Genomic DNA, 53480 nt, shown 5'->3' with positions numbered 1-53480 from the left:
CAACGCAAGTGCATGTAGATAGCCTGGGTTCGATTGTTTGTTTTTTGTTTTTTTTAAATAAAATTAAATTGTAAAGTACAAATAAATAAAAGCAAAAAACAAAATGTAAGTTATAAACTAATGGAGCGTCCCTTGATAAAGTCCTAAATACATCACTTAAAAATGCTTTCGTTTGATCATCTGGCTTTATCTTTCAACGTTGAAATTCATAATCTTTTTTTTTTTTTGTGCGTGCGTCGAAAGTTAGAAAGACTCTTTATTGCATTAAATGGCTGACGATGAATTCATAATTCATTGACATAGAAAATACTCATACACGAGATACAATAATAATATTTCCTAGGTCCCAAATTATTTATCATATTTTGAGATTTCAACTTTTAAATAACAATGGTTTGATGGTGATGCTAGTGAACTTGTTTTCAGAATTGTCCTGAAAATTTTAATTCTGAATTTGAATATAGTATGAAATATAGATAAAAATTGAACTAAATTTGAAAAAAATTGATCAAAAGTAACTTTTTGACTTTAGTGAGATAACAAATATTTTCAAACATACTAAAATAAAAAATATGACATTTTATTAGCAACATTTTATTAGCATGGAGGAGTCATATGAAAAGATTATCTGTCCTTGAGTCCGGTTGCCGATCGTGGTCCAATAATTGCCATTTATTGCATACGAAACCGTGGGGTGCTGTCCTCGCAAACCTCAGCTGAACTGGACAACTTAATCAATCATTTCCAAAAAGGAAATTAAAAAGAAAAAATATAAATGTCCTATTTGAGGAAAACTGTGTGTATTAAATGCTCCATCCGTCCCATTTTGATAATCCTGATTCTTTTTCACACAGTTTAATAAAAAGTAGTTAACTTTGTTGGACCAATCAATTTAGATAGTTATTTTCCTAAAATACCCTCACATTAATTAGAGTACAACTTTACTGGAACTTGAATTGATGGTAAAAAAAGAATCAACTCTCATTAAATGGGATAGGCTTATAGTAACAACAACTTACATTGAATAAAGGTATTTTAGGAAAATTAAAATACAACTATATTCTTCAATCGGAAAGTGGACTACAATTTGGGACAGACGAAAAAGAAAAAACAGGACTATCAAAATGAGACGGATGGAGTATTAATATGAGTGGGTCCGTTTGGTACGTAGAGACACGCGCTGAAGTGATAAAGGATGATTGCCGACAAGACCTCTTCCGATCCCTGAAAAGGTACAGGTACTACTACTAGTTATAGATGGCGACAAATGTCTCAAATGTCAACTTTTAAGGTTTTTTTTTTTTGAAAAAAAAAACCCGGACTTTCTTAAGAGAATTGAGTCTCCTTTCCTTCTAAACTTGTTTTTTTTATATAATTACTAAAAAATATGAAATAAAAAAGGGAAAAATGCTTGGCAAGTGCAGGCGTTAATGAGTGGAGAGTGCGGATCACGCAGCTCTGGTTGCACGCGGAAAGCAGGGTCCATTGCATGGAAACTGTAGCCATAGTTTACGTTTTTTGCGTGCTGTTGCGCGTTGGGATGGGCACATCATGTCTGGCCACCGAACCTGCGTAGCCTCTTTTAATCCACAACTAGCATTAACTTTCGATAATTGTTACTAAAAATGGTTGTTACTATAATTTTGTCCACCACTAATTGTTCTTAACGGCTTGATGTCACAAATTTGGCCTTGTTTGAGAGGGTAAAGAAGTTATTCTATATATGAGAACCCAAAAGAAGAAAATGTTTATAACTTTATTCTCATTTTGCTTGGTGAGTTTGGGAAAGAAATAAAAGGTGATTAAAGCCTAATCGGATGAACAATCACCTTGTTTAGCATTTGCAGGTTAAGTTGTCATTTAAAGTAAAGTGCCGCTAGCCTTTTCTTCAATCAGCATTTTCACTCCGATTTTGCAGAGAAAGATTTGTTGCTGCTCTTATCATGCAAAAACAGCGTCCTATTATGATAATCGATTTGCTTTTAAGGACAATTTCGTGGTCCATAACTTTTAAACAATATCAAGTGTGTTTTGATTGCATCTTATTTACGCACACGGATGTGCTTGTATCACCAACGTATTTTTTAATTATTTTTTTATCTTGGGTACATTAGATTAAAAAAGTGCTACAGTATTTTTTTAAAAAAAATATCTAAAATAATCTCTTGTCCAAACACGCTACGTTCTTAGTTTTTTCCCTAGTTATCAAGAGTAGTTTTTTTTTTTTTTTTTGCCCCTAAGCGAAAGAAAATATGCCCTAAAAGTACACTTGTACTTGAACTCAAGAAAGAAAGAAATTAGTAGTGCTATTACTTTACTGATGTCAAAAGCAACTCGAAGGAAAACACACATTAGACATGCAAAAACTAAGTACAGAAAACGAAAGGGAAAAATAAGCGGAGTTGGTTCAATATTTTCTTATAGAAAATGGCAATTCGTAAGCTGGATCGGTAAATTCTCTATGATATCCAAAGAATCATAGGGTATTATTTGAAATATTATTTGGAATAATTACTGTAACACTTTTTGTGATGTGATGTATGTAAGATAAAAAGGTGGTTGAAAATATAAAAAGGTGGGTTGAAAAATGTGTTTATGATGCAAGCGAAATATTATTTAATAAGACAGTAGTGCTATCCAAACACTCCCACCTGAGGACATTCTATGATATCCAAACTACTCCACTTGTTAGAAAGCACGTTTTTTCGCATCTATGATATCCAAAATAACAAAAATAATATGCCAAACACGGAGAAGCTTTCTTAGTTCTCTGTATGAAGGAATAATACCGATGGGGATGCCCCGGTCCCGTTGCATATATATATTTCCTACGGATTTCGTCACGCACGTAGTAACGGAGGCCTATACACTTGGGATCTATAGCAATTTATAGTAACAATTAACTTCTTACTACGATTTCCAGTCAACGCCCACAAATCGAATTCGTCTGTGCATTATTTTCGCCACTTGGCATCGAGTCTTAATTATCTCATGGTCAACGCAAACTACTTCCTCCCTTTTTTTATAACTGACGTTTAAGAAATTTGCTCTAGTGTACTTTTATCTGTCGTTTTATTATTCCCATACAGTATTAATTATTTTTTCACAATTTTGCCCTTTTATTTCTCTTTTCCAATACAGGGTTCTTAATTACTACTCCTAGTAATTATTGCTTCTCTCTTTGTAACAACCCTAGTAATTATCTGCCCCTCCGTATTCTAGTGAGAGAAAACATGGGTGAATTGAACAATTAATGAGGGTACAAAAAGAAAGTAATGTACAGATTTAAACAATGAAAAACTTTTCTTAATTGGTGTGCAAAACCTTAAACGTCAGTTATAAAAAAAGGGAGGGAGTATATGGTATCAATTAAATTATTATTTTTTTTTTAAAAAGAACTAGAAAAGTAAATGAACATTTACAAATCCCAATCCCTTTTCGCGTATATACTCACAACAGCGGAAAACGATGGGAAAAGAAAATCGAAATAAAAAAGGAAAGCAAAGAGAAAGAGGAAAAAGCGAAAGCGAAACGGAATATATGAAGATAAAAAGTGTGACCGAAAAAAAAAAGTTTTGATCCCAGCTGTGCACAAAAAGATTCGCCATTTATTTCAGAGGACGTTTATTATCAATTTATTTCTCTGCATGACCTAATCATCATCATCATCTTCTTTTTTTTTTTTACCTAATGATCTTTCTAGAAAGCCTAAACCAAAAAAAAAAAAAAAAAAACTAGCTAGAAAACAAAATGGTTGGATAATTAATTACTATGTAATCTTGCGGTGATGGATTCATGATACGGCTGCTTTAAGAAACATACTCACGAGCCCAAAATTAAGGGCATTTGCGAGTAAATATGATGTTGGTTCTACGCTATAAGGCGTTTTTTTTTTTTTGTTGAAAAAATTATCAGATATATATATATATATATATATATATATATATATATATATATATATATATATATATATATATATATATATATACTTGTCCTTTCTCGGACTTCAATTCCTACATAAGAAGCCACAGTATATTTCTTCTCTAGCTAATGCAACCTACCTCGACAACAGCATTGTCTTCCAAAAACATAGTATCATTAAGTTGGAGCTAACATCCTAATCACAAAACTCCCTATATTTACCTAAAACTTTACTAATTATTTGGATAGGAGATTATTTGAAATATTATTTGGAATAATTACTGTAACACTTGTTGTGATGTGATGTGTGTGAGATAAAAATGTAATTGGAAAGATAAAAAGGTGTATTAAAAATTGTAATGGTGATGTAAGCAAATAAATTTGGGTAAATAATCTCCTTCCAAACACACACAGATCCGATTCAAAGAAACACGAATCACTTTTAACATACACCAGTCAAGTAATTAGCAAATCAACCCAGGTCGCAAAGATACAATTTATGCAACATTTAATGGTGTGTTTGGATTGAAAATTTTGTTAGAATAATTATTTTAGCATTTTTTTTTGTAAGTGATTGATAAAATTAAAAAGAATTATTGAAAAACGTACTTGCGGCCAATTCAAGCTTGCTTACGTTGTAAAGGGAAGTATACAGTCTTCTAGCTTTTATTTATTTTTCCTTTTATGATTACTTTTTCAAAGGAAGCTTTTCCGGTGAAATCAGAAAAACACTCAACCTTTTTTTTTTTTTTTTTACCAACTCAACTCCAGTGTTGAAAAAAAACGGTTTAACCATTTTTCCAGCCTACGGACTAATTGCTGTGGGTTCCACTGCGATGATCAGACCGACAATTCCATCCGACGTAACAGTGTAACACGACATTTTTATGTATTTCTTCTTTCTTATCTTATCTTACCCTTTTAAAGGAAAATAAGACTCTTGCCAGACGTCACGATCAAGGGCAGCCATCTGTCTGTTCACCATACTACTGCTAGACTTAGTACGTACTTTAATTCTCGCCCTTTTCGTCAATTTATCGTCTCATCTTTTTACAGTTCTTGGATATTATCGGCCGTAGAAATTCGAATCAGCCCGTTTTCGTGTCCCAAGATGCAAAGAACCACATGTTATGTCGATGTGGCGCAGGACATGTTTTACTCTGCTGAACATGATCAGAATATTGTGACCTCTTGTAGCGGAGAATTAATTAGGTGCAAACAAGTTCCATGGTCACAATGAGCAGGGACAGGCAGTTAGGATTCCTGTGGAGTTTCTGAGGTTGTACTAGTGGAGTATTTTTTTTTTAGTATTCCATCCCTCTCATTTTCATAATTTTGAATTCGTTTCACACGATTTAAGAAGATTTATTTGATTTTGTTAGAAGAATAAATTTAGTCTACTAACTTTCTAAAATATTATTACATTAATATTAGAAGTGTGACTAATCATTATACATTTACATCTATCGTAAAAATTTTGTACATACACTACTACTACAGTAAAATATTTTTAAAATATTTTTAAAAATAATTAATCCAAACGGAGCCTTTATTTTTTTTAGGGTAAAAAACCTCAGCGGCCACTAAACTATTGGTCAGATTATGTTTTGGCCATCAAACTATTTTTCATCAATAATTGGTCACTAAACAACTTAATCAGTAAACTCGTGACCATTTAGTCGATAATTGCTCTTAACCTGTAAAATTAGCAATTAATCTGTGAAATAGGATCGCATAATTGTTGGACAAAATTACCCCGCACTTTGCCACGTGTACAGCTAATTTCACAAATTAAGAGCAATTATCGACTAAATGGTCACGGATTTACTGATTCAGTTGTTTAATGGCCAATTACTAACGAAAAATAATTTGATGGTCAAAACATGATCTGACCAATAGTTTAGTGGCTGCTGAGATTTTTTGCCCTTTTTTTTAATTAAAAAGTAGATTATAATTTGGAACGGATGAAAAAAGAAAAACAAGGCTATCAAAATGGGACAAAGGGAGTATATGATTTGATTTGATGTACACTCATATAATTTTATTATTGTACTACTTGCAATTTGTTGACATCAATTCAATATGTGAAAAAAGGTATGCATTAATTTAATAAAAAAGTATCACACAAAATGTAATTATATCTGTCCCAATTCTGTAATAATTACTCAACAAACTCACAAAAAATCGATGAGAATTGAACCATCATCGAATCATATAGATGCAAAAGACACTCATATGAATTTAAGAGAAACCAGGTTTAGTAGCAATTGTCAACCAGTGCAAGAGGCACCCTAGTTATAGGTCTCTCATTCTCATCTAGGGAAGCCACCGGCCAAAGTTTTCCAATCCGTGGCCTTTCTCGTGGAAATTACGAAAACAAGGTGAAATGACATCTGATCCGGGTTCAGAAGATGCGGAAATGAAAGTTGTTAGTATAAAATTTGAGCATATTAATACCTAAACTATTATGTTATTTTCCATTTTTGGTGTCGATTTATTAATGTCTAGTCAAATCCATAATTCCAACGTGGATTGAAGATCATACACAGGCATAAAAAAGTAGTAGTTGCCTAATAGGTGCATGAACTCGAAACAGTAGTGTCTTGGTTAGAGTGTTTTAGTAGTACAAGATATGAATGACTCAGCAAGGTGGTCCTGGTCTCTAAATTAAAAAGAAAATTTATGGTGTGAAAGCGGCTCCTGGAATTTTGCGCACCACTGGACATATCGCGATACGTTCAACTGGGCATTGCTTAAACAGAAATACCTTTAAGGGAGATTAGTAGGAATCAAATTTTATAGAGTAGTAATAGTCTTGGCGCGACTAAACTGTCTCCCGTTTGGGGGGGGGGGGGGAATAACTAACGAAGTCGACGCACCAAAATTGATTCGACTCGACCCGATTCATTTCATGAAAAAATCAGAAGCATTATGTCCCATCTTTCTTATAATCATATTTGTGTGATTATATCCAAATAATAGTAATAATACCGCATAATCTACAAGTGGACTATTAAATCAAAGCTACCCGAAAATATTTCAATCATAATGGACTCTACACATTTTAACTTATAACCATTTTCCTTATGTACGATAAATTTATCTAGATCATTGTAAAATTAAACTTAAAGATCTCAAAGCTTACGGGTGACTAATCGTTCTTTGATGTTATGGATCATCATAAAATTTTCAACAGACTACTATGCTTATAAAATAAGTTGTTGTACATATTTTTTAGTTTGATTTGCAATGAATCCCTTAACAGATCAACTTGAATGATGTTTTATAGTTTAAAGATTTTATACCAATCTTCCCTAGGCCCCTATGTTTCATTAATATTTGTAGACAATAATAGAAAAGTTTGCGTTACGTAATGGAAGTTAGGCAAGCCAAACTAGTTTCTCCGTAATGGGCTTGCACCCTCCATTAGACCCCAAAAAAAAAAAAGTTCCCTGTAGACTATAAAATTAAACAAATTTAACTAAATAGCTCTTCAAGTTACTGTATGCAATCCACAACAAAGCGTAATTCAGTTGATAAGACGTTTTAGTCGTAATCCACATATCACTTATTCGAATCATTAAGAAAGATAAGTAAGAAATCATTACTAATTCTAAAAAACAAAGAAGTGCTATATGCAATGACTCTTTTTCGAGGGATCCTCCGGAACGAGACCGCGGTGTCTTTTATGATGCGCATGGCTCTTTTATCGTGGTCATTCGGTGCTGCTTATTAGTTATTATTTGATTTTGTTGTCAATTAGTAATATCGTTGGTCGCTATCTTTGACCTTTTACTTAGTGGATATTGTGCAGATGCATTGGGGAATCCGAGGAAGAGTTTTCTTTTCCAATAACGGTCTGTTTGGATTGTGAATTATTAGAGATATTTTTACTGTAGCACTTTTTGTGATGTGATGTATGTGAGATAAAAAGGTAATTGAGAATGTAAAAAGATGTATTGGAAATTGTAATGATGATGTAAGCAAATAAATTTGGGGAAATAAAACCCAATCTTATAATTCCTCGTGGAAAAAGAGCAACCCAAATTCAATGGGATGTTTGGAGATGGCACATCTCAATATTCCGTTACCACTTTGTTCCAAATGGCATTGGACTTTCTTACGCAGGATGAACTTTCAACGAAGCTTCCTCATGTTTTTCTTTTTCCCACCTTAGGAGTTCCTTTTTATTCCACCGTTGCTCTTGGTATTCCCGGAAAAATCTCTTCCCCGCTAAGACTCATCATAAAGAGAAATAGTAATTCTTTTTATTTTTCTGATATCAAATTGGAATGTGGAGAAGAAATTAAGAAAGAAGCTAGAAAAACAATAAAACTAAAAAAAAAAAATAATCCCAAATATATGCACTCTTCAGTTTGTCCTTTCCATTTATGCTGTGAGACATACTAGACATGCTGATGCAATTCTTGAACCCCCACTTAACCTAACATGCACGGTCTACTGAAATTTATGAAGATTGAAAAGGACATGCACTTTCTTTTTTTCTTTTTTCTTTTAAACTTTTTTGGTGTGTGGTTGCCCGTGGACTTTGCTTATTTTAGAACCTTGTCAAAAGCTTCAGTTTCTAACAATTGATGGCTTGGGATACATTTCATTTCACGTTGCGATAATGTCTCATTAACTTGTAAATTCCAGTACATATGCTTATTCTCCGATCCCAGCCTAATGATTCTTTGCTCCTTGGTAGTCCGACTAGTTACGTAATCTGATAGTTATTAGCAGATTTCATGATCGACTCCCGTGTATTATTTTGTCTTGTATTCTTGAAGTAAGACTCTACATAAATTTAGGGGATTAGTCCGGTCGAAAGTTGGGATATCCCTAAATAAAAAAAAATATAAATAATGATTCCTTGATTCATTTTAATAACCTGTAGTATATCGTCTATCACAGCGATTGTAGTCAAGCTAACAAGACCGGCCACCTTGTTTATGAAAGTAGCGATATCCTCAGCCGATTGCTAAATATTATTCATTCTTCTGTAAAGTGTAAAACAAGAATCCACGGCACACACAAAAAAAAAGGAAAAGAAGAAGAAGAAGAAGAAAATAGTAGAGGAGAGAGAATAAGATTATATTTGACCATAATAAAAAAGAAAAAGAAAAAGATGCAAAATATTTGCACACTTGTCAACTCAAATACATTATAGTTAGTACAATTGAATTGGTGGGTGTGGGGCCTCTGGGCCGCCGGATCATTTGTCGGAAATTGTCAAACGAGCGGCTAATGGGTGGGCTACGTGTAATTGAAAGCGCTTCTTACCGATTGCATTGCGCAGGGTACCATGCTTAACTTGGGCAGTTTTATTTTACTTTTTACATTTCCAGGTTGGATGCGGGAACGAGGGATGTCGAAGAAGATTGTTGTTAATAACAGCCTCTGCCGTCAATGTGAACGGAGGAAATTCATCGGAGGTGAGAGGACGGGAGAGGAGGTGGCTCTTTTTCCTCTGGGTATCAAAATTCTGCTCAACTCTGCTGCTCCTTACTCCTTAGCTCCGAGGAGACGTCAATTTTCTAAGAGTGCTAAAATTGACTAGTCAATATGAGTCCGAGTTTGGATCACCATCAACGAACTTTGTCGGTGGGCGTGTCCGGACAGGAGATTATTTGCTTAAATTTATTCGCTATAATTTTCAATACACCTTTTTATCTTTTCAATTATCTTTTTATCTCACATACATCACATCACAAAAAATGCTACAGTATGTTTCGACTAATTTTAATTTATTCTCTATTATTACTGTCTAAAACACCTTCGTGTGCGGTGTAACTTTTAAAAGCAATCAACTACTTTAAATAGTTAAAATACCTTTTTTTTTTTCAAAGTAGTACGGCAATGGAGTTAGCAAGAAGTAAATTTAACTGAATTGAATAAAATTAGTAGTAAAAAACTTGCCCTTTCAATTTGCTACATGTAAGTCGAGCAAATCTCAAATTTGATCGGGCTTGAAAGATGCATATATAATGAATAACTTAGCATGAATTTTTCTTTTAAAATATATTCCATTCAGATTTATTTATAAACGGAAACGAGGTAATTGTCTTTTCAACAAAACGTAGCGTGGTCTCTTTTCTTGAGAGACGATTAATTCTCCTTGTATGTTTTAGAGGAGCTGCTCAGGCATTGGATCCTTGTCATGCTCATGCATGGTTTAATAGCTATCCAACTTCAATCTACGATTTTTTTTTGGGGATTATGCTACGTATAATTACTACTTTTTAAGGTTCGTTTCTTTCACGACTTTGTATGGCAGAACGTAGGCGAGAACGGGCGAGGAACGATGAGGATTAATGACGTCTTACTTACAGAAAGAGAAAGGTAGCCTTTGAAAGTCATCTCTTGATTTCAACGTCAAGGAAAAACAATACACAGGCAAGCAGTTCTTTTAATTCTGTGTTTTCGACCTTTTCAAGATCATTCAAAATAAAAAATAATAATAATACAAAATGTCAGGAGCCTAAAGGACTTGGTCGAGAGTGCCCCAAATACTTGTTCAACAAAATACCTCTTCCATTTTATCAAATTTTTTTTTCCCATATTCGATATTTCCTCCGACAGGAGAGCACATGTTTTACAGTAGTCAGCGGTATAAAAAGAACCCAATATTTATCTTCTATCCTGAGCATAGTGCAAGCCCCCGCCGCTATTATTCCTTGGAAAATAGGGGATCATTTCGCAACCAATAGTTGGTATTAGACCATATAGCCTGAAGATGGAAAAAGAAAAAGATGGAGGAGCAACGATATAGAAATAGAATACGTTGTCTAATGCTACTCAGTTAAAAGTCTTCAGAAACTCGAGTAGCTTAATATGGATGCCCGGAAAGTAGCCAACCTACCTAAGTGAATCACTTCTACCTGTTACAAAAACGATATGGGGTTTAAACAACCCTTGTTTCTTTCCCCCTTGAGAAGGATGTTCATCCTGTTGAGCGAGTACAACCTCCAGGGAGAAGGAATTTGAACTTTTCTGCATTCTCCACCAAGTAAGCAGGAAGATGTACTGCAGATGCTGAACGAGCTACTGAACCCATTTTCTTGATAATTTCCTTAAAAGTATACTCTTCAGGTAACATGTCAAAAAGATCATCTCCTTGACAGATGAGCTTCTGAATCCTGGAGTACTTCAAAAAACTTCTGTGCCTAACTCGGTCTGCATGACTATAGGCAGTCATTTTGAACACAAACTCTCGCAGATACCGGAAGCAAAAGCTACAGTGCCATCCTGCATCGGACAGAATAAAATTGGATTGTCGCGAATGTCGATACCGGGTCCAGGGGTTGTAAATGTGCACTGTAGCACGCCAACTACTATAGTCAACCGGGAATTCGAAGGAATACAGATAGTGCTTCAGCTCCAGATGTAAGACAGGAGGTACCCCATCACACCACTGCAGTAGTTTCACAGTGTGAGGAGTTGGTATTTCATCAGTGTCCGACATGATGAGGAGGTCGCCCTCCGAAATACCTGCCCCTTGAAGTAATCGATTCATAGCCCCACGCTGCTCTGCTTCAAGATTAAATGGGTTTTCATGTGAACCACGCCGAAGAATGCGACCAGGAAATACGTCATGGACAACCTTTTCCTCTGCAAATGCAAATCGATCCCGATTTGAAGCAAAAAAGACAGGTTTCGGGACGCCAGTGAAGGTGGTGTTGGCTTCCAAAATTACAAATTTAGTAACATAAGGAAGGAGTTCATGCCACCTAATTTCAAGAATGTCCAGCTCATTGCTGAATATAATGCCATCAAATACTCGGCGCGGCTCTAAGCGCAAGGTCCAGCCATGAAGACGACAGAGTTGGCCCATGGAAATGTTCTCTGCATAATAATGAGGTAGGCGTTCGAACTGTTCTGGAGGTCGGTCCCAAAGTGGGCGGAAAAAATAGGAGATCTTCTGGCCATGGTTAAATATTCCAATAATGCTGACAGGAACAAGTATCAAGAGTATTATAATGATATGTATATTTCTAGAAGGGCGTCTAGAGCTGAGGCGGAGGGGTCTTGGGGCCATAGTGCAAAAGATGCTGAGCAGGAGCAGTGCCTAACATGGCTCCATGGTTGCACCTACAGTATTCTGTAAGTTACCAAGGGTCAGGAGCCAGAAAGGCCGAAGATTACTACTACATCATTGTGCCAAAAAGTAAACCATTCTTCAAATTCAAGATATTAGGCATCTTAAAAAAACAAACAAATAGTATTCATCCGTATGCAAATTCATAGTGCTTAAGTAGGAGCAACCAATTGTTCAAAACTACTATCCTCAACTTTTATTGATCAATGCAACAGAGAAAATAACAATTTCCAGGATTTGGATTAGTGAAGCTTGGTAAACCATCAATTCAATAAACTCATAATCAGGAAGGCTTTCAGGTAGAGTCATCCTTAATGCCTGTTGTTTTACCTTCACTGGCCCAAATGGACATTATTCCGCAGAATGTGCATCGTTCTGACCACCACAAAGTCTACTGTTTGAGGTGCTGATTTATAAATTAACATCCCAAACCAGTCCGGTCCAGTCAAAGGTGGGTTCCCAATGCTAAGCCAATTTCAAATGCCTAATTTTCTGTACCACATAATCTACCGATAATTTTGAATCATTACTAAATTTTCCTTTTAAATATGATTTTGTCCCTGGAAGATCACGCAATGTCAGCAGTAAAAATGCATTCCTACTAAGGATGCTAAATAACACTTAGCTATGTGATGTTCCATCTATGAAGATAATCAGATGTTACAAAATTTCTCACAAGATGTCCCTCCAGCTGGAGTACTTTAGTCTTGCTTCGGCTTTAATGTAGAGCACATTGAAGGCATCAACAGCAGTCTACTTGAATTAAATTTTGAAGGTTCCCTCTTACCTGTTGGGCATAATTTATGTCATTGCTTTCAACACAGCGGATTCTTATTGATCGGAACTTTCACCAAATAAGGTGAATATTCTAAAGTACAAACCCTTCGTTTAAGTTTGGCTCAGCTTCTTCTCCCTTTTCTCGCGATAAGATCTCATCAGTCAGAGGCCAAAAATTGGCCCACAACACCTTAACATGGCTTGAGTTGCCCTAACCAGAACTCAATAAGCTTATCCAATTCAATATCTATTGCTAAATGTTATTCCAAAATGTTGTATCTTTTCTACCCAAATACATTTCAAGGACCTTGTGTTATCTCTGTTGAGCTCTTTTAATTATTATATCAAATAAACTAAGCTGCTTATATGCCCATTTCCATTTTCCCGTTTGAATGATCATCACTTTCAGGACATTTCTGGAAATTTTGTCAGGTAAATGCCAGTACAGAGGGGCTTATACCAACATTCAACCTACAATCTTCAAAGGCTTATTTTGTGATGGGGGAATAGTTCAATTACCATTCTGAAAGCATTATTGTAATGCAAATCCTATAAATGCCATTTCTATTTTCCTTGTCCTGCTTTGTTTTTTTTAAGAAGCATCACACACCACATTTTTCTGCAGAAAGTCATCAGCGAGGCAGCAAATGAGCCAGAAGCAGGCCTTCCTATAATTAAACTCTAATAATTTTTTTCTATTGGTTCTTAAGCAGTTAGTTGGAGGAGAAGAAGGCAATAGAAAAGAAGGGATTTTAAACGAGTTTATTCCCATGCAGGCTTTGGGACTGTTTTGAGGTGTCTGCATCCTCAAATGACAATAGAAAGAAAGGGACATTGAAACAAGGTTAATCCAAAGTAGGGCTTGGGACCAATTTGGCAGTGCCTGCATTCTCAAATGGCAGTAAAACAAATGCATTCCATACTATTCTAAAACATCTTCTAATTTCTAGTGATGCTCATTCAATTGAGGCAAATAAATCCATATTACCCTACCTCATCCCTCTTCAAGATGCTTAAACAGAGCTGATAAAGGATTCACATCCCTTGTACTGCTCATATAGCTGCAGAAGCCAACTTTGATGTGCCTACTCTCACATGCATAAAAATACATCAGTTCTTCTGCATTATTGGAATCATACCTCCTAATCAGCATCATCATCAAGGTGCAAGTGTTAACATGCAAACCTTAGTATGAGAACACAATAATACCATCAGTGGGAGTACATTAAGCAAACACACTAGAAGCTTAAAATAGTACTTGCCACGACAAGGGAATGAAGTCCTTCACCATATCTCAGAAGCTCCTTTACCCAGAAGAATGTAAAATCAAGTCATCATCCAGAATGATCTGACTAGATCAGATTTTATTGAATTTCTTGCTCCAAGGTTACAAAATCAAGCCCGTTAGTCAAAGTTGTGGAAACATGACCTATACATTCAAACTTAAGAAAAGAATGATGACAATTAAATCTGTTGGGCGTAATTCTTAAAGCAAAATAAAAATAATGACAATGTGTGTGTGTGTGTATATATATATATGTATGTATGTATGTATATTGAAAAACCAGAAAATTTCCAAATTGCACTTAGTATAAAGAAAATGAATGTCATGTTGTAATTAATGTGGAAATGCTCTCCAACTTTTATGTTTACAAACTCCTGGGTATTGAATGAAGTGTTAAATTACAAAAAATGGGTTTTCATTCCTTTTTCTCCTTCTTCCGTCAATCAGGTAAATTAGACTATCAATAAGGAAAAACCATTGTCCATAAGCCTAGGATATCTCGGTGATTAGTACTACTAGATTGCATTGCCTTAATTTATCCACTCATTTAATCCATCTTAGCAGCGATCAACACTATCAGATACTAAAATCAAGTAAAAGAATAACATAGGAAACCAAAAGGTCGTCATTGAGTAGAAGTGTTGAAACTTTAATCCCAAAAATTTCCTCCTCCTCGTCCTTAATCAGCATTGATTTCAACACGCAATTAAGGTGTTCAAACCTAATAAAGACATTTAAGTCAATCACAATCTTTGATTAAACGGGAAAGCTAAATCCGAAAACAGACGTAGTAATGTTTTCAACCCTTTATAGTAACAAGGAAAAAGTCAACGACGATAATTCGAATTAAACTGTAAAATCTAAAACAACTATAACCACGAATAAAAGAAATTCCTGAAACTATAAACAATATACACAACATAACCACAAAAACGGAAAGAGAGAGAGAAGTACCTCTCATGAGCGCGCACGATTTTTTTTCCCTTTGGTTTCCACGAATAAAAGAAATTCCCGAAACTATAGCTGTAGTGGGCTTCTTCGTTTGAAAAAGTTAGCAGTTAAAAGCTTTCTGGGGTGACAGTGTTGGATGCAGGTGAAAAGGGGAACTTTTTAAGGATGGGGAGAGGGTGTTTGTGTGTGGTGGGGGGGGGGGGGGCGGGCCGGCCGGGGAAGGCAAGAAAGAACAAAGTTGAGTACGAGTAGAAGTACATAAAGTCAAAGCAGAATGGGATTGGGATGGCTGGGGAAGTTGTGGTTTTCAATTTGTTTTGGAATTGGGAGCTGATTTATAGCTCCTCTTCTGGGACTGAAAACAGAGAGCAGGGTAGGAATGAAGAGAGTGAAAGTGAGGAGGACGACAGGAGGAGGAGGAGGACGACAGAAAGCAGTGCTTATTAACATTGGCGGAAGTAACGGGGATTTGGGGTAGGGTGGATGTAGAGGAGTTTTCCCACAGCGGGAGCAGTGCTTGATGTTGTTGACGTAGCATTGGCGCGGCGGTTTCGCAGTTGGCAGAAGTTGACGTGAGGTGAGTTGAGTTTGCTGGTTACACGTGGTTTCAGATTTCGGAATCATCGACATCCATGTTGCTTGTTTGTGCTTCAATGACACTTTTACCCCTCCTCTTTCGTCAGATCCTTGTTAATCCATTCTTTAGTTCTCATCTCTCCTTGTGAGGTTTAAAATCTTTACTCTTTTTATTCTTTGTTTTTTTTGCTCACACAAATGGTATCACAGATTCTATTTCATCACAAGAATATTTACAAAGTCGGAGCAAGTGCTCCTACGTCATTTCTGGCCAAACGTCGAGTTAACTGTAGAGGAAAGGAATCCAAGTTTAGGCAATTTTTGCCATATGATTCGGCCGGGATTGCATTTTCCGTCATTTTTCATAAAAAAATATTATAGCGATTTAATGTATGTGAGGAAAAAAGATAATAGAAAAATGTGATCATACAAAACGACATAATTTTCTGACAGAAAATGGCAATCCAAAGAGGACGTATAGTTACCTTCCCTCTCTTCATAAAGGAAAGATTAATCCTTTACTAAAACTCCGCTTAGGTTTTTGTTCCTATTACTGGATCAAACGTACCACACACCTTGATCTTATTCACAACTTTTTTATCGTCTGATTGAATCATAATCCTCATCCAACCTTCCTCTTTGGCCTTCATGAGTGCAGTTCTGATTGCATTTGCTTCTTCAATCTCTGCCTTGCGACGTTTACTCTCATTTCCAACCCCGGTGCTTATTGCTTGCCACGATTCCCTAACCAACTCTCCCTCTTTTCTGATCCACAGCTACATCAGCGTTTAGCATAATGATGCCGTGCCGTTTGTAGGTGGTGTCCATTTGACCTCAATCTCTAAATTTCTACTTCCGTCTTCTTTTCCATTTCCCTCCCCCGTTTGTATAACTCTGTATAACCTGCCATTCTTGAATTGCCTTGCTCACTACTATACCTGGGCATTTTCCTTCTCTATTGAACTGTATGTGATTTCTGGACTTCCATATTTGCCACAAAATATTCACTATCAATGCAATATATTCCATTCCTTCTACTCTCTCATGAACTAAATCTTTACTTGAATAAGAACAAAAAAGTATCTTCTTTTGTGTTTGGACAGCCAATTATTTGGCCAAATATATTTGCTGACATCACCATTACAATTTCCAATACACCTTTTTATCTTCCCAATTACCTTTTTATCTCACATACATCACATCACAAAAAGTGCTACAGTAAAAATATTTCAAATAACTTACAATCCAAACACACTTATTAATGTTCTTAACTATTCCTACTTCCTCAAATCTTCTTAAATTTCAATCGTGACATTTTTTTTATCTATTTCGACGAACAAATATTTGCCTTCCAAAGATCTGAAGTAATTTTTATGAGCATAATTATATATATATACATAATTTTTTTTTGGTAGAAAAAGTTTGAATGAATTTGACTCTAATCACCATCACGAATCAAGACGTGCCTCTATAACTATAAATGCCTCTATAACTATAAATCACTTATAGATGATTTTTACAAATCACTCACAACACCACGAATCAGGTCGTGCTTCTAGAATTATAGATCACTTACAAAGAATTTTTACAAATCACTCACAACACGATCTCTTATAGATCACTCACAGCACAGTAGTTTCACAAGATTCTTACAGATCATTCACCAATACGGTCCTTACATGCGCACCAATTTATAGTAGGATTCAAACACACTATTTTTGTAAAAAAGTAATCCATCCTTGCTAATTGAGACAATTTGTGTTAGCTAATCTCATATTCTTTGTTTTGGGTTTGTGTATGTATGCTTTTTGATGCTGTGTATCCCCAATCCCAGCTCCCCCGCCCAAAGAAAAAAAAAAAAAACAATTACAGCTCTACGGATCCGACCAGTGAGACTGCTACTACATCCAGTTATGCCCTTCGTTTTTGGAATCGAGGAATTATACGTAGCAATTGCAAATGCAAGTCGCCTGGAATGTAATTTGACCATAAGATTGCTCAACTTGGTATTGATAATATGTTGATTAATGAGAGAGGTTGGCATTTCTATTGCCTAGCTACAACTCTTCTTCTCATGTTTGTTTGGTTAATCCAGATTCCTATTCCAAAAGGTTCCAAATAATAAGAGCAACATGTCTACAAGAACATCTAAAGAATCTAAAAACCAAATATCTTCTACACATTCCATCTAAGAAGCAAAAACATTTGCCAGATGATGATCTGTCACTGTTAGGCAACGAGTCGTAAACCACCAAAAGATGCCTATTCCACCTAATTTCATTTCAGTCCCTTTTCCTCAGCAATTTCAGACGTTGCACTGAAGTAATGAAATTTCTGCAAAATCAAGAAAGTCAAAATAGCCATCAGAATCTGTGCTTAACCATATTGTAATCTGCAAGAACAGAGGATTGGTGCCCCAAAAATAGCCAATAAATTAGTGTAAGAATAGGATTTAAATACCCCCAGTTGACATCTTCAGCTAGTAGCCAATCACCTTCCTTGTCTTGAAAAATGAGCTGGTAAGATTGCACACTTTGCTGACCTGTTTCCAAACAATCAAAAACAAGAAAATCTTATCAGAAATTTCACTAATTAGAGCGAGAAAATATCTTCAGTACTGATTTGTTTGCAGTAGCACATTCTTACTTACATTTACCAAACATGCCAACCAAGGTTTGAAGGAGTGTCTGATAAGAATGATAGAGATTCAAGTCCACCTTTCTAGCTATTCCCACGCCTTCCATTTTCACCTTCACGTACATGGAGTTTCTTCCCCTGACACCACCTCCAGCGTGACCACCACCATTCTCCACCGTTACACAGTTTACAAAACCACCAGGGCGGTTCTGCTGGCAAATCTTCTTCCTCCACGAATTAATTGGAGGCCACCCCACAAACCCACGATCAGCACTGTCAAAAACAACATCTAATTCAGCACATAAACATTGATGCCCACAAGAAAATTTTGTACTGACAATAAAACCTTGTGCACGAGATTAGGACGCCCACAGAGCCAAGAGGAATTACTTGTTAGTCGTGACAGAACTAATCTCAGGCTCATCCACATCATCTCCCTGGTTAGACTGCTCATCCCATACCAGCAAAGCCAAAGTTTGAGGCACGTGATCATCAGCATTTTTCTCCTCAAAGGCTTCAACAGAATTCCGTTTCTTGATGTTGCATTCCTCATTCTTTACTGGGCTTGCCTCAATTTCAGAGAAATTTAAATCGAACCCTTTATCAGGAATGCTGGAAAGTGCAAGTCCCAACTGAAGATCCATATCATCCAAGAGAGAACGAACACAAGCAAGCAAGCAATACAGAACACCAGTCACCTTTTTTCTTTTGGTGCAGAGGAAACAAAACGTCTCGAAATCCGATACGATTTCTGTACAGAGAGTTTTAGCTGGAGAAGTGAATTCTAAAGGATGTCGACTGTAGAACTCCCACTCGTTATATATAGGAAAAGAAGTGGGGGGGGGGGGGGAATTTTGGGGGACAAGGGAAGGGAGGCCGAGAGAGGCGGTCGTGGACGGTAGCCAACTGGGGACGACATTTTCTTCACTCTGTCCTTCTCATTGCTAGACTTTTAGCCGACCCAATTGCTTCTGATGCTCCTTTTATTAGCCGACACAAGGTCTTCTTTTATCGACTTTCTTTCTTTCTTTCTTTCTTGGTTAGCAATTCTACGCCCATTCTTTACTGGTGTACTTCACGCTCTTTATTTTGAGTTTACAACGGCATTGAAACCCCTAACAGAAATCAATTTTCTTTCCTTATTTTTTTCTTTTTTCCTAAATCTAGATTGAAAAGAAATGGATGGATGTTTCTACTTGTTTGGAAATTAAGCCCGCCATTTCATCACCAAGGAAAGCATATTATGTATTATTCTATGCTGCTTGAGAACATTTTCAAGCACTGAATAAAATAAATTTTACTGACTATGTGGAGATGTTAGACTCAAAATTCACAAAAATATTTTGCCCAACACTTTTTTTTTTTTTTTTGAGAATTGGCGAGCTTTATATAACAAAATAAGAATTTGCACTCTAATCGTCAACTTTCCCCTCTTATCTTCCTCTATAATTCCAAGAAGATCAGGGGAAAAATTTGACTCAAAAATAACTTTATTAACCCTATTGAGATAATTAGCCATAAAGTCAACAGTTTGATTACATTGACGATATACAAAAAATATAGTCAGCTTGATTACATTGCCCAACACTTGCCCAACACATTGAACTGGCGTTGATGAATTGTCTCGTAAGAGAGCTACCCCTTTATTGTATTATTTGAATACATCCTTAAAGTAGTTGCAGTATTGTTAAAAATTGAAACTTTTAACACTAAATTTCATTCAAATTCAGATAAAATCCTTATTAAAAACACTTAATAAATTCAATACGATTAGGACTGTCCATAACACGAGCAGCCGCACCAAACCCTTTCACAGAGAAAAGGGTTTGTTAATTTTAATTTTTTTATGAAAAGACTAAAATGAAATCTAGATGCTTGGTCTTGGTGTGTTCCAATAATAATAAGAAATAAAGAGAAAAAAAAAAGTAGACTAAAGAAAGAGAGTTGAAAGTAAACGCTTTGTCCGGGGGTGAGGACACAATATGCTTAAATCAAGCGCGGGCTCCGGCTTATTAAAGAAACAAGAGGGGGGGGGGGGTCTTTGAATTTTGATTCCTCAGCCGCATTGGGGGGGGATACACACCGTTTTGTAGACCAAGCGTCAAACTGAAGGTCCCACCTGTTGGGACATGCTTTGTTCGATTACATTCAGTGCACTCTGTCGTTTCGTTTCCTTCCATTTTCGTCTTTGACTATCGGATTTGTACAGCAAGCAATCCCCGGACACAATCCCGACCTCTCCAATCTTATCCATCGTTTTTGCATGCATGATGCGATGCATTCAGATTTTGTGCACCTCCTTATTTCTTGTGCAGCAGGGATGAATCATATAAATATTGGTGAGAAGTTAGTACTAGAAAGTATATACTATCTTTTTTCCCTCTCCATTCACATGAAGTTCAACACATCACCGTCAAAATATACTGCCCCCCCAAAACATCCCCTCACCAACAAGAATATATATATATATTATGGTTTTCTTTTTGTATGGTGTATATATTGGTCTATGAGATGATGAATCTGTTCTCTTCTCCGGAGAACTGATTCGAGAACGATCTTTATTTCTCCGGACATTATTTATTCTCGTCTTTATTGAAAAAGCCTGTGGTGCCCAGCCCAGATGATAGAAACTGATCGCAGAAATCAATGAACATATACGTACATGTTCCCGATGCCTGTTTTACCTTTGCGAATAAGTATGTAACGCCTGCATCGCTTAAAAGTTAAAACACAAGGAAAAGCTACGTTACAATAGTTTGCATGCTACAGACACAAATTCGAAGACAGTTTGTCGAGGTTCAATTGGAACAATTCATTGTATCACCACAACAGATTGAAAGGCCAAGGGAACAAGCTTCATGTGGATTGGAACTTAAAACTTGAAAGTGATCGAGTAGTACTCCTGGAATCCAGATCAGGGGTTTCATATACATACATGCCTTCTCTTTTATATATATATATACACACACACACACATCAGTATGACATTTAAAAGATGCATCCCTCAATAATTCCAACAACCAATAAACATCAATAAGCTGTCCGTTTATTTATATCCAGAGAGAGCCCACCTGTTGATCCTTTGATGCAAAAATTAATTGGTGTACTATATATATACCCCAAAGAGCAAATTAATGGCCCTTGCCTGAATGAATATTGTTAGAGGACTTCTTTCATTAGATCTATATATACTGATAAATTATACTACACATTTGTTCAAAGAATCGGGTCATCTGACTCTCAAATGCTTGAGACCCTAAACAGTTATTGTGATTATAAATAGAGGCATTGCAACAAATCACGAGCATTCTGGATTATGATTCAACACAAGTGTCAGTCACATATAGACACTCGATAAACCTGACAGAGATAAAGGACCACCAAGACATTTTTATTGTTTGGACCACTTTGATTGCTGATAAGATGAGCTTAATTAAGATGAAGCTGGTCCTCATAATATATCATATTCTGATGCTGCTCTAGTGGTTTAAACAAGTAGGCACGATGTTGAAATCTGGCTGCAAGATTTTACACCCATTGTTAATTTGTCTTGTTTAAATGAGTGGCTATGGTATTTCAAGAAATCTGATCAAATGGTCCAATTAGGTAAAAATATTATTGTGGGCATAAGCATGTATACATGTGGTCTCCTTTTCAAGAGTCTCAAATAGACTCCTATCCTTCAAACAGGTCCCCCCCCCCCAACCTCAGCTGGGAATTGGGATTCCGTTTCCAAAGAAGAAAGGTCCCCTAGTATTGTAAGTGCGTGCTTGTTCATGCATGCCACTATTGCCTATTTGTCCCATCTTTTTTCGAAGAGCTAAAATATTTTAAAGTGAGTGTGAGAAAATGAAAAAGTACAAATATATTCGTCTTTGTCAAAAACTAATGGACATGTACAGCTAGCCATACGATTCTGATATGAAGACAACCCTTTTGCTGGAAACAAAATGTGACCATCCCTCTGTTTTCAACTGTCCAACATTTCCACCATGCCTGATTTCAAATTAGTCAACAAGAAGATACGAGACACAGAAAATAATTATTAAGTTCCCTGGCCTGAGGACTTGTTCGCATATTTCAAAATTGTGTGTGCGTGTGTGTCTATACAGATATAAAGCAGATATGAACTGGGTTTGTTTAATCAGCGTCTGCATAACTGAATGGCAGTTTATTTGGTTGTCTTGGCATAGAAATAGAATGGTTGGCGGCTTGCTGGATTCTAATTTCTATGAGCCAACTGGCTGCGTTGACTATTGAATGTTGATATTCATTCATTGGCAACGGAGAGACCATATGTCAAGAACTGTTTGGCTCATTCGATTTCTTTCGGATTAATTTGGAGGATTTGCTTGTAATACTCAAATAATTCGGCTTAATGACAAATAGAAAAAAACGAAAAAAAAAAAAAAACTTAATCTACATAGACATTCCTTTTGTGCGATAATAATCTGCTTGTTTAGCTTTTTGTGGTCAAATGGTGTCCAAATAAAGCAGCATCCACAGTAGGACGGGAATGCGAGCCGGAACTTAGATTGGATTTTTCTGTCTGTTTTTGTTCTTTTTGTGGTAAATTACACTCTACTGCTCCTTTATCAGATTTGTCACCTCTAGCCTCTAGGGATCTCTTTTTGAATTGTTTGAAATTACATGGGCTTAAAATAAAAAAGGAAATTACATGGGCTTTTCCCGTAAAATACCCCATCATTTGGCATAGACTTAACAGGAGAGATAGCGTAGAGAAAAATCATTTTCCATCGGACAGCCTTAGTTCTGCACAAAGAGCTGAAGAAAATTTAAAATGATTTTAAAAACAGAAGGATGTTAACAAAACCTCAGGAGATTTCAATGCAGTTTATCGTTTGCTGTTCGTCTGTTTGATGTTGATCCGATATGACGTGTTCTTTCTTTCCTTCTGGTTGAATTTATGAAAATATATGGTTAGACACTTGTAAGATTGCAATCGAAGAATAACAACAGGGATGAATGATCATTACATCCTATTAACAGAGAAGTACAAAGTGCTTCGCCTGAGTTTACACTACCGTCTGGTGTGTGCGTCGGACATAAAACATTGACAGTTGAATTTGGCAGCAAAGCTTTTAATTGACATGACTACTGGGTCAAGTACTCGTGTTTCACTAAATCCAAATCAAGCCCAGACAAGTCCTGCTTACACTTCTAAAGAAACAGCAGCATTCCAAACAAGGAACTTGGGTGTCAGACATGAATCTGTGAACCTATTGGACATTTAAAGTTTGGAAGGCTTATGGAGTTGAGGATCCAGAGGAGACGGGCAGGGCTCAAAACTGGGAGTCAGACTGGCAAATTTGTCCACCACTGGCCCTTCTGGTCACCCCCAAGCCTCTGCAGTTCATTAAATATACTTCGATTGTACGATCTGTAACCTGCTCCAGTGTCAATCTAGTTGCTTTACTGGCGAAAGAAATACTCCTACTAGTTTGCAGCATGTCATCTGATCTGGCAACTGAAAAACATTTTTGACCCGTTCCCGATGGAGTGGGAAGGCCCAGTAAGTTCATTTAATGGCATCAGGATTATGATTCATCAACACTTGGCATTGTTGCCCGTTGCCATATCACAATAAAAACTTGTACTAGCATAATAGTCCTTCCCCCACCCCCCCCAAAAGTCATGAGCCGAAGCTTTATGCTCTTGAACTTGAACTTGTAAGCTGGCTATTTTGATGGGCCCGTTCCCTTGTTCCTTGTTTTGTTTTTTTTTTTGCTAGATGTGCACCGACTCAGACGGGTGCACTATGCGCTCGTCCGAAGGGCAGAGTGCAGGTAGCCTGTCACATTTGGTGGCAAATGGTGAAAGACTGGATTAGAATTTTGACCTTCCACCTCACCAAGCCTTAAGGCTTTGGTGATAGTCACTGAGCTAAGCTCGGTCGTTTGCCCGCTCCTTCGTTCAAGGAGATGGATTCCACATTAGCAAAATATGGCTGACTGTTGGTCCATTCAAAGCTGAAATATAAGGTTTCCTCCTCTTATTTCTTTTCCTACAAATAGAAATAGGAGGTGCAAATGTAAAACCAGAAGCTATAAAGTTTATACGGATTCTGGAACTGTGAGAAGCTGAAAACATTTTTATCTCTCGTCTCTGTGTTTTACTCTTTTGGCAAGCATATGACGACATCTTTCCAATTATTCCTTAATTTCGGTAACACGTTTTTAACAGAAGATTGGTTGAAAAGTCATTGCAAATTCTCTTCGTGTTGGCTCTTCATTTAACAAATGTGCTAGTAAATTAATCATATTTTTTTTTATATGCTATCTGATTCCATCTACTTGCTCACAAAATAGTATAAGAGTTGGTCTATCCAATTTCTAATAAGGAGTCAATTAATCTAATCAGTATGGCATCCGTCAACAGATGGTTCTTGTACATCTACTGTTCCACCCCCGCCAAAGCATCAAACAAAAAGCCCGCTACTTACAAAGGACAAAAAGCCTGCCATTGACAGTGTATTGACAAAATTGGATGAATGTTACACCATCTGAATTTGAATTTAAACATCAAATTTTGTATATGTGACATGCATCTAGATCCGCTAATGTATACACTGTCAGTGTATAAAAAATTTACCCTTACAGTAATAGCAGATAAAGGAGATTAATTTCTTTTTTTTTTTCGCTTGAGTTATCAATATATACACTGTATTTAACACGTTATTTAACATATAAAATTTTTGTCTCCACTGCAAGTAATGAAGTAAGATACAAAAGAAAGCATATTTACAATATATCATCATCCTGTTGAGCGTACATAGACGCCTCCTCAACAGGCAAGGAAGGTGGAGTTCCAGGGGGAATGCAAGCTGCCCCATTTTCCCCAGCACAGAGACATAAAGCCTCCGCATCCCTGAGGATAGCATCAAGGTCAATGTGACCACTCAGCTCGTTAATGAATTTGAGTAGTGTATCAAAATCCATCTGCTCTCCCATTATCTTGCTGCGGTATCTTTTCAGGATTGCAACACAAACATAAAGGTGCAAATGCTCGCTCAGATAGTGAGTCCACAATACTTCCCATAAGCGCATTGTTTTCTCATATTCAAGTTCTCTGCAGCAGACACAAGTTATCAGCCACAACATACATAAAACTCAAGATCTACAATGTTCATAGGCAAAATCATCAGGTTATCCATAATCTAAAGAACAAATGATATAACAGATTAAAACTTCAAAAGGTGATAGGTCTATCAAGTTATATATCCCCTACTGGCAGCTGTTTCCGTGTTACCCATTGTCTACCAATACAGAGACATTAAATTTACACATAATACATATTTAACAAACAGCTCCACCACAAGAAGGAAGAAAAGTAATCCCTTAAATGGGACAGCAGAATCTAAATTTCACAATTATGCAAAAGTAAAGCATGAAGACTTCCTCCTATCTTATATTTTTGTCACATCACAAATTCCAAGCCTTTTAAAAACAGATTAATTCCAAACCCATTATTAAGAAAGCAGTCGAGAGATACAAAGCGCTTTGAATGGACATAAGATTATAGCTTCACTTCCAGCTAATTCAATCAATTTTCGTTCTCATGCCAAGTTTAAGTACACTACAATGCAAGCATAATACAACTATGCACATAATTGTTCTGGTTGTACAATATTTAGCCATTTGCAGGCAGCACCTCCATCAACTGACTTGAGCAAAAACTCCCTACCTCAAACATAAAACAGAACCAGTAATGGAAGTTTCAAGCAGGAAGAAACACCAACCAACAACTACCTCATGCAAAGATAAGTGAGTCAGACAATTAACTTCCCATTTTAGTCTTCATCAAGCATTTCAAATCTATTCAAGCTGTTGTTTCATGAATACGTGGCCCTTAAAACATCTACCCATGTATTCCCGATAAGTGAGTGAGCAGATAATCACATATATCCAGTACTGTTAAAAGATGCAAAGGAGAATTTAATGCCAAATCCCCAAAGTTTGTAACTATAGTTGAAGCTCTGCAAGCAATGCATCAATTGTGCATGACACGACACGTATAATAGGCCACTAGTGTTTGCCTTCCTAATTCAATCAGTTGTTGAAAATTTACCATCTTCATCCCCTAGATTTTCGGAACCCAGTTGATATTTTGAACTCAAAAAGGGAGTAAAGAATCCTCATTGTGTTTAAAGGTAGCTGCTACATAATTTAAGAATCCTCATTGTGTTTAAAGGTAACTGCTACATAATTTACTCAAATATGAAATATAGGAAATAAAGGGATGCCCTATAGGTACATAGGACCAGACACTGTCAACTGTCATAATAGCAAATTAAATTACAAAGGAACCAAATTTAGATAGCAGAGAACAGTAGATGAAGAAAAATTAGCGCATGTACAAATTAACAAAAAAAGTCTAACTTGCCTTTTGAATTGTATAAGTATCCAACGGAAACAGAAGAAATAATTCAAGCAATCATTCTGGTTGAAATAATTGTGCAATGGGCTGTCCAATATCTCCACCAACTGCCATGACATAATACAAATATTCATCAATATCTTGAAAGAGACTTCATTAAATGTCTTGACAAAATCCTCATTAGCAACAAAGCAACAGGATTAAGTTAAGCTACACCCAGAATATCAACCTATAATTGATTTTCATTTTAACGAAAAAACAATATTCTTAAAGCAAATAACTAATCAGTCTTGAGATGGTAATACCTGGCTCCCCTAAAAAGGAATTCTAAAAACATGATTATTTTCAGCTTAAGATTTCCAATTCATGGTCACCCCAGAAAAATGGTCAAAAAATAAATACAGCATTCTAGTGCAAAACAACTTCCATCTGAATAGTGTTCATACAAGGTTTTGAAGTGTCCTCAATAACTTTGAGACAACGCTTTTTTGTTGTGTTAATATATGAATGCATCATTAAAGCCAAGAAAATTACTGGCTCCATTACTAGAATCATTTATAGTGTTAAGAAGCGCATGACAAACATTCTGCCGTTATCGAATGTATGGTCATAATTTTAAGTTCACTATAGACAACTGTTTTCCCACAATTTATTTTCCTCAAAGACACGTAGCAGAGCAACAACATACTCACTAAGCTGTACACATTACATGCTTCAAGTTCCATTTGCTAAACTCAGTTGCTATTTTTGACAGATAATCCATCAAGCAGCACACATCTTTCAAGCATCTAGCAATTTGAATTACAACTGATCCTCTATCAGCAAACTGAATGGGAAACAAAAAGCACTCAAAACCACTCTTCTGGTTTGCTGAAGCACAGTGACTACTACTAAATTACAAAATTCATCAATTGGCGTGCATGAACAAAACACAGAGATAGTGTGGGAGTACCTTTGACAAAGCAAAAAGTTGAGAATGCATCCCATTTTGGTCACGATTGAAATTCGGTCCAAGGCGATCCATTAGCGAAACAAAGCACCAGAATGATTCTGATTCATCTTTCATTACAAATAATATTGGAGAAAGAAGATCACTCATACCCTATAAGATCAAGAGAGTAAAAAAACATAAGTAATGACATAAACAAGTAGACTAACTTGCTGCCATTTCTTATAAGACCACTACTCTCTTCAAACTAAACATACTAAACCCAAGAAAACTCCTGATCTAATAATAATGCTAAAGATTACACTACTGAAATGGAGAATAAAATTTTCATTATGAAACACCAATCTCTGATCACAATTTGTGAAGAATGTAAGCAATCTGTGTGAGAATTTAGAGATGAATCGATTGCAGTGGCATTATAAAATTTACAGTCTGTTATTTTTACCCCAATAATAAGTCAATAGAATTTTAGAATCACAAATTGAAATCTTAGCTTTCCAAATACAAGTATTCCTGTTGAGACAGGATTTCTTTCAAAAGTCCTTGAAAGAAAGGTTAAGTACTAATGGACAAGCACAAGAATTTTAAATGACATTATTCCGGGGGGATTTTGCAATCCCACATGCTGAACGATTAGAAATCCCACTAAATTTCAATCCCAATAGAATTTGGTAGATTATTTTAAGATACTGTAATATTAAAAGGATTAGTAGTTTCTTCTACTTTCGATTTGATGCATGCTCTTTTTCAGGTAATATAGAACAAAACTCATATCTTAAAATCCAACGAACCCTTTAGCAGTATCCAGATTTTTCATCTAACTGATCAGCAAATGGTAAAGAAGGTGTCAAAAAAAGATGTTCTTAAGATCCATGCAATCCTTGGAGTGCAAGAAAGTTATCCTACAGCAGTACACGTCGCATAAACACTTGGGATATCTTCAAGTTGCAAAACTAAGGAAAAGAATTTCTGTTGTGTGTTCAATTTTGTTGTTCAATGTTGTTACATAATCTATAAATTGGGTGTAAGACACATTAAATGCACAAAGCTATTGTTAAAAGTCCTCCAGCTATCTCAATCCATGAGGTTGCACCAACAAAATCAATTGAAGCAAAAACTGTTTATCTACCTGTCTGTTGTCACGATCAAAGTTGTAGAATAAGTTAGCAGCATATCAAAAATATATAAATCAGGTATAAGGATTGTTTAGTTGAAGAAACCTATTATTAGAAGACCTAGAGCTATCTATTAAACCATAAGTCGCACCAACAAAACTGATTGAAGCAGAAACAGATAAACTACCTGACAGTACCCAAGATCAAAGTTGTAGAATGAGTAAGTGAGCAGAATGTCATGTAAAAGATTCACATTTGGATTGTCATCGCCATCATAGAATGGAAGTGACCTGTCAGTCCTCACCTTTAAAGCAAAGGATGAGATGATTAGAGGTAACATGCGATAGTTGCTTACTAACACTGACTGAAAAAATTTATGACAAGCAAAAGAACAAGATCAAGCATACCACATCTTTCTCAATGAGGCCTTTCCTCTCCCTAAATTTTGTAAATTTTCTTGCCTGCGCAGGTGATATGCTCTACATAGGAAAATCAGGCAAACATCAGATTTTCCTGTGATACATACCAGCCCAGATTCTTGAACATTATGTGAGTATTAAGTTTCAAGAGATAACAGAAATCAAATGGACACCTTGTAAACAGAAATGGAATTCTTCCCTATCACTCTGTTGAATACAAGCATAAACCTAACAGATGCAATGTTTCGGATCAATTTGTATGGGAGTTCTTCTATCTAGTAATACTCCACAATAACATTTGATCACAATAGCACAAGAGTTTCGAAATATATACCTGATGTATTGACATCACAAACAATACACATCACCTGAAAATATAGCACTCGCTACTCAGTTTACCCTTTCTCTGGCACAAGTATGCAGTTTCCTTTCACTATGTATTCTCTAATGACCCATTTCTCTCTTCAACCAAATACATGGGAACAGAGAATTTTTCAATGTGGATTTCGAGCTGCTTTATTAAATCAAAGTTTTAGATAAGGTTGGAGGTATATCTTCCAGAACAGAACCTAAGGAATGAATCAATATAAGATTCAAACTTTTCTGAGTTGCAAAACTTTTTAACAGTCCCATAATTTAGGTATTTACCTAAGTCGATCAAATTTCACCAAACAACTATAACTCTGAAACCACTTATGAAGAAGGCTGTTAAAGGTTTTATCAGGATTTATTGATTTACTGGAACTTCTCAATAACAATTACAGATCTTTTTCCCGGGAACAGTAGCAGGTGTAGGTTAAAAAAAAAAAAGTAGTGGTAAAATAAGAAACCAAAGAGAACAGAAAAGCATAGGTTATGAACAGAAAAGATAAGAGTTTAACGTTAAAACGTAACCACTTAGTATTCAAAACATTTTCTGATCCAAGGCCCCCAACTTCGTCAGTAGTTTAAATGATTTGCAAACCTGCCATTGGTTTTTTAGAGTTTCATACTCCAACTTCTTAACCGACACAAGATATTCCCTCTCTGCATATGTTGAATCATATGCATGGTACTCCAACAAGCATGGCCAGAGCTGAAATCATGAGAAATAAAGTTAAACTTCCCATCCTGTTTTGACTAATCAATCTACAAAATGAGAATTGATAATTCAATGGATAGCTCTGGTTTTCTATACGGACCTCTTTCCGCAAACTATGCTCCACTCCACCATAAAAGATTCTTTTCTTCAATGCTTTTTCATCCATCACTCGCCCCTCAGAATCCAAAAAAGTTGCCCACTGCAAGTATACTTAAAAAATTAAGAACCCAAAATCTGAACCAAGGAGGTCATCCACAAAGTTGTATGCTGGAATCTATGTTGAAAGATCATACAAGCATTGCATATACAAAACTAAATGCAGAAAAGGACTTATCAGTAAGAAATGAGCCAAAAGTTGAACAAAAGGACTTTGTTCACTATTAAAAGAGAAGGTGCAGTGGAGGAAATCAAAGCACAATTCAATAGAAACACTAGACAAGAAATCCACTAATCAATAGCCACAGAATATGAATAACTTGAACATAACATCTCTCTCAGTATCTATTACTGATGACCAATAATATCTGCCAGAAAGCCTACTGAAGTTGATGAAAGTAGGTAAATCATTAAGTTCTTCATCAATGAAGGCAGATTCTTACGCATGCACGTTCAAGTGATGGTTTTCTAGATTACCAGCAAAACTAAGGACTTCAAAGTGTTTTCAGAAAATACATGTTATATCATAAGCGCCCTAAAGATAATGCAAACAACAACTAGTGGAAGCATAAAGCAAAACCTCACCTCTTCGGGTCCCAGAGGAGGCTGACGTGGTTTTCCCCAAACTAGTGACAATTTGTCTAACTGCCAGAAGAAATTTGTTATTTAGAAATTACAGTCCAAGGAAATTCAAACTTATTACAAATTGACGTTCATAATACCACTAATTGATGTCAAAACATGTAAATCAATAGAGGCAACGCTCATAAATCATTATGTAAGGTACAAAATTATCAACAGAGGAAGTAAACATAAAGCTTAAAAGGAAGATCCTATCACTCTTAAATCATGATAACAATGCTGTCATAAAGACAATCTTAGATAGATCTTAACCATCATAATACTAAATTTGGCATCCGAACTCTGTAAACAGTACATTCCATTTACTCTAGGAAAGCCCTACTCCTTCAAAAGTCATTGTATGCTAAACAACATCATCTCTCTCCTTTAAATTCCAGCCTTTTTGCGTTCCAAAATGAAGGGCCATGTGTATGAGCAATGCCTGCTATAATTAAACTTTTTGAGGGTCCCAGCCCTTTGAAGCTCATAAAAAGGATGGTTCACTCAAAGAAACAAGAACAATGCTTTTAGGTATTGATAAATGCCAAATTAGTCCATATAATCAAGACTAAAATTCAGCGACTGCTTCCTTTCATCCATTCATGAGGACCATCCAAATTTTCTTGTGATTGTAAGGCACGGGAAACAGTATCTTCTGAAGATTTGGCATTGAGAAACTTCATTTTTCTCATCCTCCAACTTGCCCCTTTCCTAACAGTACTTACTTGTAATACTCCAACTGCATGTTTTTAGCACATGGATGTGAAGGTTCATGTAGAACACTTAACAGCTTTACAGCTGCACAGATACAAGATGATATCAAATTTTACTGCTAGACTATTGTGATGCAAACAGTTCAGGAACCCCAAACTGGTTCAGAAACCTCCACACAAAGGACTTGTGAGTATTCTATGCGTAACTGAAAACCCTAAGAAGTGATCCACTTCAGGAGGGAATGGAAATTAAACTCCATCCCATCAGCCCGTAGATGATAAAAATGTGGCAAAAGTACCCCAAACCCTTGGCACATTCTAGAATGATTGTGTACACAACTTAATCTAAAAAACTCAACAATTAAGTCCTACTATAAGGAGGAGGTAACCCAACAAGGTAAAAAAGCACACAGAACTTTCAATAAAACCAAGGGCTCCTTGTTGTACCTCCTTACAATTGACAAGCTCAAAAACTCCGACATTTGTGGCAGCTTCTTCATCACGATTTTCATTCCTATGTGAAGTTTTCTGTTTAAAATGGACAAAGGCCTGCATCAGACAGTCCGGGCGTGGAAGTCTACACTAATCGGAACAATGTACTTCTGGATCACACTCGTAATACACCTTAAACTTCAAATACATTAGGCAACCGAGCATTTGAGTCTTTAAAAATCATTGGTCAACATGCAAACAACCACATAAATTCCTCAACAGAAGCTTCTAAGATCTAGGATTGAGCAACTTGTTTGGCTAGAGAAACTAGAATATATCCATTATATACCTTCCTCCCTCCTCCAATCATTATATTCTATCAACTCCGGAACAAAAACCAATAGTGCCTATGGTATTTTACTTCAATAATGATTCTTGGACAACAAATTGAGAATTCTTTAAACAGTACTGAAGCAGATAGGGAAAAGTAGACAGAACACCTCCAGAGAGTCTGACACTACAGGGACTTCATCAGGAACCTTTGGGGAGTCATTAGATGCTGGAATTTGAGGGTAATCAACCAAAGATTGATCTTGTTTCCTCCTCTCATTAGCAACATAGCCATCCATATGTGCTTCTCGAAATAGTTGTGATGTTGTTTCACGGGCAAATCTGGTCACGAGAGAGAATTTTTCCAGAACCTGGATTGAAAGATCTCGAGCAGGATCATTAGTCTTCTGCCGCTGCCTCCCATTCTGACGGACACCACTAGAGATGCTATCAAAAGCACTCCCGTCAGTCTTCTCTTGATTTCCACTTGCTGGAGATTCATTAGACGCGACAGAAGTCGATGGACTATTTAACACAGAAACAGCCCTGGGTAGCTCCAAGGAAGATAAAGTTCTCTGAATAAAAGAATGTTGACTGTATTATTGTAAGATTAATTGTTCAAATAGGCTATTAGTGATAAAATTCATCTCAAGAAATTAAAAATAAGACAAGAATTTTCTATTTGCAAGCAAAAGAAGTTGCTTGAAATGAAGTGCACCTGAAGGGGATCCTGAAAATCATTCACAACAAACACATTTGCATCTTCCGCTGACCTGGAAAAGCAAATATCTTCTAAGAATCTAGTCAAGTTCAAACAGTAAAAGCTTTCCAAGAAAAACTTGAAAGTAATCCAGTTGCAATCTCCAAAATCAGAATGGGGTCACTGTAGACCATAACAGAAAGTGGTTACATCATCAACAACTCAATCACTGAGGCTGTTACAACCTTCAAGTATCTTTATAATGTTCTTTGCTATTATTTAAAGGAGCTCATTTAAGGCGAACACTACCAGTTAGCTTTTATTATTATTTTTTTACTTCTTTCTGCTCTGCCAGCAAAGATTGAAATAGAAGAGAAAGAAAAAGGAACCAAAGGCCAATGTAACTTCACTCCCATCTATCAAACAGAATGGCTGCTTTATAGAGCACTTTGTGAATTGACTTTGGAACCACTTAGTTGCAGCAAGTGACCATAATCAAGGGAATAGAAGATTGCTTTAAAGAAAAGAAAATTACCAGACCAGTCATAAAGAAAGAGTACCTACCTCACAAGAAAAGACTGTTGCTTAACTGTTGCAAGAAACTCTCTAACACCACCATTATAGAAGTAAAGAGGAGGAAATGCTAGGCCTGAAAATAATAAGTCCATCAAAATAACTACATAAACGACACAATAATTCCTTTTAAGTGCAGGCACATAGCTGATACTAAGACCAGTAGAAAAATCACTAAAATAAGAACCCGCTTGGAGCAAGTAGCATACCAATTTACCAATTTAGAACATACAAGGTACTAAAACAATAAGATTATCAACAACATGAAATTGCAGTAAGCAACAATTGTGCAGGCAACATTAACCACATTAGTTTGCTCAAAAAGAAAGAGAGAGAAGACGACCCAATAAGAAAGTTCAACTGTGAACCACGTTAGAACAATCTGTAACATAGAGAGGGAGGGAAGAACAAATATTCAACGTCTATCAACTATTGCTACATATGAAACCATTAATTTGTTTAGTCAAGTCATTTAAAGAATCCATACTTTTTGAAGGAAATAAAACCCAAGTAATCGCGTATAAGATGGAAGTATTGATCCAGAGGAAAGACACATCAAAGTTTGTTAGCGTACCTGAAGTCAAAACTACAATAATATACTGCCACCCAATTGTGGGATTGTGCCTGCGAATTGACTTGATGTCCGAGAATGGTACTGCTCTTATAGTATAAAGATTCTTATCTGCAGAAGGCATTCATCAATGGAAACCATGAAATTCAATAACTAACCTATAAGAAACTAACAATCCATACAAACATCTCAGAATTATCAGAAACCAACCACATGATACTTCCTAAAGCTATTTCAATACCTAATTGATGATTGACGTGCTTCAGAGAAAATCACTCAAAAGGATTATTGACCATAAAGCATTCTAGTAGCTTGCACATTTTATGTTTAGAAGTGTATATCAACCAAGAGAGAACTTTACATGGACAAACAAAAATCAGTTACAAGACTAGGTGCACTCAAAACTCTTATCTAGGTTGCAACAGGACTAAACACACATAGCATCCTTGATCATGAGGCACATTTCCATGTCACAGCCACTATACTAGTTCTATGGCAGAGAAGATGCTTTAGTAAATTATGTTTTCATTCTTCAAATTAGGTAAACAAGCAAAAGAGTCTCAAGCTTCATTACTTGAATACAATTTGACAATTATTCAATATTTCAGTTAAGTCATCAGGAATACTGGTATGTTCAGTTTTCTAAGTACTCACAGTGCATATCAAAGATTTACTCCTTGGAAAATACCAGGATCATAATAGATTTAATAACAAGCACATGCAGAGACTTCCTCTTTTATCCTAATGTTAGGTTGATTGAAACATGTGCAGAATCATCAGGTCAATAAATCCAATTGTTAATTATTGCTTAGTGAAGGGAAGTTGTATTAATTACCAAGAAATACATTTGAACTTGCAAAAATGCATAATCCAACTAGTAAGTTGTACCTTTCTCTGTCAACCTTGCGTTTGAGTTTTGCCCTTTGTATGGGATCCACGTCTAAAATGTAATAAGCACCATCAAAACCAAAATAGAAAGATTCAACCACTTAAAGTAGACAATACATAGGAGATGGGATGCAAAAAACACTGCATCTGATATGATTTCACATTTAATCCACAAACTCTATATGATTAGAAACATTAATTTCATCTCTTAGGTTCAAAATCATGCTCAGTGTCAAAAGCTTTAGCATTTGGAATCTAAGATTGGGGCATCATCATACTCATATTTTAGCAAAACATGCTGTTCCAATTTCAATTCAGTAGCCCCGCTAAATTAAATGCCACATCAAAAGACGCCAAAAAGACTAAAACTAATGTTCAGATATTATAGTGACTTCAATTACAATACATGACGTTCGATTGCCTCCACTAGGTAAATTGACAAAACGCTTTCAAATATGAAAAATAATATTTTGTATGGTGTCAATAAATTTCTAGCTTTTTGCCCTTCTTCCCCGCCTTTTTTCCCTAATTTCCGTTTGATGGAATTCAACTTAGTCTCACAGCTCCACCCAAAATATGCATTTTATCCCCATGACGAATACAAGCTATTTAACACAAGCAGGTAATGTCAAAACATATAATGTAGATGAAATTAGGAATAAAGCAATTAAGCAGCAATAAATTACCATTACTGTCGACACATGACCACAATTCAAAATTGACAAACTAGTATTACCATAAAGAGAGCAGTCCCTTGCTTAATCAACTTCAATCGGCCGCGGATCCTCTCGGACGCAAATTGAGTAGGATGAATTGTCACATTATCTTTCAAATACACGATCTCAGCACCGTCGGTTTCACCCGACGAGCTCCTTCTTCCACTATCACTCCTAGCAAAGCTTGACGAACCCTAAATTTCACATACGCACGTAAACAACCAAATTAACTCTAAAAAATTGCGCATATAACCTAAGAATACAATTAGACCTAGTTCAAAATCCAAAAATCGACAGTTAAATACAATGGAAAGAACGACAATCCGTGAGAATGATGATCAATCAATAATGAAATAGAAAGTTGTTGAAAACGAAAACTTACTTGTTGCATAGATGCGGCGTAATCGGCGTCGTCGGAGAGATCGTTAACCTCTGTTTCATGCATTACGGTGGAATTCTTACTCTGTGTTATTGGGGTTTGTGTGCGAGAAAGAATAAAGGAACGGGGAGAGACAGCGCGAGAGAGAGCTGGAATTTTATCCCCCACTTTTCCTTCGACAGGAAGGCAGGCAGAGGCGGGGCAAACTGGTGATGTGGAAGAAGACTATAGGCGGTGTTTGAGCGGAATTTTGCGCTGTGTCGTCTACGTGTTCGATTGGATTGGGAAGTGAAACGTCATTTGACCATTTGGGTCCCAATCAAGCGTTGCGAAACTTTTATTTTGGTGAAAAAGAAAAGAAAAATTTAGATGAGCTCGGCTCCAGCTGACCAGTCTTGGGCACTCTTATGCTCTGTTTTCAAACTCGGACCGGACCGCCGGTCGAACCGGGAACCGGCCAGGTAGTCGGTCCGAGTCACATTAAAAAACCGGAAATTTAAGACCCGGTCAAAGCAGGTCAAAAACCGGGTTTGACCGGGAAAAACCCGGTTTTTCCGGTTCAACAGTAATTTTTTTAAAAAAAAATTCAAACTTTTTAATATTATGTTTTGGCCCCCTAAATTGTTAAAACTTATTGATATACCTCAAATATTTGATACTTTATAAATATTGTCCTAAAATTTGATGTTATTTTTCAATTAAATTCATAATTTTAATTCTAAACTTGTTAATATTTATTAAATAATATAAATTGCTACTTGATTGTTCTAATTTCTTTGTATTTTCTTGTTAAATATATTTGAAACATCAAATATATATGAATATACCTTTATTAATATCAATATATTATTAGATATTATATATATAATATTTTAATTTTTAAATAATTTTTATTTATGACGTCATCCGGTTCGACCCCTATCGACCCCCGGTCGAACCCATTGACCCCTGACCCCTGACCTCGGCCGAGTCGCTATCCGGTCCGGTTCTGAAAACATAGCTCTTATGAGCGCGGATGCAGGGGTTGTTTTGAGTGGAATCTGACTTTTGGCCTGTCAACATTTCCGGTTTAGATTCGGACCTGAATCCAAACCTGTTTACCCTGATAAAAAAAGTGGATCGGATATAAAATATTGGATTCTGACCTTTATTTTACCTGTATCCATTTAAATGAATAATAGTTATAAAATATATATATATACAGATTAATATATACATATTATATTATATATATACATATTAGTAATTATAAAATATATATACATATTAATATATAATTTCAGGTACAAGTATATTCCGAACCCAATTGGATCCAAATCTGAGAGATCAAATATAAGATTCATTAGGTGTGCAGGTCTAATCCGGAACAAAAATAAATAAACGGATTTGGGTTCGGAATATTCAATTTCAGCCCGAACTTGACCCATTGACTAGTCTAATCAAGGCATGTCTTGAGATAGACCTATTATAGAGGTTCGTGTCGATCTTTTGTGAGAAAGTATACCATATTTGGCAATTAAGCCAACTTGTATTGGCATCACAAAACTTTCTTTCTTTCTCAATCTATTAGCATTTATACTTTACCATCATCTTGGAATCCTATCAATAAAAAAAAAAAAAAAAAACTTTGTGTGCACGATCTTCAATTTCATTAGTTTGCTGTTGTTATTGGTTGGACATAAATAGAATGGATATAAGATGCTAACAGTGTAAAACATTCAAATTTAAAGCTTATGATAGAAGTTAAAAAATATTAATAGCCTTGTTTGGATTGCCACCATCTTGAAATCCTATCAATTATACTTACCATCATTTTGGAATCCTATCAATAATGCAAAAAGCATTTTGTGTGCACAATTCTCATTTCCATTAGTTTTAGTATTGTTATTGTTGGACATAAGTAGGACAACTATGAGATATTAACGGTATAAAATGTTCAAAATTAAAGTTTATTATATAAAGTAAAAATTAGCGTTGTTCAGATTGCTAGTTTCTATGGAAAAATTTTCTCTATACATTTTTCAATAATTTTTTTATCTTATATATATCTCTATTGTATATATTTCATCAAAAATTTTAAAAACTTACAATTCAAATGAGCTCATACAAATTTGCAAAATTAGTCCATAAAACTACGACATACCAACGTACCCGCTATTTCAAGGTGCTTTCAAGTTGAAAATTTGAACTTTTGAAAACCAAAGTACACCAGTCCCATCTAATATCCGGTGCACTTAAGTAGGTAATAGAAGAATCCATACAAGCAATTTAGAATCTAATGTGCAACCTTACCAAACATTAGAAATTGTTTTACTTTCGTCAATGGTTTCCAAGACCTCACAACAACTTCTAATGAGATTCATCTACATGTCCTTTTGACACAACACAATGTTAAACAATCAACCTAAGGCTGCAAACGAGGTAAATCAAGTCTAATTTTATCGTAATCAAGTCGAGTCTCGATTCAATTACCAAACTCGAAATTGAGCTTGAACTCGATCTCAAATTTGAGCAGAGTCAAGCTCGAACTCGAGTCTACTCGATCTTTTTAGAAATAAAAATAATTATTTTTTATTTTAAAAATGAATAAAATAGTAATTTTTAAAATAAAAATATTTTTTTTTATTTTTAAAAGATCGAGTAGATAGTATTTTTTTCTAACAAATAATAAAATATTAGGGATATATATGATATTTCTCTATTATATATATATATAATTATGCGGCTCGCTAGCTAATGAGTTTTCTATACTCGAACTCAATCTCAAATCAGGTTCGAGCTCAACTTGAGAGCTCGACTCTACCTCGATATTGATCGAATTCGAATTAAGTTTTGACCAAGTTGACTCATGAGCGATTTGATTTGTTTGCAACTCTAAGCCAGTGTATTGGTTGGTTTGGTGAAAATAAATCCGAGAATCAAGCCACGAAATCTCATTATTTTTCACTTATTGCTTACATACTCTCGTTTAATACAGAAGTTTCTTGTTGACTTTTAGTTTAATGATAGTCGAAGACAAGTAGCTAATTTTAGTACTTCTTTCGCCCCACTACAATACTTTTGGCTTTTTTCACATAGTTAAACAAATCAACTACTTTTATTGGAAGAGTAAATCTAATCAATTATTTTTTAAAAATTAATTTAGTCAATATTAGGAGTATTACTAATCACCATATCTTTACATTAATTGCAACAACAATACTGACGAAAAGTTGTACCATTCAAGATTTCAATCAAAGTAATTATTGAATATGATAAATTATAATCAAGGGTAACAAGTATATTAAATAAGAATATTTTAGTGAAATTAAAAGTTAACTGCTACTTCCATCTCACGTTTATAGTCTTGATTCATCTGTATCAAATTACAGTCCACCTTCCAATTGAAAAATATAAGTTAACCTTTAACTTTTTAAAATACCCTTATTTAATATATTTATATAAGTATATATAGTCTACCTTATTTAATGCAGTCAACTTTTTTAGCAATAATTTCTTTGATATATGTCTTGACTGGTGCAATATACCATCATTATTGGTAGTATAATTAATGTAAAGGTGTAGTGATTAATGATACTCCTAATATTAATTTAAGGGTATTTTAAAAAAACACTAAATTAGAATTATTTTTCCAACAAAGTTAACTAATTTTTAAAAAATTGTGTAAGAAAAATCAAGACTATTAAAGTGAGATGGAGGGAGTATAATATTTTAATTAGAAAGTGGATTATAATTTGAGATGTATGAAAAAGGGAAAACAAAACCTATTAAACTAGGACGGATGGATTACTGACCACTGGTGTACCGGTCCGTATGAACAGTGTCCAGGAACTAGGACGCTGGAAATTTTGCAATTTGAACTTCCTTATTATGTCGAGCACATTCCCCTAGAAGTGTCGTTAAATTCATTTAGAAACTCAAGGAATTTATTATGCATGACGCTTCACATGATGCATTGAGAACATAACAAGAGAAAGCTTTCTCCAATAATAATGGTAATTTCAACTATAGCTTCCTTGAGCCAAGGGTATTGTGTTCATCTCATTTAGTCCCTGTCATTTTTTGCCCGGAAGCATTTTTAACTAGTCATTTTGTCGTCGAGTAATAGATGTGTTTTCTCTGTAATGTATCAGCAGTGATTCAGCACTATGAATATATGTGTGCACTTGAAATTTTGTCGACAGAATATGTATGTCATCTGCAACTTTTTGTGCTTATGCTTTATAGCTTTATGGGGGTTTACATTTTCCGAGTGTTGAAACATGCTTCAATGAACTTAAAGACAGGGAATCAGAATAGAAAAAGGAAATTCTGATAAGATCCCTTTTACGAGCGACCTGTTTCTTAGAAAAGATTTATCACAAATTACTTGGTTAGAAAAGATCCCTTATGAAGTTCGTGAATTATTTACAGGAGAGGAAAACGTAAATTAGGCGCTGTTCTTCGTGCTCTATGAATTTGAGGTATATGCGCATAAACAAACTCAAACTAGTACATATTTGCATTTGATGCATGGGTAGTGATATACTGAGCCAAGAGGTTTTCTAAGTAAACTGTATCCGATCCAAGCAAGACGATGAACAGGAAACGATGAGATCATAGAATTCTTAAGCGTACTACGTTTTAGCAAGTCGTGGCTATAAAACCCATGGATCGGATCTTCGTGCTTATAATTCTCGAACTGAATATCTTACACGTATATGTAAATCTGTTTGGTCTTTTCGGAGACATAGATTAGTTGTTAGACGGATGAAATAAAGATACGGGATAACACGATGATACTATTCGCTTCTGACTATCTATGCTTCCGTGATTAAGTTGCTTAATCCAGAGTACTAGAGAACTACTGATTCTCCCCGTATTTTTATGGTATCAGGCAAGCATGGTTTGATGTAAAGGAAATTTTAACTTGAGGGATGCACGGGTGATGATGTTCCACGTCCAGAAAGATGATCTCCTTAATAAATTCATGATCTTCGACAAGATCGTGATCTTGTTAGGCCAAATTTTGAAAGTTTGGAAATCGCAAGGTTTTTAACCAGCGGCTAGTTCTGTAACTTAAAAACACAAAGAACATATACAGCAGCAGCAGATCGAATTGCAAACGGAAGGCGGAAGAGAACTGAAGGGGATTGGAAGGAAGGGGGAGGCATCGGTTAATTAATGATAGGACTCAGGTAGATTTTGAGAGTCCGAGGCATTGTACAAGTGCTCCATGGTATTTGTTCTTGGGAAATTTTGCCTACGATCAAACGGCGGATCCCAACCGTAATAACCGAAAAAATATACTATCGTACAAAGTTGCGGTCCACTAGAATGCATTGGTTTGGCAGTCTTTTCAGAAAGTAAAAGCCATCTATTCAACCACTAAGGCAAATTCGCAAGAAAGCTTTCGGGCTCTTCTAGGAGATAAACATGCCTGCATTTCTGGACAGACTACAGGGGGATCAATCATGCATCCACACACACACGACACAGCTGAAGAAAGTGAGAGAGAGGGCCTTGTGGGGGGTGCAGCAACTCGAGTTCGTGGGCAGAAATGTTCTCTGTGTCTTCGCAAACTGACAAATGACGTTGGCCAAAATTGACATGCATGATTGAGACACAACTATCAAGCATCAACTGCATCATAGAATAGCCAAGGTTTTGTTGCTTGAATCCGATTCATTCCGAGTTCGAGTTGAGTCTGTAAATTGGTTGGCGACCTTGTACCGTTTATCAAAATATATAGATCGTATATCTCAGTCCTCAAGCCAATTGTTTGCTCTCTTTGAGATTGAAATAGTACGGTGTGGTGAATGAGGTTTCATGCAAAAAGGCTACTGGTGGAAGTTTATGCGGTGAAAAAATTTCCGGTTTAAGTTTTATTAACCAAGGAAAAGTAAATCAAAGTTGGTAATTATGATATTTTTATCGTCAATCCAACTTCGTTTCTTGACAATATAATTTGCTTTTGGGCTGACAAAAGAAGTAGAAGCTTGCGTACGAAGGCTGAAAAGCAAACCAGACAATAATTTTACTGTTTATAATACCACTACTAAGAGACAACGTAATCCCGCTAATTGAATTAAACGAAAATGTTTAGTATGAAGAGAACAGCTCGCCTAACTAGCTACTAGCAGTATGTAACTTTGAAAACGATGCAAAAATTGGGTTGCTTCGTTTTTCTCTCCTTTTGGTTTCAACTCCCATAAGAGGATTCAACTATCCCCATAAGAATATATCGTACTCTGGAAAATTCAAAATTTCAACCCATTCCTATCGTGAAGCTGCCAAGAATTGTGTCATGTTCTCCAGCAGAATTGAAGGGCCACCATGACAAACAAGAAAATTTTTTTTTTTTTTCAGAAATGAGAAATCAAAGGGAAATAAAAAGGCCCACTAATGTTAGAAAGAAATCTTTGGTGAGAGGAAAACAGGGATATTTCTTAGTCCACCACTTTGATTAAGATTTAAGCATTATTAGAGCGCACACAAACTGGTCATATGTTGCTCTCAACATGACATGAGACAACAAAAATAAAGACAAGACAATCCATTACTTGTAAAATAAAAAGGCAAATGTAAAGCCATACAATAGAAACAAAGCCAACTTTTGACCATCTTTTCCACTTCTAGTCTTTGCAAACACACACACAGAATGAGAGAGAGAGTCCTTAGGATCAGGGGTTGAGAATAGTAAACCAAGTTGATGAGGTGCAATGGCTTAAGGCGTGGGGGAATCTGTTTGGTTAGTGGCACGCGAACTTATCTACAAAAATCATGAGAGAGAGAGAGAGGGAGACAGAGGAGGGTACCTGGGTAAGATTTGAGGGTAAGGAATTTCTAGAGAAAAAGATTTCATGCGAAAAAGAAGGAAAAAAAAAAAAAGAGGCTTTTGGGATTTCCCAAAATCATCATAAGGGAAAAAGGTAGAGACCCGACGAGGATGAGGAAGCCAGAGGGCAAACGGAAAGGGCCAAAAGGGTAGAAATTCAAGATGATTGTCCCCCAGTGCAGGCCCAAGGCAAAGGCTTCTTTAGCGCCGGTGTCCCCGCTTTGGCTCATGCAATCTTTAGTGATTAGAATAGGTGTTTATTAATTTGTGACTAAAATCATTAAGTTATTAAGATTGTGTCTCACATATTTGTTATTTGCAAATAAAAAGGGTTTGATGTCACATTGCAACTTCGTACGTACGCAGCTGCAGCTGCAGCTTCCTTCCGAAACTTCTTTGTATGTAGACAATCCTACGCTGACATTCTGCACTCCTGTTCCCAAGGTATTTTTCTCTTTTTCCCTTGTCACCTTAGTGCTTTTGCTTCCTTCTACGTAATAGTTAGTATATAGTTTCTGCTCCTAAGCTTGTTGGTCTTTTGATAGATGACTAACGTATAAAAAGTCTTGCACGGTACACGGCTCTATCTCATTATTCTATACATAGCGTCACTACCATAAATTGATAACTTTTGTTGTGCAAACTACTCAGCCGGCCACCCAACGACGAAAACGAAATAAATGAAAACTGAAACCAAACCATTGATGTAATTAATGCAGCTGGATATACCATGTATATACTACTGTAAACTTTTACTCCTATAGTCGCATCCCCTCTGCCTCTGGATACTTGAATTGATTTACCTATAACAAAAGAGGTCACTTTTACCTTAAAACAAAAGCGAGAGGTTTTTTTTTTCAAAAAAAAAAAAAAAAAAAGGGATCGGATCAAAGAGGGTACACATAAAATTCTTCAAAATGGTAAATTAGAAACCCTCGTGTTCCCGCATTTTGAGATCATATGCATGCTATGCTGCTCATGCCAAAGAAAAAAGTTAATCAGTGCGAGGACTATGAGCAATCATTAATAGAATGTTGTACAGAAAGCAGGGGGTTTGCAAATAAGCCAATGTAACGATCTCATTCTCTGGAAAACATCGTTAATTAAGTAGAAGCATGAGCATGGTCTAAAAGCGGGGAGCTTAAAATAACAATAGACAGAAAGTTGAGGTACAATGAAAAGGGGGGGTTGCCTGGGTTGGTTTTTTTGGTGGAGAATATTTTTTTCAGGTGCATGCGCGAGAGAGAGAGAGAGAGAGAAGGGGAGTCTTAGTCCAAGTGTTTGATTTTTACTCATTTGAGTGCAAACTAAGCATGACGAACCCTAAAGTAAGCTGCTCCCCTTAGACATCATTCTCCTCACCTTCTTCACCTTCCCATCCCGAGGCAAACCCTACCATTATACATTCTCCCCTTCTTCTCCATCCTTCTTCGCTCTCCTCAGTAGTCCACAATCCTCAAACTTCTCCCCCTCTCTTTCCTTCACAAGATTCAGATTACGATGTCCTGCATATGACCAATTAATGTTGTCGTTGCAGGTTTATTCTTGCAAGTTTGTTTGCAGCCACGTTCATGATTATGCTATTTGCCCTTCTCGATTGATTCTTCTCTTTCTTGACCTAAAGTAGAGGATATGTACTGTAGCGGCTACTTATTCCTTAATCAACATTCTCAAGCGTATGTTTTCCGACAATTTTCAGTGTTACTATTTTGTGTGAAACTGGATGAGGCTTTAGTTTATCAAGTTCTTTTTTCTTCTTTGAATGATCTTCAACCTTGGTCTCCGTTTTGAAGTTGGAAAGGGATTATGATTTTCATATCTTGATCGAACTTGAATAAACAATTTTTTTTTGCAATTTTTCTTGACGTTAGGCTTTTATAAACTATATATACGTGCAATATAAAATTGTTTTCACCTCAAAAGTCCAGAATTTACTAGGATATGTAAATCATGATTTGACAGATTTTATGATCCCTACTTCAGCATTAATGCCACCACCCAACCACCAACACATATAATATATATGCATTCGCCCACATCTTTTACTCCAACGTTGAACTCCCTCAATTAATCAAGCCTTTGTTGGATCTTTCCATCGTAAGTCCCCACATCTCCACTTAAACCAAGCACTATACATCATGTTGTTTTGCTATATCCGACCATAAGACCAATTCTTTCAACTTGATTGATATGCCTTTTTATGTTCCTTAGCGGGTACCGGGCGCATGCAATTGAAGCCAGCTTCGTCTGGGATGCGACCACGTACGTGGTCATTTGGCACAGCAATGTTTATGAAGATACAAGCATGGTAGCTAGCTAGCTAGAGAGCATTATTTCGTAATCTAAAGTAGTTGAGGGAGCATAATGGGAAAGCGATATTGGTGAGGTTCAATCCGAAGACGGATTTACGCAAGGTTTATCGTAAACTCCGATCTCAGATTGAGCCGCGCCAATATCACTTTCTGTATGTGATGTGATGATCATCTGTTATTCCATTTGCACTCCAGACTTTAGAACCTTAAATATTGCTCTCTTTCTCTCATTATACTCTATACAAATGATCAGGGGACTATTACTGTTTGATTGCTAGAATAGTCGCATGACTCCTCCATTGTTGCATCTTTTTCTACATGCCACCCAGTTTTAGTTCCTCCTCGAATTGATACTTTATGATCTGTTGCAGTGTTAGTTGCAAGGACACAAATCATGCAGCTGTAGTAGGATTTGCTACAAAGAAGCACCCAACTTTTTGTCTAAGCTATTCTTTTGCATCCTAACCTTAAACATACTTAATACTATACATACTAGCTTTCATCAGTCTAGTTAAGGACTTCTCTATATATTATCCAAGTTTTTTAATGTAAATTTTATTCATTTATTTGCTCAATGCATAAATGGACGGAACACTTGATTGTGATCCCTCTTCTCTCCCATATTAGTACAAAAAGTTTATTGCTCAAGGTATAGCATCAGCATGTGGTAAATTTAATTAGATAGCTAGCTGCAGGGATGAAGTCCCGGAGAAAGGAATTTTTTTTTTTTTTTTTTTTTATAATTTTGAGAGCTGAAGAAAGCGAGTTGAACCTAATATAGTGTCGTATGATGATGCTGCAAGAGCGGCCCACCCCGCTTGTTATTTATTTTTTTCGATTTAGTTCAGCAAACCACTTAGCCAACGTAACATTTCTTTTTGTATCGTTTAAGCATATTATTATTTGCTTGAAAAGAGGCAGAGAAGTTAATTTATGCGTCTTTCTTATTCCCCGATTGTCTCTTATTCGAATGTACAGATCAAAATCAATATTTGCTTAGTCATCAGCAAAGCAAGTCGGTCAACTTTCTCTTTGCTGTTCATGCACTAATCAAACGGAAGACATTTGATTAGTGCATGAAAACTACATCACCGTATCAGGTGCATGAAATATATATATATATATATATATATATATATATATATATATGACTCCGGGTGAGCTATATATCCGATGACTTTATTTTGAAGAATTCCAGTTTCTTTGGACGAGTTTACCTCAGTGCAGATCAAGATTGACCTGTAAAATTTTTATGCCTAAAAATGAAAAGCGCTTAGGGAATACAGTAAAATATCTTGCATGGTTTATGTGCTTGCTTTCCAATTCATCTTCTGATGTTGTAAGTATTTTATTTTCCGAGTAATTGTGTCTTTGAAGCATCTTGCTTCTGTCTTTCAAATGAAACAGTTCCATCCAGTTTACAAGTGCGGAACCCGTTAGAAAGCATTCCCTGCTTGATTTTCCTTTACATTCTTGATTGCGGAGACCGCCCCGTCAAACGCATGGTCGAGATGAAGTCAAGTGGGCAGAAAACTTGGGCAATAACCTAAGCTGCTGATCAAACAGTTTCCAACTTACTAGAACAATATGGAGGGGTTTGAGAAGAGAAGCTAATTAGATTGATACATTGGGAAAATCCCCTATTAGTATCTTGTTTCCGCATGCTGTTATATCCTACATCATCTTTGTCACCGAAAAGTATTTCATCTTTTCTTTCTTTCTTTCTTCTTTTTTTTTTTTTTTGACCCAACCCAACTTTATGGAATAGATTGAAAAATCCAGAGCAGCCGCGGGCCTTTTACTTTTGCTATTTTCTACATTTATGCCTTGTTTGGATTGCCGTTTCCGTCGAAAAATTACGTCATTTTCCGTGATCATATTTTCCTATTACCTTTTTCCCTCACATACATCAAATCGCTACAGTAATTTTTCCATGAAAAATCACGGAAAATGCAATCCAAACACAACCTAGAATGTGTGATTATATATTGAATTATTCATTTATTTTTTTGTTCATGCTTTGTTGAAATTAAAAATACTACCTTTTTAATATGATTACAAGAAACCCATCACACAAATGAAATGATGGTCAGCAGAGGAATAATAATAATAATATAATAACATCACAACAAATAACTCATATATATGTTGGGATGAAAACCAACATTAGTCGTCTCTACCTATTGCCGAATTGTTGTGATCGATCGATCTAGGATTTAGGAGTAAAGGCCCTAAAGTCTGTGGGGACATCACGTAAGTTTCTATTTTCCTTTTCAAAATTACCTTAAGATTCAAAAAAAAAATATTTTCATTTTTATCTATATGAATTCCATATTAATTTCTTTGAAAGTTTTCTAGGTTTTAAATTGGCGCTTACTTGTGATATGAATTCTGGTATTTTGTCCCCTTTCTAGCTCAACTAAATTCCCAATAAAATCGGGGGTGCAATTGTAGAACAAAGTAAAAATCTTGAAATCTGTCTTCTGATTTTCCTTTTCTTTGTTTGGCTACAATCAAATACCTGATCCATAAACTCTCAAAGAAAGTCCCTAAACAGAAGAACTGAGCAGTAAAATAATATCGTTAAATTCCAAATGCTGCTTGCTGCTAAAGGCCCAGCCATAAAGCTCAGAAAGTCCAAACTGCCACAACCAAAGTTTGAGTTTCCAGACAGAAGTCATAGCTGTGTCGTTGTCGCTGACAATATGGGCTGGTGAGTGATTTATAAGAATTCTATATAAGTCTATGATCTTGAAGGTATTCGTTGGTTTATGATGGCGATCGAAATTAAATTTATTTAAATTTTTTTCTATTAAAAATGAAAAAAGTCATAGTTGTATCCTGGAATGAATGGAAACTTTTCTAAGAAAAGTTTCCTACCACTCCCACGGAATCAACTCAGCTCCTCCAAAAAAGTAAGCTCTAATATGATCGTCACTCTTTGCCATTTGCAATTCGACTGGATACTGGACTCATTTTTCGGGAGACTCGTCGAAGACTTCACGACGGCAAGTTATTAACACTATTTGCTTTGTTTGGATTGCCATTTTTTTTCCAAAAAAACTATGTTTTTTATGAATACATTTTTCAATCATCTTTTCACTTCACATACATCAAATCACTACAGTATACTTTTCTATAAAAATTTTAGAAAATAACAATCCAAATGTGCGCTTAAATTCTAAAAGCAGGCTTAACCATGATATGTGTATGCATGATAAAACATCCATGTAAATTCTAAAATGATAATGGGTTTGTTTGTGCGAAGTAGTGGATTGTCCATTTCTTTGCAGACAAATGAAGAAAGAAAAATCACCCTCAATTTCAATTTGTTGCAAAGGATAAGTTTGTGGCTTCTGCATCAGCTAAAAATATGGCATTCTCAAGAAAGATACTATAAAGTCTAAAACTACTCCGTGGTTGTGACTTTTACCGGCCATGTAAGGTAAAGTTAATGAATTAGATAAAATTTAAAGAGAACTGGTTATCTCATCAAGAATATGTGGTTAGGTCAATGTGTAAAGTATACCAGATTCTATCTTGAGCTTGACAGACACTCGAATTTTTAAAAAGATGAATTTTCATGGATACGGATGTAGTTGCTGCCCGGTTGGTGGTGTGTTTTCTTCAAGCTACGCAAGCATATTCTTGCTTTAGACATGGTGTGTGTTTTCTCAATGATGTTAGGAATAAAAGCACTGGTGTTCCATGAAAAGCACAAATGACCTCTGCATTTCAATTTAATTAATTTGCAAGATGAACGTTAACAACCTGAAGCAGGTAGTACTCAAAAAGCAGCAAACAACAATCCCGGAAAAGAGAGTTTTCTGGCGACAATGGTATTTTCTAATTACAAAACACAGGGACTAGAAGACATTCTGCAAATCAAACTGTTAGATCTCAACGCTAATCAACCCTGAGCATCTAAAGAAAAGGAAGATAAACCACCTCCCCTTCTGCATTAACCTCATAACACATATTCTCATCAACATTCTACCACGGCCTTCGTATGAACTTGTTGGAGGCTTTGATCCACTTGAGGCAGTTCAGGACCTACTGTTATTTACCGTGCTGCTTCCCAGAATTCAATGGAGAATCTCTGATACTCCTTGATTGGCTGCAGCTGAGTTGGTGAATTCCATCATTTTTCTTCCTACGCCTTCCTGGTTGAGAAAAGCGAGAGTGATAAGATAGTATAGCAAGATCATTGAGGTCTTGGAGTGGGGTTAGAACTTTCACAACTTCATCCATTGACGGGCGGGATTTAGGATCCCTGCTTAAGCAGTTACAAGCTAGCTGAGAAACCTTCTGGACTCCTTTAAGGGAGTAATTAAGTTCCAGACGGGGGTCAACCAGTTGGTAAACCTTTCTCTTGTCAGCTAAATATGGCCGAGCCCATGTCACAAGATTTTGTTCTCCACTAGGGCGCTTTTTGTCCATAGACCTCCGACCCGTCAAAATCTCCAAGAGCACAACACCAAAGCTATAAACATCACTCTTTGAAGTCAAGTGCCCTGGTGGAAATCAAAAGCCAAAATTATATTGGTCTTGCAAATACCAAAACCTCTTTAAGAAGGAATGTTTTGGGCTATGTTATTAGGTAATCTAAATTACATATACACTAGAATTTGGGTGCTTAAGTGGTAAAATCATTTGGGAGTGAAGCCAATTGCCAACTTAACAAACATAACAATGCACTGTTCTGAGATATTCAATGTAGTTTTGAATGAGTCACTGATTTCAAAATCTTAGAGTGCCTGAGATAGTGTAAAGATACTTTTCAGCGTGTGATGAGCAACAACAAGATGCAGCTAAGCAAGTTGAGTGAACCGCAAGGAGCTAAGTTTCCTTCCCCCCCCCCCCTCTCCTTTCCCACTACCCCAAAGAGGGGAAAAAAAATGAAGTAAAATCCCCTGAACATAATGGAATGGGGAACAGTGAATAGACGTGTTTATATACATATGAAAATTCAAATCTTTGTGTGTATACCTGTCATTACATACTCTGGTGCAGCATAACCGTATGTTCCAACAACCCTTGTAGAGACATGTGTTTTGTCTCCTTGAGGGCCTGCTTTTGCTAGCCCAAAATCTGAAAGCTTTGCATTATATTCCTGTGAAATCAATCATACTGTCAGAATGTAATTTATGTTCTTGATAAAGCAAATTGTCTTTTACAATTTTGAACACCTACCGAGTCAAGCAGAATATTAGATGTCTTGAAATCTCTATAAATGACAGGTTCAGGGCCTCCATGGAGAAAGGCTAAGCCTCTTGCCGCACCAAGGGCAATTTTAATCCTGTTGGACCATGGGAGAGGTATGGTCCCTTCAATTATTTTCACAACAGCATTTGTTCGATGAAACAAATTAGGATCAGTTAGAGGTACAATATGGTAGTAAGCAATGTCAAGACTAATTTATGCACGGATCCCTATAGGTAAAATTCTTATAATAGAAGATTTCTCCACAATCAGAATTAGGTATCAGGTCAAGGGTGGCAGAGAAATCCAATTGGGAATGCACCCTAGCAAGTTCAGTAAGAAGCTGCAAAGAATTCAAAGTCTACTTTGTCAATGGATTATGTCTGTGCTGCTTTGACTTTCATATTCATTTTAATATAACTGTTTGATAGACATTAGCACAACATTCCAACATGTTTGGATCATCAGTCTTGAAGAGGAATAAGAACAATTATAGTGCCCATATTCATGGAAATGCAATCAGCTAGCACACTACACATTACATTTCATTATCATGTTAAATGAATCTCCCATCAGTTTCACATGTTACATTTTTTGCCAGATGTATAGACTACAACTTGAGATATTCTACTTAACCGAAAAGATTTCAAGTAATGACATAACTGTACGATAAACTTTAAAATATATCCACGCTTACTTCTAAAAAGATGATTTTCAAGGCTTCCCCGTGTCATAAACTCATAAACAAGCAGCCTCTGATCATCTTCTATGCAATATCCAATGAGTTTAACAAGATTAGCATGATGAAGCTGTCCAAGGAAGTCTACTTCAGCCTGCATGAACAAAAACTCACTTGTTGTATGTGCCATTTTGGGATCTTAATTCTTCAATTTGACATTATTCTACTAACCACGACCAGATAATCTACTAACCACCCATTCTCTGTGGCCTTGCAGTCCATCTGGCTTCAAGCTCTTGACTGCAACAGTGGTTCCAGACCCAGGTTTGGCTGGAGCTGTTCCATTTTCCTCTATCCATCCTTTGAAGACATACCCGAATCCACCCTCACCCAAAATGCTATCTGGTCTAAAATTTCCTGTTGCGGCTTTCAACTCTTGGAAGCTAAACTGAAGCAGCTGGCAAGGTGCCTTATTCTCTGTTGGCAGAGGATCAGGATGAGGATTATTAGAAGAGTTTTGTGCTTCATCTGGAGCACACATCTCGCGGTTGCTAGCATTAAGGTATCTTGTCTCTGTAGCTGCACTAACAGAATACCAATGGTAAGACAGCAAATCCGGTTGATTTTCTTGATATCAAGAGACAAACATTAGAAAGAAAGAAATTATCTGTATGAGTCCCAATAAATGAGAAGAGTAGAACAAACAAATACAATAAGCTGACAGGTAGTTAAACTTCAGTCTAATATCATTCAGCAGAGCATCAGAAACATTTTCGAGCAGAGAAAAGAAAACCGTCGCATATTTTTATAGATATATACTTTCGTCCTGGAACTGCTAAACAGGAGATTTGGATGCTAATGTATCCACTTATAAAGTGCTCAAAGCTGAAAATTGACGGATATGCTTTTACATTTTCAGTTCCAAACTACAGCTTCAAATGGTCTTGATAAGCATATACGTGGAAGTCAAGAGAGCAGTTCATCGAATTGTGTCAGACGGCGAGGGAGAGAAAGACAGAACCGGTCAAAAGAATTGATTAGGTAATCTTTTGCAGTAAATTAAGGCAAGCAAAACATGAAACAAGATTAATGGCAAGTAAAAAGAAAAGGAGACCCTTTATGATAGCAAGAATTTGGAAGAGATTTATGTTATTGGGCTCAAATATTGAACGAAGAACAGGAAATAGGAAACATTACTGGACAGAATTCAAACAAATCACTTTTTACACAATATAAGTAGTATCAATACCTGCATCATAAACAAGACTGGTCCTTGGGATGGAATTAGCAGAGTTTTTGGGATCAGAGGACTTGCAGGCACCACTAAGACTGAGCCTCAGAGCAGCCCAGCAACCACACTTCTTCTCCATGGTATCTTACTGCCTTAGCATTTCATGACGTCTAACTAAAATTTCTTGAAATGTCTAGAGAATCCACAAAATGGGCAAAGATTCAGTATGCCCACATATGGGGGAAAGCGCGGTACAGAGGACCAAGAATAGGAGTGCAGGAGCCAAAAGAGTGTGAGGAAAGGGGAAGAGAGAGAAGGGAATTGATTGTTATTGCGGTTGCTTTGGGCGATTGTAAGCATCATCATCACCATCATCGCAGTGTGTACAAAAAGAACTTTTTTCCCACCACTTTTGCTGTGGGGAATGCCAATCTCTCACTGAGAATTTTCTCAGTTAAGAATATGGAATTACCAAAAGGGGCGGTGACTATTTGATTTTAGTGAATAAGGTGATTCTCTATTGGAGCATGTGCATTTATTTTTAGGTGTTCCATGTTAGCTCTAGAGGTTTTCCTCTGAGACTGAGAGTTTGCTTTTTTGTTTTTTCCCTCACAATCAGCATTTTGGTAAGCCATTCCCTTTCAAAATCCCTTACTTTTTGCATAAAAGAAAATCCCGAGTTCTTTTGTGTTTCGGAATAATCTGGGAGTCCTGTTTGCTCACATTGCATTTTCATCTACAAATTGCTCATATGTGCCATTGCCAGCTAGTTTTCTTTATGTACGTTCATGAATCCAAGCCAGTTTTGATTCTTTTCTCATCTCGTATCAAATTGTTCTTTCCGTCTCAATAGCTTAAGCATGACCAAGAAAAAGCGAAATTTTGCGAATAATAAGGAAATTACTTGCAGCTCTTCTTGAGAATCTTTTATTTATTTTATTTATAATAGCATCG

At 36.2% G+C, this 53480-nt stretch overlaps 4 protein-coding genes across 12 annotated transcripts; all 4 read right to left on the bottom strand.

Moving 5' to 3' along the window:
- Window positions 1-10690: 10690 nt before the first annotated feature.
- LOC113694526 (uncharacterized) lies at window positions 10691-15581 on the bottom strand. Of its 8 annotated transcripts, none has more exons than XM_072054808.1 (4): window positions 15036-15581; window positions 14059-14802; window positions 13790-13981; window positions 10691-12022 (listed from the first exon to the last, which is right to left on the bottom strand). In XM_072054808.1, the coding sequence occupies exon 4, from the start codon at window positions 11957-11959 to the stop codon at window positions 10865-10867; it is 1095 nt and encodes a 364-aa protein (XP_071910909.1). In that variant the 5' UTR covers window positions 11960-12022; window positions 13790-13981; window positions 14059-14802; window positions 15036-15581; the 3' UTR covers window positions 10691-10864. The 8 variants fall into 8 exon arrangements, with proteins under 8 accessions (XP_071910909.1, XP_071910910.1, XP_071910911.1 ...); XM_072054809.1 differs by having other exon boundaries at window positions 13790-13938; XM_072054810.1 differs by having other exon boundaries at window positions 13790-13915.
- A 1993-nt stretch (window positions 15582-17574) lies between these two features.
- Window positions 17575-19072, bottom strand: LOC113695732 (auxin-responsive protein IAA14-like). Its single transcript, XM_027214870.2, has 4 exons — window positions 18636-19072; window positions 18259-18518; window positions 18069-18150; window positions 17575-17942 (listed from the first exon to the last, which is right to left on the bottom strand). Exons 1-4 carry the CDS (start codon window positions 18887-18889, stop codon window positions 17891-17893), a joined length of 648 nt encoding a protein of 215 aa, XP_027070671.2. The 5' UTR covers window positions 18890-19072; the 3' UTR covers window positions 17575-17890.
- A 5796-nt stretch (window positions 19073-24868) lies between these two features.
- LOC113695971 (uncharacterized) lies at window positions 24869-36501 on the bottom strand. 2 transcript variants are annotated; one of them, XM_027215225.2, is made up of 16 exons: window positions 36289-36501; window positions 35927-36100; window positions 35191-35242; window positions 34306-34413; window positions 33723-33807; window positions 33177-33231; window positions 32629-33033; window positions 32144-32224; window positions 30948-31007; window positions 30307-30405; window positions 30090-30200; window positions 29114-29185; window positions 28894-29010; window positions 27595-27744; window positions 26649-26749; window positions 24869-25334 (listed from the first exon to the last, which is right to left on the bottom strand). In XM_027215225.2, the coding sequence occupies exons 1-16, from the start codon at window positions 36349-36351 to the stop codon at window positions 25007-25009; spliced, it is 2061 nt and encodes a 686-aa protein (XP_027071026.1). In that variant the 5' UTR covers window positions 36352-36501; the 3' UTR covers window positions 24869-25006. The 2 variants fall into 2 exon arrangements, with proteins under 2 accessions (XP_027071026.1, XP_027071027.1); XM_027215226.2 differs by lacking the exon at window positions 32144-32224 and having other exon boundaries at window positions 36289-36491.
- Window positions 36502-49118: 12617 nt separating this feature from the next.
- Window positions 49119-52986, bottom strand: LOC113694735 (serine/threonine-protein kinase PBL34-like). The gene is made up of 6 exons (XM_027213594.2): window positions 52545-52986; window positions 51549-51874; window positions 51314-51449; window positions 50608-50741; window positions 50404-50527; window positions 49119-49928 (listed from the first exon to the last, which is right to left on the bottom strand). The coding sequence occupies exons 1-6, from the start codon at window positions 52663-52665 to the stop codon at window positions 49474-49476; spliced, it is 1296 nt and encodes a 431-aa protein (XP_027069395.1). The 5' UTR covers window positions 52666-52986; the 3' UTR covers window positions 49119-49473.
- Window positions 52987-53480: the final 494 nt, after the last annotated feature.

The sequence above is a fragment of the Coffea arabica genome, chromosome 6e (assembly GCF_036785885.1).
Source record: "Coffea arabica cultivar ET-39 chromosome 6e, Coffea Arabica ET-39 HiFi, whole genome shotgun sequence".
NCBI lineage: Eukaryota > Viridiplantae > Streptophyta > Magnoliopsida > Gentianales > Rubiaceae > Coffea > Coffea arabica.
Note: the sequence above shows the minus strand (reverse complement) of the source record. Positions and strands in the feature narration are given on the sequence as shown.

What these genes read in the sequence shown, in the direction of transcription:
- LOC113694526 (XM_072054808.1), bottom strand. Translation starts at nt 11,959, where the DNA reads ATGGCCCCAAGACCCCTCCGCCTCAGCTCTAGACGCCCTTCTAGAAAT.
- LOC113695732 (XM_027214870.2), bottom strand. Translation starts at nt 18,889, where the DNA reads ATGGATCTTCAGTTGGGACTTGCACTTTCCAGCATTCCTGATAAAGGG. An exon ending in AGTTCTGTCACGACTAACAA is followed by an intron (nt 18,519 to 18,635) that starts GTAATTCCTCTT and finishes TGTTTTTGACAG; the next exon opens with TGCTGATCGTGGGTTTGTGG. An exon ending in GGTTGGCATGTTTGGTAAAT is followed by an intron (nt 18,151 to 18,258) that starts GTAAGTAAGAAT and finishes GTTTGGAAACAG; the next exon opens with GTCAGCAAAGTGTGCAATCT.
- LOC113695971 (XM_027215225.2), bottom strand. Translation starts at nt 36,351, where the DNA reads ATGCATGAAACAGAGGTTAACGATCTCTCCGACGACGCCGATTACGCC. An exon ending in TTGATCTTGGGTACTGTCAG is followed by an intron (nt 27,745 to 28,893) that starts GTAGTTTATCTG and finishes TTGATCTTATAG; the next exon opens with GGTATGAGTGATCTTCTTTC. An exon ending in ATACTTATACAATTCAAAAG is followed by an intron (nt 25,335 to 26,648) that starts GCAAGTTAGACT and finishes TGTCTGCTGCAG; the next exon opens with AGAACTTGAATATGAGAAAA.
- LOC113694735 (XM_027213594.2), bottom strand. Translation starts at nt 52,665, where the DNA reads ATGGAGAAGAAGTGTGGTTGCTGGGCTGCTCTGAGGCTCAGTCTTAGT. An exon ending in CAGTCTTGTTTATGATGCAG is followed by an intron (nt 51,875 to 52,544) that starts GTATTGATACTA and finishes CTGTTAGTGCAG; the next exon opens with CTACAGAGACAAGATACCTT. An exon ending in CTAATATTCTGCTTGACTCG is followed by an intron (nt 50,528 to 50,607) that starts GTAGGTGTTCAA and finishes TTGATTTCACAG; the next exon opens with GAATATAATGCAAAGCTTTC.